Below are 72,089 nucleotides of genomic sequence, written 5' to 3' on the forward strand. Positions count from 1 at the left end.
AATAAACAATAAGCATGAGCTATATTCTGCACAAAAACTATGAAACAAAAAATGTATTGCTGCACTAAACTTTTTTTATTGTGTTATTTTATTTCATTTCATTTCATTTTATTTCATCATATTCATTTAGCAGCTATGTCTCCAACTATAATTATCACCCAAGCAGATGTGATATGCTTGGGGACAAATAATTGACATTTAAATATTTTATCGTCTCATCAGAAACTTGCTGACTTTGATTACCATTAAAAATAGTAATAACAAAGCATTGGCCTTTAGCTCATATTTAACATTTTAGAGACCATCTCCCTCATTTATAGAATTATGTTACTAAATATTCCTTATGTATTTTTGAAACACATGTGTATCTTTCCTACAGCAAGTTTACACAGATTTTTTTTTCTATATGGCAAACTGCATTGAAATGAAACTAAAGTCCTTTTGTTTACTTTTATTTAATCCAACCCACAGAAATATGCAGCTGTAGAAAAGCAAATGGACTATTTTAACAACCTATGTGGCCAGGAGAGCAAAGTTCTAAGGTTAGCTAAGCCAAAATCCTAAATAGCAATCACCACAGAAATTAAGTTATTTTTGAAGTGGTAAATAATCACTTTTATGCTGAAAAGGTGATTTCTGAGGGCTTGAGGGTTTGATCCTCAGCTGATATAAACCATTTTTCCTAGTGCAGGGGAAAGCCAAGTTCTGATGCAGAAAAGTGAGCACAGGGAAGGACTGGAGGTAAGAAGAGCTGAAAGTGATGGAGTACAGCAACTGCCATGCAAGGCAGCCACTTGTAACTGGGAACCTTTGAGAAAGATTTTACATTTCCATTTTTTGGTGGTTTTGAAGAATTTAGGAGTGAGTGCCCCCGGTGTTTCCTGGTCACAGAGCTATGATTTCTACAGTCTTAACTTATTGATGTGAGTAAGTGGGTGTTCACATACAAAATACTAAAATATGAAAAAAGATGTGGTTCTTCTTTCTTTTCCTCTGTATGGGAAAGCATGCAGAATGGCAATAGCCTGAAGTACTATGCTTCGATAAAACTATTTTTAAAAAGTAAATCTGTTTATTTGCTTCTTGTATCAAGAATTTTAGAACAGTGGATCATATTGTGGCACCAGGGGAAAGCAATGGCAGTTCACTTCCATGAAGTTTACATCCCTCACCTTGTTATCCCCTGTCACTTCCAAACTTTATTATTTTACCCATATCCTTTCCTTGTGACTGCAGCTTACAGTTTGATGCACTATATTTTGACTTTAAAAGGACTGCAAACTTCTCAGAGCAGGCGGAATATGTTCCTCTGTGTTTAATGTATCCAGCTGACCAGTGCTCCAGCTTCAACTAAAAATGTGAACACAACGTGAGAGGTGGAGCAGATCACATGTGCAACATGGGTACACACTGTAGACCTGTGCCCCTCTTTATTGTATCATATTACTGTAGGAATTTCAGATTTTTTTCACTATTACTCAGTGCCTGAAGAAAACTTTGATTACTGAAGATTCAGTTTTGAAATTTCTCTTTTAATAACTTTATCTAACAGTACACCAGACATCAGCTTGTGTGTAGTACAGAGCATCAAGTATTTCAAAGTATTGACTGTCTCTGTCAACAGAGAATTTTCTTTCACAGATTTAGGATTAAAATTCTGAATTCTAACAGCACCTGGGAAGGGGCTATCAGAGACTGAAATATTATAGTTTATGACTTAAACATTTTCTTAAAGGACTTAAAACTGTATTACAAAAGCTGCAGAGAAGACTACTGCACCCTGAATGGGGCCCTGACTCAGGCCTTACACTGCTCGCTGATGAAGATAAGATGAAGTAACAATTCAGGGCTGGGGACATTCACAAAGCACAAGCTTAACACCTCCAAGATGAGGACCACAGCCCCAGGGCTATCAGCTGCCTATCAGGGCTATCACACAGACCTCCTGCACCAAAGGGTGGAAGGAGGAGAGGCTTTAGGTGTGTGTTGGAAAAGCCTCTGGTCAGAGGTGCAGTGACCGCCCATCCTCCAACTGTGCAGAGCCCAGCTGAGGGGTCCTCACCGGGGGTGGGGGAAGCTTATCCACAGCAGGAGGGGGTGACATGGCCCATCACAGGGGCCCCCCCCCAAGGGGTCCCCAGACCCTGCACCAGAGCACCAGAGATGATGCAACAGACCCTCAGTGTTGCAAGGGACAGTGTCAAGCCAGCCCCTGCAAGAGGAGACACGTGGGCGTTCCCCCCTGGCCCACAGCGTGCATTAATCCACGGCATTCTGTACTCTTTGGCGTGTGGCCGTGTGGCCACAGCGGCAGTGGGGGACCCTCATCACCAGAAGACAAAGATGGAGGGGAGCAACGAGGCGTCGTTGGGACCCTCGGATGGGTGATCTGCTTCCACCCAACCCCTGTCACCTCTCCGTGTTCCCCCACCCCCCACGCACACTTCTTTTTCTATTTCTTTCTTTCCCTCTTTCTTTTCTCTTCCCTTCTCTTTGCCTCTTTTACTATTAAATAAAATACATCAATTTTTTTGGCATCAACATCTAACCTCGTTTGGTTTTAATCTCGTTTCTGGGAATATTTTGAACCTTCCAAGTTCTTTCTGGTTTATGAACAAAGACTTAGCTTTCTTTGCTTTTCTGGGTTTAAACCAGATCATAACAGGGGCCTGAAACAAGCTACTACAAACTCAGCTACAGGGGAGATGGGTGTTAAAATTTCTGGTTTGAGAGAGACACAAAGGTATAGCAATTCTGAAAATTTCTGAGATGCAAATTTTAAGGGTAAAGCATTTGTATCAGTGATAGGAATAAAAGGATAGATCTGAAAAGTCATGTAAAATCAAATTTTTATATGCAGCCACTGCCTAATGGATTTAGAGTCTGGCTTTCAAAGGTCATATAGACCTACAGAGTTTGCAGGTATTAAGTGCTTTGGAAAAATGATGACCTATGAGCTTCAAGTCAGAAATAACTATAAAAGAGAGGACAAACACTAAATGACAGAGCAAAAATGCGGGCATCCTAGGTAGTGCATAGTTTCAAAGCAAACAAAATACTATGTCTCTCTGGTACACTTCAATACTTGATTTCTGAAAAAGGGCATCTTTATGACCCTCTGAGATAGAAGTAGGACTAATAAATGATGTTGGAGAGATTTCCATACAACTAGATTGCGGCCTTTCATAATACAGTGATAACTAGAGGCTATTTCCGATAGTCAGCAAAGGTTTTTAGGCATCTATTCAGCTGTGTTAAGGGACATGGCAGGTTTGTTTTATTATTCACACTTAGATCATTGAGCCCTTCTTGTAGGGCATAATGCCTGACTTGTTATACGAGTTTGAAACAAGGATGTACTACCTGAAGTATTTTATTAGTATAATGTATGGAGAAGATAGAGTTTTAATTTTAATCCTTGTTTTTTCCTAGGCCAATGATTTTTATATTAAATATAATTGAAACTATCTTTAGTCAAAACTATAATCTACTGGTATACTTAATGCTGTACACGTTTATGAAGACAAGAGTGACACAATCTTCTGTAGAAAATAGCATAAAAAGTCTTCTGTCTCTAATGGGTACACTTCTAAAATATAAGCATGGAGATCCGAATTGACAGAGAGGTTGCTCACCAACTCTAAATATGGCACAATGTAAATTCCAACACATTTAAATAAACACGCTTTTTAGTATCTGTTTTGAGTTACCACCACCAGTTTGGATGTCAGCAACAATGTATGAGCCAAAATAAAAACAGTGGGTAGAAGAAAATTGGTGCAAACAGATTGGCATCTACCAACTTGCAGATGCTGTGGTTTGCTAACTATCTGACTATTTTGGTAGAACATGGCATGTATGCAATGTAATATTCTTGTTTTTAAAACAAACAAAAAAACCAAACAAAATGCAGAGCATAACAAGAGACCAAGAAATATTACATTCATATCTCTGTTACTGTTCATATCTCATACTGTTACTATGTCTCTATAGAAGAAACATCAAGACATTTACCTTCCAGAGATATTAAAAACTCTTCACTTTTTATATGCACCTTAGATTGTTGTGCAAAAGACCAGAAGCTTTAAAGATACTACTGGTTGGAACACTACAGTTAATATTAAAAAAATATTAAGAGTGGAGAAATAGGAAATTCTGAAGGCAGGATACTTCTTGATTATTTGTAAACATAGCTACAGCCCTTAATTAAGCCTTTTCGAGTTGTTTAGATCTGTCCATTACAGGAGGAGCTCTGAATGGCTTCAGTAGATTAAGCTATCTCATTTAAGAGCAGTCATAAATCTACTAAAGTACACAATCAAGGCAGTAAATAAAGAGGGTATCCACATTGCTCTTTAGCCCTTATGCCCTTAACCTCACAGCCTCTGGTGAATTATGACAGAAGAATTTTCCGACTATCCTCAACCAAGCCAGAAAAAACAGCAGCTGATTCATTCCTATCATTATGTGCACCATCCATTCTGGAGCATTGAACAACAGACGATAAAGTGAACCACAGAACTGAAATCACATTTCCACATTTTCAAGGTTGGCACATTCACAGGGATAAACCTAAATTTACTCCAGGCCCTCTGTATAAGGCTGAGTTAAGTTTCATTGCCCCAGGGAAAAAATAACACTATAGAAATTGAAACACAACAGTTGCTCACAGTGTACTAGCTCAAATCTTAAGAAGAAAACCATAATTTCTTCAGCTGACTAAAATTATTTCATCCTCAGAATACATAAAGTGACATAAGTGATTTAAATGGGATCGATTCAGGGTCTTTTGTATTCTAGCACAACTTTATTGAAAAGTAGATGGACTAGGATTATTGTACTGCTTCAACCTCTATTTCACTGAAGGAGAAAGCATAAAATATATCAGCTGAAGCAATGGAGTGCTAAAGACAAGAAAAGAGAAATAAATCTTTCATGCTGCATCAAAAAACAGACAAACAAACAGTTTACTTTTTTCTCTTGATCAGGATGCTCTGACATTTGATCATCTCTTATAAAACATATGCATATATTCCAAAGAAATCATAAATCAGCAGGAAACTGTGTAGGATGCTGGAAACCCTCTTAAATGTAATTATCAAGAACCCCTTCACAGTAACAAAAGAAAAATAAATCTTGAACAGCACACTCAAAACCATCCCCTCAAACTGAACTCTGTGAGGATAGGTGTTCTCCGCTGTATCCTTTAAACATGCACAAGCACTGGGGCTCTGTTGAGGAAAAGAGAAGGAAACTCTGAAGAAGTGACCCATTGCAAAACCTGTCCTATGCCTGAATATTCCACACTGAACAGAAACAGCAATTCTGTAATGTGCTCCTTACTCATACAGAACTCATGCATTTGGTCCTTTTCTGTTTCATAAAACTTGTTAGCTGAACTGGAGAACTAAGGATTATGAAGAGCAATTCTAAAATTCAACCACTGCATCCTGCCACTCTTTTTGATGTTAAATCCTGATATAATTCTGATATTCTTAGTGGCTGTTTATTTTAAACGTGTAGAAAATTTAGGATTTTTTTTATTTTCTGCATTCCAAACATATAATGAAAGAATACCTCAAACACTGAGGTGAAGTAGAAGATCATGAAAACAGACTGCTAGCACCCCTGACAGTCAGTGTTTGCTAAAGCAATTATGAAATTTCTAACACAGAGGGATAACATTTAGTGTGCATCCATATGAAATATTGTGGGGGGATGGGGACCTTTTTTCCTGTATTCATTTTTTGGTTTAGGTCAGACCATCTCTTTAAATCACTTTTCCTACCAAAATGCACTTGTACAATCCATTATTTTCTAACTGAATCTGACTGAAGATATATTCAAAGATTCAGACTCTCAAGAATTGAACACCGAGTTTCTGCAGCAACAGATACAAACCAGGGATGGAGTCACTAGCTAAACCCTACAACGAACGTTTTAAACTCCCCTAAGCAAACATTGTAGAAGGAGGTATTTGGAACACTCAGCAGAATTTGAAGCAACTCACCTGTACATACTACTCAACAAGGTGAAGTGGCATTGGTGTCTCCTGCCCAGAACACAGAAAAATCATGGCCAGTAGTGAAGGTAATAAAATTATTCTGGTATTATTTGCATGTGATTTATGTAAAAACCTAATTCTAACTTTTAGTGATTACAGCAAAGATAATGGGCATCTTAAAATTATCTAAAAAGGAAAAAAAGAAAGAACAAAGAAGTAATAGCTTCTTAGTTCTGAAAAATAACTTTCACTGCATTTTCAGTCCACTTTTACTTAAAATTACGTTTTTGCCTAGAGTTTTGTAATCAGACTATATTATTTTATTCAGCTCTTGACAAATATTTGCTTGGATCATGTCCTTCAAGAAACAAAGTTCTCAGCCTTCTGCTATGCATACATATGCTTATAGTCCTTACACATGTGAAGGCTCACACCATAACTAGTGATCTGCAAGCTTCTAGTAACAACTTAATTTGAATTTAATTGAAGTTAAAAAGTGGACTCTCTCATATTTCCTTAAAAGGAGGTGAGTTGCAATGGTGAATTATTAAATCTCTTCTGTGTTTCAGAGAAACAGCTATTACTATTATGTAATACCAGAATGTTTACTAATTTGGAAAATTGTGTATATACCATGCTACATTAGTCTTATTAAGAATCACCAACATTCATAACCTACGTAAAATTTGTCCAATGAAGCAACTAATCAAAGAAAATTTATTAGGAAGACACAGTTGCAAATTGATTATATAATTACGGTGGGTTGACCCCAGCTGGATAACAAGTGCTCACCAAAACGTGTGAGAAACAAAAGTGTTCCCCTCCTCACCTGGACAGGGGAGAGGAAATGCAACAAAAAGCTCATGGATGAAGGTAAAGACAAGAAGATAACCCAATAATTACTGCCATGCAAAAAAGCAGACATGACCTGGGGAAAACAGTTCAATTTATTGCCAATCAAGTCAGAGTAAAGTAATGAAAAATAAAAACAAATCTTAAAAATAGCTTTCCCCCCCACTCCTCCTTTCTTCACAGACTCAGCTTCACTACAGATTTCTCATCCTCTTTTCTCTCCCATGGCACAAGGGGGATGAAGAATGAGAGTTGCAGTCAGTTTATCACATATTGTCTCTGCTACCATTTTTTTCTTGGGGGAGGACTCCTCACACCCTCCCCCTGCTCCATGGTGGTGACTTTTCCACAGGAGACAATCCTCCATGACCCAGTCTGGGTCCTTTCCCCGGCCTGCAGTTCTTCACAAACTGCTCCAGCATGGGGTGCAGTCCTCAGGAACAGGCTACTCCAGTGAGGGTCCCCTGTGGGGGGTCACACATCCTGCCAGCAAACCTGCTCCTCTGTCCATGGGTCTAAAAGTTCTGACAGGACCCTGCTCCAGTCTGGGCTTCCACATGGTCGTGGCCTCCTTCAGGCATCCAACTGCTGCAAGCATGGGGTTCTCCACAGAGAGAGGTGAGTATCTGCCACACTGTGGACCTCCGTGGGCTGCAGGCATGTAAGGTTTTAAAGAGCACAGTTGCCTCTCTTCAAGCACTGCTAAGGCCACAGAAGGACTCTGCCAGGAGACAAGCACAGAAGGAAGTGACAGAGTGGTGCTAACTCCAGGGCTGGTGGAGATGAGATCTGGTTAATAGATCCTGGGTAATGCATCCAGATAATAATTCCCACTGTGGCAAACTGTGTAAAGGAGAAACTGCTCATAGGCTTGTCACTGATCAAGCAGAGATCCCTCCAAGTTATGGGACAGACAACATCAGTGTCCAGGTGTTATCTCAGACATAGGGGGAGGTTGACAAAGAGGGGGGAGGTTCACAAAGCTGGAGGAGAAGAATGTATCACTGATAATGGGCAAAAAGAATACAGAATTTAGGGACCACAGGGAAAGCCAACACAGCAACTGTGCTCAAATCAGCTCCAACTGGGTAATTCTGGCAGGGGGAGATTGTGACCCACTGACCCAAGAAACTCACCGACTCAGAAGAAGAGAAAGATTGGGCATAGGACTAATCAGTATTAGAAGCACCAGAATCATTTAACCAATAGAATAAGAGAACTGTGTAGCCAATGAGCATTGATTCCTTTTATAGTTAAAATGTGTAAATAGCAAAAAGTTTTGAGTGGCCTGGGAACCCCCACCACAGAGGAGCCAAGGGTGAAGGACCACTGTGACACCACTGGATCCACAGGTGGGGAACAGCCAAATCAGCAGTGTGTTGTCATATCATTTTCACAATTAATCCAAAACACAGTACTGTACCTGATACTAAGCTGAAAACTATATCGGCTGAAACCAGGACAGATATGTTGGACATCTCTAAGGAAATGCTGTGTTCAGTTAGACACCTGTGGATTTTACAAGGACAGGAGCAGCTTGGAAAATGTGATTATAAGAAACCAGTAGCAGATTAAAAAACTAAATTAATCCAAATCCAAGGAGAATAGTAGTGAAAACTACATTTTAATGCCTATTACAAAGTTTGAAGCTCATACTAAAATCTCACTAAAGGTCTGTAGCTTTTTAACGGAAATCTAATTGTGTTTTGCATTTGTGCGTTATCAGTTCCATTACAATTCCTCAACTGAAATAATTCAGAGTATTCATTAATTATTAAACTATTATGCTAGTTATAAGAAAGAAGAGAATTCTGGATAGAGAAAATGTCCTTATTTTAGGAATTCCAAACTATGCAGCCAGAGTGCTGTTGATCTGAGGCGAAAAAGAAAGGGAACAGTAGTGTTTATGTTAACACAAAACCACAAGTCAGAGAATGGGACTTTCCACATATGACGGCAAGCTCACTGTCCTCCAAATTAATCTGTTTTTCCAACATACTGTGAAGAATGCTTTCTGAGTTTTGTTCAGCTTAGGAATTCCAGTTTAGAAAATGAATCTTGTAGTCCACAGAGAAAAAATTGATTTTTCCTCCTTTCTGCTTTACTTGTGAATATGATTTCTGAATTAAATCTAATCACAGACATGGGGGTCTGAAGTGAGGATGGAAATTAATAGCTCTTCTTATTGATCCTTCACACTTTGTAGCCACTCACTAGATTACTCACAACATCATTGCTTGGCTATGAAGTCCTGCTGCAGCCAGACTCTCACGTAAAACCCAGCACCGCCTGCTTTTCAGCAGCAATTCACTTTCACTCACAAACCAATTTTATTATGGTCTGAAATGCAAAGGGAAATCTTGGCCTTGTGACAGTCAGCCAGGATTTTGCCAACAGATTGTTAGGCTATGGGTTCACTGGTTTTTCCTGCCACCAACTCTCTAATATCAAGATGCAGTGAAACTAAAGCTGAAGGGATACTGAGCCAGATTTTCATGTGGCATATGACCAGATGTGTATTTCATGGACTCTTTCAACTCCTTTTTGACAACTACTCTAAGATCGAGACATCGTGCAAAGAAATTAACTGTGTGTGCTCATACAATCTGTTTACATGCTTCTTAGTTTCCCCCTCCTCAAAAGCCTGGTCAATCAGTATGGAGTATGGTCAAAAGCCTGACTTCAGCAAAGTGCCCTCTGTCAGGACAAATCACCAAATTAAGTCACATCACTAATAAGTCATAAGATTTTTAAAAATACTTAATTTAAAAGTAGTGTTTTTTCTGAAGAACATCAGATGCCTTTAATTCTTTAATTCTTTTAGGATGCTACATCGAAGACTCCTATACAGTGTAGAAGTTTACTTCTAATACACATAGAAGAAATTGTGTGAGATAGAAATATTTGCATACATACAGTTTTGCAGATATGGCCTGGTACTCACCTTTGGTAGGAACTTCTGTCACTCAATTCATTAGCTAAATTAACAAATGCATCAGTAGTAGGCTTTGTGTATTATGTTGGTATTTTTTTCTTTTTCTCTATTTTCTGTGCATATTCCTGAAGCCTTTAAGTATGTCCAACACCTATTTAAATTAATAATGGGAGGTGGCATGGAGGCAAGAGAGAATTTATTTTTAAAATAAAGAACAGCTTCAAAGACCTGGTTTTTGGGGGTTTTTTGGGGTTTTTTTTTGGGGTGGTTTGATTTGGTTTTTTTCACAACTTTCAAGTATATAGTAAAGTCACCTGGAAATCTTTTTCAGATTTTCATGTTTCATTATAGGAATACTAGTGATAGAAATAAATTTTCTCATTGATTTTCCCTTGCTTTATCCATTTACAAAATGCATGATAAAAATGCACTTATCTCACAAGACCAAGAAGATACCAACTTAAATTAATACTAAGATGTTTGCGTGAAAGGCACTTTGAAAGTAAAAGATAGTTTTGCTTTAGAAACATATCACTTGAACTGCATTACCAAACTAAAACAAATATGCCAGTCTATTTATCTGTCTTTAAATCTTGCCTTGTCTAAAGGCAAGGACTTGTCTTCTGAAAATTCATCTTTCATTAAAATGTTAGTAAGTTTCTCTTCTTGTAAAGGAAATAATGGAAGTCCACATTACCCCTAAAATTACATGTTAGTGTGAAAAACAATTTCCTCCAGCACCACCGAGTCTCATGGTGGTGACTGTACACATACTAATGCACATTTCTAACTGTAGTCCTCCTAATGAGCCTGCTTCTTCTTCTGTTCAGCAATCAGCCTCCAGAGTGGCTTAAGCAATTCCTGAAAAAGCTCTATGCCATGCAACCAGATAAAAGGAGTGAACCACATACAGATATTTCTCATTACAATGAAAAGCATTCCCATAAGGTCTTTGCTTATCTAATGGATGGGGTATGGAAGGAGAGGAAAAATAAAGGCAAAGTTATTCCTCAAATGTAGTGATGTGATTCACATGCTTCTTGGTAATTGTTACAATGGATAAATAATGCAACCCTTCAAATTGTTGACAATTTGGATGGCTGATTTTATCAGCCACCAGCTACAGGTTCTCTCATCATAATTCTCATCTATTTACTTTCTGAGTGATAATTTCTTTTTGATTTTATAGTCTGATGATTTTTAAACTACATTTTGTGTTTTCAGATTTAGTGGGGTTCTTTCCTCAACTCAGTTCAAGATGGGTGGCTCTAGAGGACTGGCACAGAGCAGCAGCTGGAAGGACCAAACTGGAAGCTAGCATGCTTCCTACTCAGGCATTCCCAAGTGACATAGGTACAATCTTCTGTAAGGGAATCACTGGCATTTTTCCCCCCTACATTTCCTTGAATACTAAGTTTGCAGGAGTGGATGTTCACAACATAAGCAGTTGCGACATCACAGAACACAGAGAAATCAAATACCTTTGCTAGGAGGAGTGAGAGGAAAGGTGACATATCCCTGACCCCTATAAGGACATGAAGCGGGGTGAAGCTCTCACTGCATTTTAACAACTGGACTTGGTGTGAAAGGAGCGGAAACTAAATGATGTTGCATCTGTATCATTAAGCCGAGTGAGTATATTACAGAAACATCAGAAAATGCTATTGCATCATTAGCTATTGTCACAAAGATGCCACAATGCAATGGTTTTGTAGCTGTGTGTTGTTCTGTTCGATGACACAATGTGTTTCCTACTGCTAAAGGTTGAGTATCTCTGTGTTTACAGTAGATATTACTCTATTAATAAAAAAAAATTTACAAATTTTATTCTGACCCTGCTTTCCAGATGGTATCTAAGTATGTCCAGGCCCCAAGGCAGAAGAAAAAATTTGAAACTGCTTACACAGGATCACAAAATGAAAGACAGAAAGAAGTAAGACAGCTCCTGTCATTTCAATTGGGAGACTCACATCCTTTTCTGCCACAGGTGTGCCTATAATTTAAGTGAGCAGTTCACCTGCACTGGAGATGATAAATCAAAGTCACATGAATTACCAAGAAATATATAAAGCAAATAGCCTAAGTCATCTCATCTTGGCAGAAAGCCAAGACCAAACATTTATAATTTACTAATATTCTCTTTCCAGAGTCCAGAATGAAGACGTAGTTCTATCCAGATCCAGACTGAACAACAAGGTTTATATATATATAAAATTCTTATATATATATATATATATATATGTATTATAACATTATTAATAAAATAAAACACTTGAGTACCTATGGAACCAGTAGATTCTGAGCAAGTTAGATCTAAAAACAAGTCCATACACATGAACTGAAATAAAACTGAAAAAAAAATTTTCTTAGAGGATATAATAAGAAAAACATAGCAAATGGATTATATTCTGATGATATTTGCATTGGCTGATTAAAATCTGAGGGCATTTGCCTAGCAGCTAATGAGAAACTAGTTGTTCTTTGTTTTCATATGTTACATAAATAACATCGACCTAAAAACACAGATTGTGAGAGCACAAAATCTGTTGGAACAGTGAAGACAGATATGCAAATGGGAGATGCATTTTTTTAGAAGAATTTTGGCTTTGATAATCAGGCATTGTAATGACTCAAGAGGTGAAACCTTATATCCATGCTTTTCTCAGGTTCAGCTACATGTAAACTGGTATAAAACCCAGAAGAGGTGAGCAAGAACAACCTCCAACAAGAAGAACAAAAAAGCTCTCAGTCAGAAATTTAGGTAATCCATAATGATAAACATGCTGCTATATTATTATTGTATTTATTCTCAGACAAATTTATCAATACATCAGTAGACAAACAAAAGTGAAATCTTTACCATCTACTATAATATTCTGCATTAATTACAGGGGTTTTTTTCATTCCCTATATTTTTGAGGGACAGAAATCTGGTTAGTGTAAAGGTTTCCTTTTTCAAACATGCAACCATACTGGTCTCCAAAAATTCCAGACAATACTGAGGAAATTCACTAGTTTTCCAACTGTTTTCAGTAACTTAAAACTGGGCAAACATAGAAGCATGATAGAAAGGCACAGAAGAATCTAAGAACAAACTAAAGAAAAGTTACATTTGATTCAACACCCACTACAGGGTACAGAGAACTCTCCTTGGACTTCACTATCTAACAGGGCACAACATCAATGAAGCAGAGTGCTTGTAAAAGCTGAAGAGAGATTAGGGACATTATGAAATAGGCAGAGGAGGACATGGATTTCAAAAATTTTCAAAAAGTACTTGGCCTTGCTAGTACTACAGGACTCTTGCTTAGATGGTCATTTGGAGCAAACATATCCAGTATACACTTTCTAAGAAAAAATAAGAAGGATGGTATTGTTTAAAATAACTTCCTTTTTTTTAATGCTTTTATAATTTGTCCCATCATGAATTCTCTTCTTTCCCACATCCCTATACAAACACTTAATACTGAACACAACAACTCTTGACCACCAAATGCTTAGGGACTCTGTGGAGGCCTTTGTTCCTCCTAACATTTAATGGCAAGATGTCATCCCCTGGCATTTTGCCTCAAGAGTTAGCCTTTGTGCAAGAGCAGACCATCATTTCCATGTGGGCTATAGATGAAATGAGCCTTCCCCCAAACACAAACCTCTACCTCTCTGTCCACAGGTATGGACTACTGTAGAGACCAGTGCAATGACTTACTTGGAAAACATTAAACTTGAGTCTCATCTCTCAGGTTCTCTGGAAAAACTGGGGTCCAAAACCTGAGTTCTGGTTGTCATACAGCTTGTGCATTGTCTTTATGCATGAGAATAATTCTATTTTTAAGTACCCATTGTGTATATATAATGTTTAGAAATAAAATGTTTGGGTTTTTTTGTATGCTGCTCTCCAGCTCAGATATAGAGAAATGCAAATAATGAAGGCAGACTGTAACTTCTTATTCTTCCATAGATTCAAGGATATCAGCAAGGTTAATAACAATGTATTTGTGGTGCCTATCATAGGTGGGGAAGCAACAGAGAGAAGATGAGCTAGGGTAAATAAGGGACTTTCAAGAATTTAAACTCCTTTTGATTTGATTTATCTAAACTCACGCCATGAAGCAAAGGAATGAAATGAATCCTTGCGCCAGGACAGGGATTGATGACTACAGAGAAGCTCAGATCTTCAGCTGGACAGTCCAGGAGCCTGAGGGGAAGCTGTTGAGCAAAGGAGGAGGAGGCAGTATCATGAGTTCATGATGCGCAGGGAAGACAGGTGAGAGGGCAGTATTCTCCAGCCAAAGGTGCCTGCAGTCACGGGCTCCATGGCTCCATGTCATCCGAGCTAACATACTGGAACAGAGGAGTCATGCCAGTCTCTGGGAAGGAAAGGACAGTGTGTGGGAAGTGGGGGAGTCAGAGAAGGGTGTTTAGCAGACACGACAGTTTATGTGTGCATGTGCATGTTGACTGTCAATACTCCACAGTGGCAAAAGAAAGTGAGAAACCTCTCTTGCCAAACATGCTCAAGCAGCATCTTCCTGGAGACACATCTTGGACTCCACTTACTGAGCTGTTGCTGTTACACCTCCCCACCTGCAGCCACAGGGACTGGCGCAGGGGAGCAGTTTCGGGCAAAGGCCAGGAGGGTGCCAGGAGGATGGCTCAGGTTGCCAAGGACAGGGAACGCGGCAGGACGGCGGCTGGCTGCACGCAGGGCGGGTGAGGTCTGCCAGGTGCGGGCTCCCGGCAGCATCATCTCCGGGGCTCGACCGCCGCCCCCACACCCCCCCTCCACCCCTTACTCCGCATGCCAGACGTCTTTTTTTTTTTTTTTTTTTTTTTTTTTTGAGGCGGGTATTTCCCACAGTCGGATGGGAGCGTGGGTCCCTCCCCTCTACCCACGCCTCTCCTCCCACCTCCCTTGCTGTTCTGCATGGTCTGGAGGGGCGGGGGGGCGAGCATTTGGTCCGGGCTGCCTGGCTCGCCCTCCTTTTGTGCGCTGATTTCTAGGTGTACTGCGCAGCGCAGGCAGTTCCCCCCATCCCCTTTGTGACCCTGGCACAAATGTTTTGAAAACGCATAAATACGCGCGCGTGTTTGTGTGTCTGTATGTGTCTGTGGGGTTTTTCTTAAGCCCATGACAAAGCACTATGAGGTCAGAATGGTAAGTGTTTTGGTTTTGGTTTTGTTTATTTATTTATTTATTCATTTTAAATATTGCAATTTTTTCTGGAATCGGGGGTAAAAAAAAAAAAAAAAAAAAAAATTTAAAAAAAAAAAAAAGGAGGCAGCAGCAAGCACTGCCGGCGGGGGCGGGCGGAGGAGAAAATCCTCGCACGTAACATGAGACCCGTGTCTAGCCGAGCCGCGGGCGGGGTGCCGGCGGGACAGGGCTGCGAGCCGCGGCCGGGGCGGGGCGGGCGGGAGCCGCCTGCAGGCGACCTTGGCTCCGGCCCGCTGCCCTTCGGCGAGCGATGCTGCCGGACAGGTGCCGGAAAACTGCACCCGTGCACGCCGAGACGGGGGTTTGCACCGCAGAGAACCCCACCTCCCTCCTGGGCAGCACTCACAAAAGAAGCCGGGCAGTGCAGTGTGAGGGCTGATTTTTTTTTATTTATTCATTCATTCATTTATTTAATCTATCAAATTGATCTAATTTTCTTAAGGGATGGATGATTAGAGCTGCTCGAGCCATCTAAAGAAATAGTAAGTTTCCTCGCTTCATGATTACCGTAGGTAACTTTGCTCATTGCGACATTTAGCAGTAGGAGAGAATTTATGTTGCCTGGTAAACAGTAATAGTTAACTTGCACCAACCTCATTCTGTGGATATCAGAATAATAGAAAATGGGAAGTAGCAGTATTAGTTAACTTCACTATTACTTAAAGCAATACAGGTAATTTTCAGCAGTTGTAAATCTAATCACTATTCTGATGACACTTTTAGGCTATTGACTGTTAAAAGGACCAGAATTTACCTGTAGCCTAAAGTCAGGTACAATAAAGAGGAAAAGAAAGGGGGAAAAAATGAAGTCTGCCCTGGCTGAGATGACTTCAAGCTATAAAATTCCTAGCTGTAGCTAGAGTCTGGGTTGTCTTATCCTATGATCATTTTATATTTGTTAAACAAGGTTTTCCTTTATTTTTTTTAAAATGTTTTCTATCCAACAGCAGTCATGTTTAGATTCATATTTTCCACAAATACAGCTAGATGAACATTCATGTATTGCAGGATTAGTTTCAGTGTCTTCTATTCAAAAATACTGTTATTCCTCTGAAAAAGTCAGTAATCTGTGAAATACATGAGTATATTCGATTTAATATTCATTAGGAACAGTAACTTCTGCACAGTTTTATCCTGCACTGGCTGCAGTTAGCTGAACACTTCTAAGAGACTGCAGGTGGTAAACTGTACACATACTTCTGTTGCCAGAAACCTGTATTTCTTTTCTTCCTGTCACAAAGGCTGTTTCTCCAAGGAAACTTGATCTCTCCCACATATATTAGTATTTTCCATTTATAGCAACGACACAGAATTTAAGTATTATAAGTATTTATAATTTTTATGTCTTCACTAATGTCTCACCTTTTATTTTCATCATATTTTAAGCACTAAGCAGTAGAAAAGTGGTGAGCATGGACAGGAAAAGATGTTGAATTTGCCAGGAAACTCAACTAACCAGAAGGGAACTCACTATTCTTGCACATACTCTCCACAAATGTCGTTAAGTTCATAGGTAGGGAGTAGATAGATTCACCTGTGCCCATGGTTAGTCTGTTTTTGTATCACCTCACACGGATGCGCTCAGACATGGCAGCAGCAGGCACCCTTTGGTGCCCTCTGCCCAGAACCCACCCATTCTGCTGCTCTGTAGAGGCATAAGCAGAACCTTCATTTTCTCTCACCTGCATGTGGTTATGGAGATATTACAGGTTATCCATTAGTGATCCTGGATGTTAAAAGAAAAAAAAAAAAAAAAAAAAGGTCCCAAACCACCACCACCAAACAAAACAAACAAAAAATCATAACAAAAAATGCAAGAAATCTAAGAAAGCCGTAGATCAAATTTAACCAAAACTGCTGATAAAAGACTGGCAACCAAGAAAACTGGAAGACTTGTGGATGCAATATTTGACAGATTTGTCTTGCTTGACAGTGGCTAAGAATTTGTTTGTCTGAGTAGGTGATTGTAGAGGAAAAGCTTTATGTTCCTTGATTAGAAACACCTAAGGAAAAAAGTCTGCAAAAGTTTGCTTGTGCAAACACATTGTGTATGCTATTTCTGAAGAATATGTGGATGGGTGTTCAGATGAAAGTATCACTGAAAATTAGAGCAGTGACTGTGAGCAAAATGTACACTGAGACTTCCTCTGTGAAATGACAAGGGGTGGGGTAGGAAGTCCATGTACACACTTTAGAGCAAACAAGTAGGAAATGAGTTTAAATTCTTCTGATATCACACTTCCTAACTTCAAAGTCCATCCTTAGTGTGAAAAATGAGAGTTAAAATTGAAGGGCAACAGCAAAAATACCAGAACTACATCAAATAGGAAAGATTTTCTTGCAAATTTATGGTAAAGGTGATTTTCTGGAGCTTCCTGGTCACCCTCGTCTGCTTCCTCACGACTTTCTAAATAGTTCTTTGGGATTATTTCCTTCCCAAACCACCTAAAATCTCTGAAAGTCCCTGTCAGTTGCTAGATGCCAAGTACCAAAACTGCACAGAAGACATTGGTATTTATTCTGTTAGAAGAAATAATTACAGCAACAGTTTCACATTTGAAACACTTAACAAAACAAGCTAGCAAGAACCTCCTGGTTTACTACCTTAATATAATTAGAAAATAAAAATAAGATCAGTTCAAATTCTCTTCTTTCTGCCAAAGTATTTGTATGACTTCATGAAATCTTGATCTGTACTACTTTGAAAGTTTCTGTTTTGCAGATTATATATAATCAAATCATGAGTTCATATGGAGCTACTTGCTAGTTCAATCACTAATTTTCAGTAATGACTCTCCTCCTCAGAAGAGAGTTTGAAATTTTGGGGATCAAAATTCTAAATGGTATTGCTTTGCCTATTTTTACATAAGCGATTGGAAGTAATGGAAAAATAAGATTGCAGTTATTGCAGGGTTTCCATCTTCAAATAGTGCAGGCATCTATTAGTCAGAGGTGTGAAAATCATTTTAAGATTTATCTTAGCTTCAGTCATGAAGTCAGTGCAGCACCTTACATATTTTAAGCTTAGTTAATTGCGTGCTTAAGTCTACCGCCTTCTAAGGTATCACATGCAGGAAAATATAAAAAATAAAAAAAAATAAATCACATTCCTTTGTTTAGGAGGTATCTGGGTCTTTTTGGACAAATATTACTGGAGCCAGTTAATTTTCCTAACCTAAATATTTGGTGATTCATATAAGGAAAGCTGTTGACCCAAATCCTGAAAATAATTCTGCATGCCTGTAAAGAAAAAAAAACCAAAGCCACCCCAACTTTAGACATGCTCTTAGAGAAATGCATGTATCTTTGATTCTCTCTAAAAGCACTGTAGGTATCATGAATGTGCTTCTGTTCTATATTTATTACAGGGTATTGATGGATACGGTTGCAGAGATACATGCCTCATATTTACTACTGAGACCTAAACATTTTTAGTTTCGCCTAGTCCTTGAAATTAAAACCTTTAAGCATCATGGAAGTGCAAAAAACATTGTAATATATACTTAAGAAAGTCTGCTTTAAGTCACCAAGTCTTTTAAAGCCTCAATGCTTAAAACTTTTGCTTTTTTATGTATTGGTGACATTACGATCAGTACTTCAAATTTCAAGCATTCAGAAACCTCTGGCAAGAGAAGAAAATGTACTGTGAAGGAAAATCTGTAATGAAATGAAACCATTTAGGTGGTGGAAAGTGGGGTTCATGAGAGCTCTGGTTTTTTTGGAAGTTCGCTTCACAATTTGTGTTACTTGCCCTGGGTGTTGTTTGGTGCCGTGGTGAGAAAAATGTCAGCCTAGTCTAGCTCAGCAGAAGTAGAGCTGCATGGATTAGAAATGGCAGGTATAACAATTAGGGTTAATGTGACCAGGGTGTTACTCTCCTGAGTAGTAGTAGTTTTTGTGGCTAGACAAGTTGTTTCTGTGAAATGCAGAAGGTATTGGCCAATCTGTTGGGAGTGTTGTGATGCTGTGCTTGTCTTGGGGCTATGTAGAGAAGAATCCCTTCCCCTGTTCACCTGATGCTTATGTTTAGTCTGAGAATTAAGACTTACTTCTCTTCTAGAAATGAAATCCTCACATTGAGCTACTGTATCTATGGCCAGAGAAGTGCAAAATTGCCATATTTCTGATATTGCTTATTTTTTAAAGTATGAGATCTAAATACTTAATGTCATTAGTAGTATCAAGAGGTATGGTCACATATGGCCTCAGCATAAGGACAGATCTACAAATATTACAATTTCAAACACTTTTATTCCCCCAAGAGCACAATTTAATGTGTATAAAGTGTTTGCTGCTTCAGTGGCTACTTTTTCTACAATGTGTTGTAGCTGCTGAGGTCAACATGGTCTAAAGGAAAGCTGGTTATTCCCTCTAGGCATGATTTCACACTTTCTTGTTCCTGTAGCCCTACTGACCATTCAGACAATCTGCAGAAGTGATGATTTATAAACAGAGTGGCAGAAGTGGGCATTGAGACCCGGGGAGCACAGGATGTTATTTTTAGACAATATTTACCAGTGAATCAAGATTTTGGTTTTGAGCTGTATGAAGATCTTAATGCTTGTTAAGTTCACCTTGTCTTTCTAGTTATGAAGTGCTCATTAAAGCAGGCTGGGATACTATATCCAGATGATGTAAATTGTTTTAATATAAGTGTTGAAATATGACATTAAAATATTTTAATATTTTAATAAATATATTACAAATTTAAATTGAAAAAAATTACAAGGCCAGTTTGGGAGGGGAGAGGGGGAGACAAGAACAAAATAAGTTTCCTGACTAGCATCCCACCATCAGTTTTGATTTCTTTAAAAGTGAGTGACCACTGGACTTCACATTAAACTGCATATGCTGTGATGAGTTTTTACATCCCATGGCACACTGTGTTTTTCAAAAGATGCAGCATATGAAACAGATGGCTTGGGAAGACTGTCAAAAAAACCCGCTGGGCCATTTCTGGTATTACCTTAAAGCAAAAGAGAGGATGAGTAAGTGTGCTGTAATTTTTGGCTTTAACACAGCGTTCAGGAAGCTGAGCTTCTGAAGGCATGCTTACTCAACCACAGTAACACATATAAAAACAGATACCTATTTGAGGGCAATAGAACAATAAAATTATTTGAAATTGTGGGGATGAAAGGAAGAATGGAAAATTGCAGTGGGAAAAGGGAGAAGGGCAGACATTTTTTTCAAGGTGCTTATTGCAGGACTGAGCAACGCAGAAAAATAAATTTAATCAGGACTTTCACAAGACACCTTTAAATGTTTTTGTGTACAATATAGTGGAAGCTAAGTCCTGCAACCTCTAATTTAATTTTTTTTTTTTTTAATTACAATTTCAGAGGTCTCCTTGCGAAAATAACAGTTGTGCCTCCAAGACCTGCTTGGTTATGATTTCAAAATCTCTAAGCATGTTGAATTTTCTAACCAAGGGCAAACAATGTATTTTGTACTAGAGGCATGAAAATCAGACCCTCCTGTATAAATCCGAGTCCACAAGACAGTGTCTTTTTAGGAGCTATTTCATGTACTGGTAATATTATAAATAGTAAGCAATCCAAATTCCTTATATTCTTGTCCACAATAAATTTTTAGAAGTAGTTGGGATTTGGGGTTTTTTCGGATTTTGGTTTGGTTTTGGTTTTTTTTAATCTCATTCCTGCAGCTGCATACTGTCTTACTTAACCTTGACTGAGAAGAACTAGATCTAGCATTTCAAGTCAAAATTACTAAAAGTAATAAATATTCAGTAGTATTAGAAAAGCAATTCCGTCTTTGAGTTTACAGTTTACTGAAATTAAGATTTATTTCCAGAAGCTAATATTACTAGGTAACAGTTCAAAATGTGGACATTGTAGCATAAGGAAAATAATTTTCGTTACTGATTGCTGAATTTCTGTTAACTATAAAAATGACCATCTGAAATGATCATTGAAAGCTTCACAGTGTAATTTTTTGCAACTTATTTTTCTCATTGGTTGTTACTTTCTTTTAAGTATTATCATTACTCAGTTGTCTGATAAAGCTGAAATGTTTAACTAGCTGTCTCAGCTATATTTTTATTTTTCGCTCTGGAAAGTTATTGCACATGACTTTGCAATACAGTTACATCAGAGCTTTGGGAGATTAATACCACTAAAATGATGTTATAATGCTTAGGTTTATCTGTTACTTTGACAATCCACCTTTAGCCTATTTTTACTTAGTCTCTTTCTTGGCAATGGGTTTTCATTTTCATGTTTTAGGAAAATCCTATAAATGTTGTTATGTTACTACTTCAAAAAGGGAAAGAAAGGAAGAAACATGTGAAATACTCTTGTATTCATTTTGCTTGTGATTTTGAATAGCTTTCAAATTAGAATGATTTTCCCAGATTTTTATAGGCTTGCCCAATCCAGCTGTATATTTTATATGCTAATTTAAGTTCTATTTTTGTTCCCCTTGGGATTTTGAGTGATTATAATTGTTGCTCTTCAAAAGCCAAACAGATGATGATTGCTGCTTCAGGAATATACCAAAAGAAACCAGCTTTCATTAAACCTGCTCATCCACTTCATAATTATCTCCATTTTTTCTCACTAAGAAGCAGAAAAGTGGCAACTACAGTTCATTGAAGCCAGTTCAGTTATTTAAACATCACTTTACTGAGATAACACGAGGTGTTAAAGCAGAGAGGCTTTTCAAACACTAAGATGTAGCCCATACTCTAACAGGGTTGCCAACTGGAGGACCAGGCCCTTCATGTCAGCTTAGCAATATAGTGCTAGAGGCCACAGACAGCAGAAGTTGCTGTGAACTCTGCTGTGGCTGGGACAATTTCTGGAGGACAAAACATAGGTTTACAAGTGATTTTGCAAGGTATTTTCTGGTCTGTCTGCTCTGCAAGAAATGAGAAGTAAGAGTAAGCAGAAACATGGGAGAGGAAGAAAGGATGTTGGAACAGGCACTGACACAGACAGTAAAGAAGATAATAAATAGGCAAATGACACAAGCTTTGGTCATAGGTTCCTTCTTCATGTTGGTCAGCCCTAGTGGCATTTGGAATGAGCTGGGCTAGACCAGAAGGTTTCTCTAGAATTTGTTTCAACAATAAATTTTAGTTTAATTCCAGTTTAAAAACATTCATGGAGAAGTTTTGCGGTGAAGATTAATGCTGCAGAGAAATGAGTCCCCATGAATTGCAACTAGATGCTGCAATATCTGTCAGTTCATGAGCACTGGCATAAAGAGGGATAAAAAGACTCAGAGGTTTCTCAAGATATAGAAATACGTAGACAGTTCTTTAGTTCACATAATTGGTTAAAAACCTCACACATACATATTTTTGCAGGTATCTTTTGATGTTTTCCTTATCTTACAAATGTAAGTAGTCTTGCAGGACTTTTTTCTACCTGCTCTCTGAAGTTTGATTCCTGCAGTTTACAGGAAGAAGTCTGACCATATGTGTTGCCATTTGTCCTCTGCTGCTTTCTTTATGCAGGCTATCAGGAGCAGTGTCTCTATAAATCACAGTTTACCACTCAAGGGGGCCGATACAAAAACAGTTCCCTCATCAGTTTCTTCTTCAAAGACAGAGTGCAGCAGCTGTCTTAAAACATGGATCTTCCACCAAAGAAAGCAAGAATCTGGTCTCCCACAGGTCACATTTATGCAAAGGAGATGACCAGGAAAAAGGTAGGAGTTCACAAAGGGATGAATTTGGATTTTTATTTCTTAAAATACCTATGTGAGAGCAGAGGTTAAACTTGGCCAACCATCAGAAAGTCCTTTCCATCAATTATGGAAGCAAAACTTCTGCCATGGCTTTGTAGCTTATCCAGAATATTACTGAGTTGTGGCTGTAGCAGTGTAAGCTGAGAGAAAAATTGCATGGCCTACAGACTTGAGGGGGTAAAAAAAAGGCCTTTCAAATAGAGCAGAGCTGAACCATCCACTGATTGCAGTTGTGTTGGTACAGCATGGGGAGTCACACAGTCACTCTTTTAAACTCACAATGCCTTGTCAGCATCAGCAGCATAATCCACATCTCCTTGAGACCAAAAGGTGGAGGGTACAATCCCAGAGCACAAGCAGCAGACTGCCAGGAACATGGCTTTCCATTTCGATTCCCTAACAGCTATATTCAGTATGGCCAGTAGTTTTGGGACACTTTTGTCTCCAGCTAGAGTATCTTAGAACCAGATCAAGCTTCCCATGTAATCTAGGAGCCGCAACAGCAAGATCTGCTCTAGAAGGATCACCATGCCCCTGTCACATGCCAACCATCATATTCAAACTATGGCTGAGCAATAGCAGAGCTGCATTTCCTTTTGAAAACCGCTTGCAAATGAAAACATTATTTGCTTCCTCCAAAGGTTTGATACTGCATCTACATTTGTCTGCATTTCCATCGTTTAGGAACAAGTTTTGTCCAAAGTGACCTGTGTTTTCCTCTGTTCCTCACACTCTGTGGCAGGAAGACTTCAGAGGCTGCAGCAGTGCACTTCCTTACACAGCTGATCAGGAAAATGAAATTGTTTGCCAAAAGAGGAACAATGACACTGAGATCAGTGCTATCCATAAGGCAGATAAAGAATAGGTGACTGATCTTAAAAGCAGCTAATGTAAGAGTTTATCTGAGCTATCACCTATTTCTCATTCGTTATCAAGAAATGTTTCATCATGTCACCACTGTCTAAAAATCAGAGCTCAGCCCAGAACAACACGGGTCAGGAAATCTTGAGCTGTGAATCCTGTCTCTATGTTTTAACTTTTTTTTGCTTTGCTCTCCATCCTCTCTTGCTTAATATTAATTTATATTAAATCAAACTAAAAGTATATTTAGGACTTAGTTTTTCCATTGCTGGTAATTCAAATTTGTATTTGCAAAATGTCATGCACTTAGTGAGGAAAAGAGCAGGAGGCTGTAGATTGTAGAGAATGTTGTATTGTTTCTTTTTCTAATGGTTTATTAAACAAAACACTTCATGCAGATTCTAAATCTGCTACCTTTGCTAAGGTAGCTTAATTGCATATCTACTTCCTAAACTATCCAAGATGTGTTTCTGTGCTAGTGAATTTGCAGTGTAACAGTGTGCGTTCTGTCATATCACTCTCAGATCAAACACCAAACCCTTTGCAGACCTTTGCATTTTCCCAATGGCAAATGGTACTTCAGAGTCCTCTTTGCAAACTGGCCACACTACATTCTTCTAAGTAGCAAAGTGCTCTTAGACTCTGCAGCTGAAGAAGTATTCAGGCATCTTCTCTTAATACTTGCTTGTGTTTCCTTCTTGTTACATTATCATTCAGAATAAGCATCTTGTGCCAAATTAACATGGAAGGTATTGAAAGTCTGTGCAAAATAAGCATTGAAAGAAAACTGTTTGAAAGTAGAATATTTCATAATTAATTCAAAAATACAATTTTGTATGTTAGGAGTACTTCGATAGAATGGAAAACAGCCATAATTTGTATTTGGCTTTCTTTTGATTGGTTTTCAGGTTTTTGCTTTCTTAATGGTAGATACTTGATCTTATCCCCACACTGGTGTGATTTCCTTGTTCAATTTAGAACCAAAATTTACAGAATTACAAAACATTCTTACAGAACCAGTAAATGCTAATAAATTAGCTGTGATGTTATAAAGAAATTGTTGAAGATGATGCCTCAGTACTTAATGGCTATGAATATAAATTCACTGAATATGTTGAGAAGGAAGGTTTATTTTAAAAATATGGTATCTTTATTCGCAAGTCTTTTTCACAGAGTTCTGTGAATTGAAAAAAACCCCAAACCAGCAGAAAATGAAAGTCTGCTATAAATAATAACAATGAAACCAAAGAAAGGAAAAGAAACGCTTAACTAAAAATTCTTGGCATAATAGGAGTTAAACAATGTAAGACTAGAAAGAATTCTTCTTTCCTCTGTAACCTAAAGGCAGCATAGTAAGAATAAAAGAGATGTTCCATGGTATATAATGTCAGAATAATTAATGAAAATATCTGTTGCTACTCAAACAATTTAAAAACATCTTTATTACATTTTACATTAAGGCAATTGGCTTATGATTACTTAAGTGCTTCCTAAAGCAACAATAATATTTATTTCTCATATGAAACTGCAAAATTAAGAAGGTGGTACATTTGATGTACATTGCCACTCCATTTGAGAACAGCTCTTAACATACAGTACAAAAATTAAAACAGGCAGAGCGATACATGTATAAGATATACTTCTATTGTTAAGCAATAAAAGTTCTTTGCTGTTAAATAGATGAGAATTGTTCTACACATTTGACTTCACATGCTATAAATATTTCCATTCATCTCAGTAAGATTACCATAACAAGGAGAGCAAACTATGTGTTGAAGTTTCCACAGCGTTACGGCTCTACATCACTACTCCTGAGTCGTACCCAAATGGAAACGAAAAAAGCCATTTTCCACAACAGCAGCAAAACTTAAAGGCGAGAAAGAACACATTTTGTCCACTCATCTGGTCTGTAGAAACATTTTCTGGAGTTATAACTTTGTTTCTAAAGAAAAATAAAAAAGCACAAAAATTCTGTAGTTAACTTTTCTTTCTGTCCAAAAGCATTTTGACTAATCAAGAAAATACTGGGGTATGGCTGAATCAGCACTTTACAATCAGAGCTGGGAGAAGCAACAATTAAATGAAGACTAAACCCAGCTCTGTCATTTTAATAACCTTTTTTCTCCTTGTGTCAATCTTATCAAAAACGAGGAAAGACATAGCCTTGTGGACTGAAGAGAGATGTTAGAGGTGATGTCTCCAAACAGCAGATCCTGATCAATTATTCTTAATGTGCTATGGAGATACAAGAAGAGCATCCCTCCTGATGGAGTTCTAAGGGAAAATAAGTTCTAAGGGAAAATACTGGTTTTGGAGAGTGAAAAGGATCTGTTCTGAATTCATTTGGTACTTCCCCACCTCCTGTCCCAAGCTGAACTGGGGTAATGGTTCTCTCTTTTTAAATTTTCTTTGTGTGTCCTTACATATCCAGAGTCTCTGTTTCTTCCTTTCTTGTGTATTAGAAAGGCAGTTTTTCCCAATTCAAATAAGTGCAGCCTAAAATACTTTCTTCACCTCTCTTCTTTTCTTATTTTTTAATACCTCAGTTTTCTCTCAGTAGAGATGAAATTGCATGACCTCACGCTACTGTTGCTTGTTTTCTACCCACACCTTCCAGGCACTGGGTGATGCAGCATTGCCACAACTTAGCACCAATTTATGGCAAACTAGGCAGTGATGCTGTAGAATAGGCTCTAATGAGAAACTTTTTTTTTGCTGAAGTCTTTACTAGCCTTTTTGTCCCATGTTGCGGAAGTGGGCAGTACTTTAGTAAACCATCTTCATCACAGTATGCAATTAAATATTGATTTTCTTAAGATATGTACACACTATGTATTTTAACACTTACTATATAGAAACTATGGAGATTCTACACAGGTACAAGCTGTAAATAGTTGATCCCTATGTCTCAGTATTCCATGGAAAATGTAATTATTCCAAGCAGAAAAGACTGCAGAATGACTGTCTGAACATCGCATTACACAGTATATTTGCATGGCCCACAATGCTAATTTGCATAGTTACTGAAAAGAACTTATGTAGTTAAGTGGGCTTTTTGGACCTCAAACACCCAGTCAAACTAGAAAGAATACAAAAAAATATTGCTCTATTTGAGCATGCTAAAGAAACAGGCAGGATCTCAATACATAAAAGAAAGATTGGGAGAACTAATAAGATCTATTTGCAGGCAAATGAATACCACATATCTGACTGTTATAAAGTGAAAAGATGGCTGTATGTTTCACAATTAAGTTATTTTATTCTGGCTCTGAATGCTCATTGACAGTTACAGGGATGCTTTATAAGGATTAAGGAGGAACTGTAGCAAAAAATATTAAATAATTGGAGTGTAACTTGATATTTACCTTTTGTCATAATATAGCAGCTAGGAGCACTGATTATGTGGTAGGTAGAATAAATACATCTGGTATAAATCTTGTCAGTTTCAAGGTTTGCCATGCAGGGGAAAAGAGGAAAAAGGCAGTGGATGGAAAGGCTAAGTAAGCCTTTTTACAGGATTTTTAATAATTGTGGCTTAATTGCATTATTGCATTTGTTGCTTACATCCTCTTTCATGCACATTAGAAATGTTGATCTCATATCTTTGGGAAGAGCAATATGTTTCCAGAATCCTGTATTGCTAATTTTCCTTTTTCTCCCTGTCACCACATTAACAAAAGAAAACAAAAAAAACCAACAAAAAAAAAAAAAAGGAATGAAAAAAAAAAAGCAAGAACAAAAAAAGGAAAACCAGAAAAAAATTAAGTTCCATGTGGTTAAAGGTGAGTTGAAGGAGGCAGGCAAGTCTTATGTTTGCAAAGCAAATTTGAGTAGCAAAAGAGATACTTTACAGCTTCTTCACCCATGACAAGACTATTTTCAGTTTTATGTTAAATATCACATGATATAATCAGCTTTAAGTCTCACAGTGTATCTTCCATTCCCTGTAAAGGATGAAGAAAATAACATGGACATGATTGGGGAAATATTGTGGAAATCACAGTATCATGAAAATACTGTTTAAAACCAGTTCCCATCATTAGGAACAATTTGTAAACTATGAAAATTTAATCCTGGTCCTTAATCCCACATGTTTCAGTATTTTGCTATTTGAAGGTAAAAAAGCAGATTCTTCATTGTAGTTTCACATTCTACAGATTACAGGTGAGTCTTTAGCATGGTTGATCATGTCTGATAATGATGTCTAAAGTGTAGAAATTTTTGCATCTTGTGGAGGAGGAATTTGGTGGGTGTGTGCATTTGCGTGTCTGATGCAGGTTTTTTGTTGTCCACAGTTATCATTAGTAAGTTAATATTTCACCATTTTAAGTTCCCAAATGGGAATTATGAAAGGATGCATGATTTTTCAGAATTCAGATTGTCTGTAGCTAGCTTAATTCTGGATTTCCATGTCTCATATGGACCAAATAGAAGCAAGCTGAAAATCAACAGCCAAATGATGAAAGGCACTTTGAAGTTAGAGGTCTGGAAGATCAAAACCAAAACCAAACCAACAATCAGTCTGAATTCATCTGGAAAAAATGCCAGAATGCAAATAGCTTTGCTCATCAGACTTGTATTTGCTTGGTTTCAGTGCTTACTGACAAAAGCAGAGAACTTGTCTAGTACTTTACAGGTTTTTTAGCCTATCAGGTACTATTTCTGTCTTGGTGTGGTTTTTTGGTTGTTGGGGTTTTTGTTGGTTGGTTGGTTGGTTGGCTTTTTCTTGGTGTTTTATGTGATTTTTTTTTTTTTCTCAGACATTCATCTGATTTTAAAAGACAGAAAGGGAAAAACATGTAGAACTGTAGTAATTTTGTTGGTGGGAAATTATATATGATTGATACAAAAATCTTAATCTCTGAGGGAAAATAAACTTTATATCTAACTTTGAAACTCAGCAACTTGCTTAAGTAATGTGATCCAGTACTTAACTACTCTTAAATAATGTTTCTTTCCAATTGCTGAACTAGATTTCATGTGTTGTGAATTAAGCCATGTTCTTTTTTTTTTTATTTACACATGAATACTTGATAATAATCTGCCAATAGTGATTGGCATCTAAAAGCGTGTGCCTGTATTTGTTGTCCAAGTTTCTGTTTCTAAACAGTTTCTCTCTTAAATTACATTCAAGTTTTTTAAAATCTTCACTTTCAAACAACATTTTATGGGCTTTCTCCAGTTTTTCTTAAAATAAGGGAAGACTGGATGCAGTGTTCTATTTTCAGATCATCAGTGTCAAATAAGAAATGTATTCATGTATGTCTTTTTAAAATCACACTCTTGTTTGTACACCTCAGAGTGAAATCTCTCTTTCTTGCCAAATACAATGACCAAATACACAGAAGAACTTTCAGGAGAGTGAATGTCCACAACATCATAAGAATCATTTCCTGTAATTTTATCACAAGCTTTGTTCCACCAAGTCATATGACAGTGCAGTATGTTACTATTAGTTTGAATAACCTTTTAGGTATTTGCAGCTACATGATCATTTATGATTTGGATTTGCTGATGACTCATCTCCAGCAGAATCAAAGTAGTACAGAGCTATGCATAGTACTTCTGATGCAAAAACTGAGTTGTATAAGCAGAAGAAACAAAAGCTCCAGCATTTAAAGACAAGAAAACTAGGTCAGCAGCAGTGAAAGACCATTATGTCATCCACAAGTGAGTAATTTTGGCATAAAAAAGAATAAAAAGTAGTTATTTAGATACTTTTAAGCTTGATAGTTCAAAGAAAGATCTTGATGATGATGAAGCAAGTAAGATGAGGGAAGTGCTTTTTGGAAGTGAGATTTTTCATATCTAGTAATTGCAAGAAATAATTGGCAAATTCTAATTCTATGTGTTTTGAATATTAAGCCACTTTTTTATAAACGAATTGTAACTTGTAACATATAAAGGTAAAAGAAAAGTGTGAAGAACTATGTAAGGTTATGTGGCAAGCATGGAGTACACATGAAAGAAGAGGTAACTGCCTTTAACATAATGCCATGAAAAAAGCATTTTCACTATCCCATCTCAAGACTATGTAGACAGTTGTCCACTCCCCATATTTGAGCAGCCATAGCAAATGTGTGTTAAAAAAAAGATGAACTTTATTTGGAGAATGAGGAAGATAAACTAGTTTCATACACCTTCTGAAATCCTGCCCTTATATGTTAGTGCAGAACTCAGTGTATACCTCTACTGAATCATAATTTCCAGCTGGAGTCATATTATCTTAATTGAATAAAACAAAAAATTCAAGTTGATACTTCAAATTATGTGGAATGTATTTAAGTACTTGCCCTACAAGGTCAAGAAAATTCCATCTCTTACCTGTGTGGTCTGATTATCTGAAAATGATCTAATTACATATTATACAAACACTTTGGAATTTGCAAGGACTTTTTCAGTAAAATAATGGTAGCAACAGGTACTATATTGCTTCGCTGTGCTGTCAGCAGGAAATATGCTGGCATACTAAAAAAGCTATCTTTGAGTAATACGTGCTTTCCACCTCAACAAATGAAAACAGACACAGGCTGAAGAAAAAAAATAAAATCCATCATGTAAATCAATATTCCTGCAGCTTTAATACCATGAGAGGATATGCTCATTAGAGATTACAGTTACTTTATAACCATACATCTTTTTCTTGGAGAAACTTATGGTTATGGTGGAAGTCCAGTCTAACTGAATTGACAGTATTTGGGATGATTCACTGGAGAACTTAAAAAGGACTTGTTATTTTTGGATAAAAAGCAGCATTAAAAATATTGATTGCATTCTTGCGTTTCATTGTCTCTTTTACACAAGGTTATTTCTCCTCACATCTACACAGTGTTTTGCTGGCAAGGGTATCAGTCACTTCAGAGTGTGTTTACGTATTCCCCACAAGTTAGAAGGGGCAAGGGCAAATTGTTATAGTTGAGTGCTCTGGCTTATGAATTTTATCAGAACAACCTGCCTACTTGTGAACTGTGAAATGCAGCTGAAAAACTAAGTGTTTTTCTGATTCAGGGACAGCCACTTGGCAGCAATTTGTGTGTGCTAAAACTGCACAATAGACCTAAGTTGCTGAACAAGTTTGACCTTATCCACATCTGCCTTATGCTCTCTCACATCACACTCTGGTTTTGCTCTCTGCCACATCATTAGAAAAGCCCCCAGATCTCAGGGACAAGCAAAAAGGTGTATCTGGCAAAGTGCATTTGCCAAAGGTGCTTCCCTTCTCCCCTGATTCTGCCTTTCCTCTTGGCTCTGACAAAACTTGCTGTCTTAAAATATGAAACAAATTACTCATCTTCTGGGTCCTTGTTACTTCTTTCTTGCTAGCTCCTGGTATCAGGTATGTTTAAGTGACAGGCTAAGGCCAAATATATGTGGGTTAGATTATCACAGGATAGAATTAGTCTCACCTCTCTGCCCTCCATTTAACAAGTCTGAGCAGTAAGTCTGTAGGTTTCTGTTCAGGTTCAAGTTCCTTTTGGCTTAAGTACCTTGTCCTCTGTTAAGAAATAGTTAATCTTGTCTTAATTTATTATTTGAAGAAGACGGAAAGATAGCCTTAGTGGCCAAAATTAGATAACTTAATGGCTTACAAGCCTATACAGTTACTCTGGCTCTTCAAGAAGCAATCACAAGGAATTAAGTGCATGTGGCAAACCCTTCTTTAGAAAATAATGCTCTGTGACCTTAGGTTATATGCTCCAACTATATTCCTTTTAATTGCATTTTCTACAAAGCTTTCTTCAAAAAAACACAGATCAAAGGTAAGCTGAACTCAGTCTAAAGTAAGTATTTCTGCTGGAAAAAGGTGGAGCTGTAGTATTCTAATCTGATGCCATTAATCAAACTAAAAACACAGTTTGAAACAGGATTTTTTTTTTTTTTCCTACGAAATATATTAATGCGTGTACCGTGGCTCATACTTTTTCAGGTAAATAATTCCAAAGGCCATTACAGATCCTTTTCATAGCAGCAATTAATTTTTGTTTAGCTGTGCTCACAAACACATGCTTGTATTATCTGCTACAGAATTGAGCTTGTGTGCTTTAATGTGAGCTTGACTGTTGTTTATTAAAAATCACAGTGCAGTTCCTTCTCCTGCAGAGGAAATGGAGAATTGAAAATAAGCCACTGCAGTTTCAAAGTGAAAGTGTTTTGTCCTTTGTAAAGAACTTGACAGACAAATGGGTGGTTTGTTCCGGGATTCAAAGATCTGTCACAACAACAAAACAGACAAGGAACCCGTACCCCAGTTCAGGTACTGCTGGGACAGCGATTTGGAATGGGGATGTTAAGGCGTTTTTATTAAAGCAGCATCTAGTAAGAAAAACCTATTTCTCTTTGCTGAAAATATCCTAATGACAGTTTACTTCACTGGATTATCAGCAACATGCTGGCTGCTATGCCACCTGAATTTCAATTTCTTAATTTACAGCACAGATAGAATAGAGCTCGATCTCTGCTGCTCTCTATACTGGGCTGGTCTTATCAAGCGTGAAGTTTGGCGCATTGCAAAGCTATTCAAGTCATTATCTGTTGAGGACCTCTTGAGCCATCTCTATCTCTGCAGTGTGCTGATAAGACAGCTGTTTCTGTAGCTGCAGTGTCTCTCTGGGCCTCGGTCTTCTTTCCGTGCAAACTACAGCTTTGTCACTGTGCCCTGATGCTGTCACTTTCTCTGTTGTGCAATAATTTGATCCAAACACAAAAGAGGTTGATGGCAGCAACTGACTGGCAGGTGACACAGTCTTATTTTACAATTAAACGTGCGTTTCACACCACTGGAAATACAAATCCTCAATAAAAGTAGTTACTTCAGCTGTGATGCAGCAGCAATCTGTCTTTTCCTGCTTGCAGTAGGAAAAAAGCAAAGATATAATAGTTTATATAAATAGATGACTTCTATCAGGTATTAAATTTTTCCAGATGAAGGTTCCACGGTCGTCTGTAGAAAATCTGAGCAGTTGTGGCTGTGGTTACCTTGTGTGGAGATATATTTTTAGTCTCAATTGAAAAAAAAAGTGAAACATCCCCCTTTCCTTTCCCCACCCAAATGCTAACCTATTTTTGAAAATAGTTTTTATTAATATTCAGACATTGCTGTGTAATAGAATAGAAAATGATACAGTAGTCTCAGGTGAAGTGTTCATACTACTCTAGTTTTGTTCAATGTCTGTATCTTATGACAGGAGAGAGGCTCAGAGAAGAAGTAAATAAAACAATCCCACACCCATACTGAAGGCCATGCAGGTATGTTTTGTCCCGGGAAGTGTGTGTCTCAAGACCTGTTCTGAAGCCCTCATACCTGTTACCGCTTGTTTGTGAAAGTTATGGGAACAAATGTCAGTTAGCACTGGGAAAAGAACACGCAGCGTCCCGGGGGTGCAGTAACACGCACGCACAACACACACACGCATCCCTGTGGCGGCATCCGAACGCCACGGGCCAAGAACCTTCAAGACATTCCCCTTACCCGGGAGCGGCCGTTCCGCAGCCGCGGCGGGGCCGCGCCGCTGTCCGTGGTGCTGAGGCGGTGACCGCGCGGCTCGCTCCCGGGCCAGCCCCTCCCGTGGGCTGCAGGCGCTTCTTCGCTTGCTTGATTTCTTAATTTTCTCCCTTTCACTACCAAAAAAAAAAAAAAAAAAAAAAACACCAAAACCCCTCTGTGCTAATTTTCCTTCCAGCGCGTTGCAATTGCTGCTTTTGCTGCAATTGCTGCTTTTACAGGCATTCGCAGGTGATCACTCAGACCCGGCCAGAGGATGCAAGAGGGTTCAGCACGCCCGAACAACCAGTGCCCTTCCCTCCTGCTACAGCTTTCCATATCCAACGCCTATTTAATAACCCATACACGTTTTAGCTAAAGGCTATGTCCAGACAGCCAGCTACCGCTAATCACAAAGACTTATTTTCAGACTTGCTACCTAAGCAAAGGGGGACTTCACAGGAAAGCATCTTTTCCAGGGAGAACGGAAAATTTAGCTTTCCTTCTTCTGCCGTTGCTGGAATCAAGGGCCTCTGAATACACATCAGAGATGAGAAGGGCCGATGACAAGGCAGTTTGCTAAAACAGCTATTTTCTGCCTAATTTCACTTTAGCACTGTGTATTGACAAACATGACAGATGTGAGTACATTATTGGTAGAGATATTAAGCCTCGAAAGCCATGCATAAAGTTTGGATTTTGTCTCTAAAAGCTGGTCACTAATTATAGCTGGAAGATTGTTCCTTTTAGGTGGGGAGTGGTGGGGGGAAGATGGAATCAGGAGTCCTGAATATCAGACCTGGGAGGCTGCTGAGAGCAGAGTCCTTTAATTTCCTAAAAGTTCAGAAAGACACGCTTCTGGTTTCTAACAGCATACATTTTGGCATCCACTTTAAACAGAATTCCTTTACTTATAAAAACAGCTATGTACTTACACTGTTTTAAAATTGGGGGGGGGGGGGGGGGGGCGGGGCAAGGGTCTGACATATTTGGGGATGTTGAGTGAATGCATCAAACTGCTTAACAAATCATCTAAATAACTTTTTTTGTTTTCTTCCTTTTTCCCTTTTCATACATTGATCATGTTCTTCTAAGGAACACTTTTTTGCTTAAACACATGAAGCAAGAAAGTAATGAGCAACTAAATCTAGTAATTCTGAAGAGAGCAACATAGTGCACAGTTTTTATAAATACTTTCTACTTGGTAGAACAAATAATATTTTTTTTTCAGAGATATATATAGATATATATATATATGACTTGTTGATAAATGCTCCTATAGCATAAAGAACTTGAGCAGATTGATTTTGGTATCATTAGGAGATTTTCAGAAGCAGTTTTTCTCTATCAAAGGGTAAATTTTGCCATAATTAAACAAGTGTGAGCCTCAGACATAAGCTGAAAAACAGTGTAGACCTTTTTGAATACTTACACTGCTAAGAGCACAATTTACACATGCATCCACAAACTGTGTGAATAGACATGACTTCATGTAGGACTTCTGTATAAACAGCTTTGAGAAAGTAGCCACCCCCACCCTCGTTCTTTACTCAGTCCTTAAAGCCAGTAGTTTGGTACTTGTTCCACCAGGGAGTTACTCACCTTTTCGGAATGCTGCTGATTTAAAACATTGATACATTGTTAATGACCAGATTGTGTGTTCTAGAAAAACATCAGATCCATTAAGCATAGAACTAATTATGTAAAATGTAAAATCAGTCCTTGTATAACTCTCAGTTGTTGTCACAGTGGTAGGATAGGGAGATCATACGTAACAGATGATACACGATTCATTGTATTAATCATTTATAAACACGCAGGGACACTCTCATTGAAACACTATGTCTCTATTCGAAATCACATGCCTCTATTTTTGTGCCTTGCTACTCGCAAATGCCAGAATATTCTAAATAAGCGTTTGCTTTCTGCAGGGTGTAAGTGCTTTGCTGTTGGAAATAGATGACACACACTTGTGTGAGAAAAGACAGAAGAAAAGCCACATCTAGGAAGCACTTCTGATTCTGAAAAGAAGTGATCAAGTGCAGTGAAGGTCAAACAGTATACATAGTAAAAGGCGTGCTTCGGAATACCATGCAGAATTGTTTCTTCCGTACACCACTTCTTTTTTCCAAACATTTCTTTGCTCTGAAAGACAGTAATTGACTGCATCATGAATAAAAACTCCTTCCTTCCTTCCTTCCTTCCCTTCCTATCCCTCCATCTCAGAATGTTTGTTAGAAGTACCACTCATTAATATATCCACTCCCAGAAGGGCAAATAGCAAGAGCAGACCGTGCCCGGTAATAACAAACTTGGCACAGGTACGGCCAGAACTGGGAGGAGCGGGGGTATAAAATAAAAAGGGAAAAAAAAAAAAAAAAAGAAGTAGAAGGGGAAAACCAAAAAACCCAAACAAAACGGAACAGACGGTAATACAAAAAGAAAAAAAAAAGGCAGATTTCTCGGCAGCACTTCTGGCGAAGGAATGGTGGCACAGTGAGCCGGCCGCCCCGGGCGTGCCGCGATGCACCGCCCCGCTCCCACGTGGCTGGCCGAGCAGGCAGCAGCGGCCGCGCCCCCGCGCAGCTGCCCGCGCCACCGGAGCACCGCCCGCCCGCCCGCCCGGCACCTCGCGGGACGCGCTGGGAGCGGCGCTCAGCGGCCGCAACGCCGCGCCGGGGCCGTGCCGGGGCCGTGCCGGGGCCGCGCCGGGGCCGCGCCGGGGCCGCGCCGCCGCCGCCCGCCCCCGGGCCCGCCCGCGCGCGCGGAGGCGGCCCCGCACGGCGCAACGCACGCTGAAGCGCGCCGCCATGGGCCCTGCCGGAGTGGCGGCCCGCGCGGCCAATGGGCGGCCGCCGCCTCGCCGGGGGCGGGGCGAGTGGGCGGTGGCCGGGCCAATGTGGGCGCGCGGCGCCGCCAGCAGCGTGCGTTGCGCCGGGGTGCGGGGACGCTGCCGCGCGTGGCGCCGGGGTAGGCGTGGGGCGGCTGCTGCGCAGGGGGGGGGCGGGCGCGGACGGACGGACGCGGGACGGGACGCGGCCGCCCCTGGACGGACACACGCCCCCCGCCGCGCCCCCGCGGCCGCGCCGCCGGGCGCGGCACGCAGACGCACGCACCCCGGCGCGGCGGCGGGCAGGAGCCGGGCGGCGGGGCTGCTATAAATCTGCGGAGCGGTCCGCCTCCCTGTGAGGCACGGCGCGGCACCGCACCGCACGGCGTCCTTCCCCCTCCCCACCCCCCCCCCCCCCCCGCACACACCGCGATGCTGCAGTTGGCTCGGGTGGCGAGCCGCTAGGAAGTGACCAGCAGGGAGGAAGGGAGAGAGAGAGCGTCTTTAAAATCGCCCTTCCATCCCTCTTTTCTTTGTTCCTTCATTTCTCCCTCCCCTCTTTTTGTTCCACTGGGTTGTGAAAGGAGGATCGTCCTGTCACTCTTTCCCTTTTGAGTTCTCCCGTTTTCTTTTTTTAATTTTCCATTTTTCTTTATTTTTCATTTTTCCCCCATAGTGTCGGACTGGTGGGGGTGGGGGAGGGAAAGGAATTTTTTGGTTTTGTTTTGGTTTGTTTTTTATTTGTTTCCTTTTAGAACTGTCAGCAATTTAGCTCTTGTCTGTTGTCTTGATCGAACTATCCGTCTGCCTCTTACTCCTTTTCGGGAGAACTGCACCGTTACTTTTTTTTTTTTTTTTTTTTTTTTTTTTTTTTTTTTTTTTTTTTTGGTAAGCCGAGGAGAGGAAGGTAAGTTATGGCTTGATTCTTTCCATTATTGTACGCGTGCGATAGGGTCCACGCGACCCATTCCAGAGATGCATGCCTTGTAGAATTACGCTGATCACCTGTGTTTGCTCCGTATTGACACGGTTCGTGCCGACGGCATTAAGTGAGGCAGTTCGCGGGTATGGCAGCGTGCCCGCGGAGCTGAGTTGCTGGAAGTGTTTGCAGCGTGGGGAGGGCAGCCGCTGAAACTGGGGGACCGCACCGCGCCCACGCAGGACGGCGTGCGCATTCTTACCTGGGCTGGCGCGGCTGCAAAGTTCCCAGCGTGACCGCGCCCGTCCAGCTCCGGATACGTCTCCTTGCGGGTAGTATCCGAGGGGGCGGACACGCACCACGCGGGTGAAGGGAGACGGTATCACTTTGAAGAGATAAAACCGCATTTCCAGATTAGCCGGGATTAGGCTCTCCGCGCCTAACTGCATTAGCCGCACGGCGTTTTGTGGCTTCCTGCGGGGCTGGGAGGCGGCTGCGTGCCACGGCGCACAAAGACGCGGTCGGCCGTATTGTCAGCGGGTGCGGAGGGCGGGCAGCGCGGTGAGGAGAGCCGCTGAGCTTTCCCGGAGAGAAGTCTATTACCGTAGAGCGGGGCGGGGGGGAGAGGGGGGCGGACCCGTGTTTTTTCGTGGGGATGAATAACCCGCCGCGGGAGGGGACGCATCCCTTTGTTCGGGGCGTCGGGGCACTGCGCGGCGGTGCATGGGGCAGCGTGGGCGGGGCGGCCCCGATCTCTGTCCGTGGTCCTACCAGGGCGGCGGGGGACGCGGACAGCAGTCACCGGTGTGCGCGGGCAAAGTTTGCGTCCGGCAGCTGCGGCAGGGATCCCGGCGGAGCTCCGGGCAAAGGGACGGACGGGGCGTCCCGTCCTGGGGCGCGTCTCCCGTCCTCTCGCCCTCCGTCCCCGCGGCGGTGGGAGGGTCTGGGCGGTAGGAGGAGGCGGCGATGGTAAACGCTGGCGCTGCAGCGTGTGCTACCGGCAAAGACCGGCCGCGAGCACTGCCATTGTTGTTTAATTTATGCTGCTGCTAGCACGTTACACCGTACCCATTATTTCGCGTACGAAAATAACTAATGTGCGATCTATATGAGCGAGGCAAATGAGTAGTTGAACCTCAAGTCGTTTCCAAGGACCGGCGGTGAGACGGTGTATTTTGACTAGTCATTGGAGCGCTGAGAGGGTGGGGGACACACTAAACCATGCGCTCCCGAGGGGACGGGACCCCCTCCCCCCAGTGACACCGCTTTGGGCACTCTATGGAGCACTACCCGCGCGTAACGAGGCGCCCGAAGGAGCGCAGTATCGGAGTGCAGCAGCCGAACATTGCGGGGGGTGAAGAGGGGTCCCCTTGCTGTCGGATGCCGCTGGGAAACGGGACGGCGCTGTCGGAGCGGCTAATGCGCGTCGCAGATCGCGGAGCGCTCGCTACCGCTGCGCCCCTTCGGGCGGGAGGCTTTGGGGCTCGTCCGCCCCGCCGAGCTGCTTCCGGAGAGGAGGCAGCGTGGAGCCTCCGGGGCTTGATATTTTACAGGGCAAGACGCCCAGTCGCGGAGCCTTAGGGAAACGAGCAAGCACTGTGGGTGTCCTTCCTCTGACCCCACCGGGGACGGGGAAGACAAACTCCCGCCCCATCCTGCTCAGCAGACCCCGCTGCGTCGCCCTCCCTGCCGGCCGAAGGTGCTCGGCGGTAGTCGCGGAGTGGGGCGCGCCCGGCCTTGGCTCCGCCAAGTGCCCGCATTGCCCCGGGGGCGCGGCCCCGCGGGCGCGGGGCTTCTTGAGTGGCCGCCGGCAGCGTCACTCAGGCGGTGGCTACGGGGGCGGGCTGTGGGGGCCTTTATCTGCCCGTCGCCGACCTAGTGCCTTCTGTTGGCGGCTGGGTGACTGCGGGACGGTGGGGTGGCGGGAGCACCAAAGCCATAAGGTGAGGTAGCTGCGTGGCGCTGCGCTGCTCCCTCGGGCAGCGGACACCTTTCCCACTCCCAGCGTCGGGTGCCATCAGCGATAACCACGCTCGCGAAGCTCGCCGCTCCTGTAGGACAGCGAGCAGATGGACCGCGGGTCTTAGGCTGCTGAAAGAATGGCGGGTCCAGGGGCTGAGAACAGAGCCAGGGCTTATTGGGAGCCATGTGGTCTCGGCAGAGGCGCGCCGGGACGCCGGATTCGCCCCGGAGCAGGAGGGGAGGAGAGCTGGACCCGAAGCGGGAGCGTAGCCCGCGCGGGGAGCAGGGCGGGAAGGAGGGGCGGCTTGGGCGAGGGGCAGGCTGGGCTAGGGGCCACCGGCGTATGGCCACGGAACCCCCCGAGATAGGGGTAGATCAGGGAGTGTGCCGAGGCCTTCGCCATCCCCTGCTGCTATAGGTGACCGGTGGCGTTCCGCCCGTACCGTCTTGTTGCGGTCTGGGTTCCAAACTCCAAGATAATGGTGGTGTTAGATCAAGAGGGGCTTCTTGACAGTCGCTGATAGTGGTTTTTTTTCTGCGAACGGTTACTTCGTCCCCTTCTCTCTGATACTACATGGTTTTTGCTTTAACCTTTCAGCTTTTCTGACTGTTTCCTTTGCCCCGCTCCCCCGTTTTTAGTGTGGTACTAATCGGACGGTTAAACACCTGTCCTCCGAACAAAACACTGTTCAATAAACCCTTTGTCGAGTCAGCAGCATCCCTCTGAATGACTTTCACCCCACCTGTATCTCTAGCGTGGCCCTACCATTCGAGTGTCGCTCCCATTCTCCCTGCAAGCTGCACCTTCCTTTCCCTCATGTTCGCGTCTCACTTTGCTCTAACCGGAGCGCTTATGGCGCCTTCCGAGCGCGCCCTCCGGCCCGGCGGAGCCGTGGGGCAGCAGGCGGGCGCGGCTGGAACGCGCGGGGGCTGCGGCTGGCAGCGGGGAGGCCGCAGGGCTGCCCACCGCACCTGTGCGGCTGCAGGGCGTGGAGGGAGCCGAGCCGCGCCCGCGGGTGGGGCCGGCGGGGCTGCGTGGCCGGCGACAGCGCTCCCTCCGATGGAGAAGGCGCGGCGGCCCCGCTGGAACCCCCGGTCCCGTCTGGTCCCGGCCTTCCGGCCCCCCACGCCTCGGGACAGGCGGTGCGAGTGAGCTCTGCCGGCCGGGGAGGGGAGCGGAGGGTGGGGTATGGGGGTGAAAGGGTGCGTGACTCAAATGCTTTTATTTTATTTCGGGGGTTACGTCGCGCTGAGAAGCCAAGCGTCCGACCTGGGTCAGGCTGAGGGATCGTCGCCCCGTCATCACTGCTTTTTGCACGGAGCATTACCGAGGTTCGCTGTATTGCCTGCCTTTTCAGATTGCCCAGCCCAGGAAAAAAAGTACCCTTCTTGCCTTGAGTGCTTAGAGAGTGAGTTGATTTTGCTTCAACTGCGTAGTGCTGATGGTGAGAACTCTTGAAGCAGCCAGGCAGCTCGGTAACCCCCATTAACGTCCGTTTAAATACAGGTGTAACTTGTTAGAATGGGAAAACTGATGGTTATTAAAAAAAAAAAAAATCCAGAAACTACCCAAAACGCGCAACAAAATTTGTATTTATTAAACAGTCTTTGATTGTAGTTTATTTAACTGAAGTCTCTAAGACTAAAAGGTGTTGCCATATTTTTGAAGTTTTGAAGACAGCCTTGGTTGATAAGGTTTAGTAGCTACATAGGACTTCAGTGTCTTGTGGTCTTACAAGTGATACTGGATAAAGTGGTAACACCTGATGAATTGAGTATTTCAGGATGTGTGTATTTTCTTGAAAATTAATACGGTCCTGATTTTTTTGTGCTGAAAAACTCCATGCCATTTGACTTTGTCTTTGCTTTGATGGCCAATTTTAAATTAAACAGAGGGAGGCCAGAAGGTGTTGCAGTGAGTGGGGACATTTGGTTGAGGAAACACCACGGCATTAGTTAGAGTGTCAGTTTTCCTTTTTTAGTTTCATGAATTCTGAATCCTGAAATTGCATTCAGTTTTTTTCATGTCTTTTCTCTGACCCTTCAGAAATGCTGTATAAGGGTGATTCGTTTATAGCGATTATGCATAAATAATTTTGTTTGCAAATATAAAATTGGTGATTCTACATACTGTATGTAAAACAGAATAGTGCTTAGTTGGGAGAAACTTCGATATTTGAAGTTTTTGCCATGATACATTATTAAGGATTTATAACTACGGACACATACTAATGCCTGTGAAACTGCTAAGGAATTTTATCAGATATATTAAAATCTGACCAAGCACATCTTTAATGCCCCTTTTAGATGTCTTCTGAATGTATCCACATGGATATTTCTGCTTCAGCAGTAGATGTCTTTATTTTATGTGGTTTTATTTTGCTGAAGTGGTTGATCTTTTCCATATGCAGTGGCGATTTTTAATTGCTTTAGTCTTTGTGATGGATATGTCTTAAGTGTATTTGCATAAATCTCTTCCTGTTTCTAGGTTAATCATGCTAGTATAATATTTTGCCAGTAAATTTATTATGACTTTACCATAATAATGTGAACATTGATTTTTATTATTTTTCCTGGATTCCTTTTAAATGCTGGTTTTTAAATGGGAGGGAAAGATGTACTTACTGCCTTTTCAAAAATTGTGAACTGGCGTGATTGAGCTAGGTGATCTAGGTTAAAAAAAAAAAAAAGACAATATAAAAAAGCTTGCAGAGTATGTCCCAGGTTTAAACTACAGTGAAGGCCCAGGCTGAATTCTATTAAAGTCTTGTAATACTAAGCTAGAATTTTTGAGAGACAAAGCTAAGCTTCCTTTATTTGGAGACTAGGTAGGAAATAGATGACATATGATCTAGTGTTCTAAAAGCCCAAGGAATAGTTCAGCTTTCCTGTGCTTCTTAAAATAAGTCAATGCCTCTGCAGACGTAGACTTTGCAGTTAAAAATAGTGCAAGGATGCAAGCACAAGCTTTTTTCTAGTAACAGTGATGCAGAAATGCTGCTTTTGTAGATAAAACTTTGTCATAAGACATAATGGCTTTTGATTTTATTTGTGGCCAGTGATGTTCTTCATAGCAATAAAGCTGATAGTGAGCTAATGGGTAAACTCAATTTGTGATGAATATACATTTCAATATTGCTTTAATGCCATCTTCACTTCTGCCGAAATGCTTTCCTAGTAGATGCTAGTATCTGCAGAGGGCAGTCAGTGTTCCCAGCTGTTGCTAACATTTAGAAAGTGTGAGAGAATGTTGCCTTAGTGCACAGACATTTCTTTTTCTGACAGCCCCCAAATCAATTGAAAAATCCCAGCACTACGCAGCAGGATAGCTGATGGTGTTTTGGGTTTTGGCATCTGTAGTTCCATTTCTGAAGGCGGCTGCTATGTGTTTTTTTGATTTTGCCTATGTAAAATCTACCTAATTTGACGTACTCAGAAGGATTAGTTCTGGAGAAGCTGGCATAAGACAATTTGTAAGTTTTAGCTACCGCAGCTGGTGGGTGAGATCAAGATGTTTTGTTGCCTAATCCATGTTGAAATTCTGAAAGTTACCCTGAGTCTCTGGTGGCTGAATAATGCAAGTAGGCTTCTTGATTGATTCCCACTGAAACTCAGAGAAACTGCCAATACTGAGCAAGCTGCTTTTGCTCAATAAGAATTGCTGTTTATTTGTAGGGTCTCCTTGCATCTAATACTTACAGAACAACTAAGTGCAGTGCTAAATTTGACAGAATCTGTGATAAGAGACCTAAGTGCTAGTTGTTGGTCTTTACTGTATTTGGAAGAGCATGTGTTTCACATAGACTATATGGTGTACAGCTCTGCAGTAAAGTACATCTTGGAAAGATGAGCTCATTGAAACACTTGGCTTTAGTAGTCAGTGTTTTTATATGGAGTGCAGGTTTTCTGCTTTAAAACCGAGCGAAAGAGAAATAGCTCACGGCAGAAATCTTAAGTATGCTTTCTCAGAAACTTATTTTAAAATGCCATGTTAAGTTTTTGAAGTAGCTCACAGTCTAAATCTGACTTGGCTGGCAAAATATGTGAAGTTTTAAAAGCAGTAATTACATAATGTGGAAAACTGTAATGGGAAGGTCTTACTTTCATACATGTGAAAATTGTGAATTGGCAGCAAGGTGAAGTTTTCCATATGGAGATTAAACTAGTGTCACACTGTTTTCTATTCCGTCGGAGCCACTGTTCCTCATGGTACTCCTGTACTTAAGCAATAGGGGTTTTAATTTGTTTTGGTAGTCAATAGTAAGCCCAAACGTAACGAGGGATCAAAGTTGGGATGAGAGTTTGGTGTTTAAATGTGCTGGCAGTGAGCGTTCCTTCCGAGGATCAGAATGAGAATAATCTTAGGCAGTCTTGGACTTCACGAAAAGCACTGGTGATACTGATTCTTCATTCCCTCATGCAGTTGCGATATTGCTGATGGCTCAAATAGTCCAGCTGCTGATCAGAAACTGCAGAGATTCTTAGACTAGATGAGGCTGTAAAATGTTGCAAGAATGACTAGTTTGATTTGCTGCATTTATCAAAAAACCAGGTATATCCAGTATACCCACTGTAGCTGCCCAAATGATGCAGAAGCTAGAAAAATACTGAGGTGGTAGAGCACTTATGATCGTGTTATGGACTTAAGACACTTTAGTTACTTCTTCAGCTGAGTGTGGAGTAGAGGTAGAAGGAAAGCATTATACATTGGAAAGTAACTGAATTGCTGTAACATACTGTAAAGTGTGCATATGCAGTCTTGTGAATACTTACTACCTAAGTACTGGCAAAAGAGGGAACACTTTAACATTCAAATACGTTGTAAGACAGTCTACATGTAGGTAGGAAAGAGTACTGAGGGTGTCCTGGAGTATTCACTGTGATGTGTTGAGCAGCCTTTTTGTAGGTCTGTGCTAGCTAGCTGCATTTGCTGTCAGACTCCTCAGGATGAGTTTGTTTAGCTAAGTCCTTACTTAGATTTAGCTGAATAAGCTTTATGTATTCTTATGGCATGAAACTCCCATTGCATGATTGCTGGAATACTGATGTTCTGTGCTTTAAGTCTTGATGTCAGAAAGGAAGTTAGTAGGATTTGTTTTGCAGAATGGATGAACAGAATTTTTCTTGGAAATTCAAATAAGTATTTATGGGCAAATGCCTTAGTCACTTTGTTTGGCAAGGGTAGAGAGAGGAGGTTCAGCCATGGAAAGGGAAAGGTAATATAAGTTAAGCTTCTCTACCAGTAGTGTGCCTGCTGATTGTATTTTCCATGTTACTACATGCTGTTATTACATACTTTGTCAGAAGTAGAACTAAGTGCTAAAAGGGGTGGCTGGAGTAATCTTTCCTGTATTTTCCTTTTTTCAGTTGTCTGTTGTTTATTATTGGTACTGATGAAAATTTATGCAGTATTACCTGGAGGGAGGTAGAGGAGGAGGCAGGTCAGAAGACAGTTTGGATACTATGTGCCATTTCCACCAGGCTGAATTGGTATGACGAGGTAGAGATTTCTGTGGGTTTTGCAGATACTCAGACTAGTACCTACATGTCATGGGGCATAAACATTTGAAATGGGCTGCTTGGGCTGGCTTTGTGTCTTACTTTCTAAATGAGTAGTAGGTACATTCCTAGCAGAAACATTCATGGCCCCTGAGTCTCTTAGGGAAAAATGTGCTTTTGAGTCCTGGGCTTAGATCTGTCTCTCCATATATTGAGATTTGGAAAGTCAGCCTTGGCATGCAAGAGGTTGTTTCTGCGTAGTGTTGTGGAAAGCTTACTGTTAAAATACCTTAATGTAAGTAAAATCGGCTAAAAATGTCATGGTAGTGTCTGTTATTAATAATGTAGCTATAAAGTGCCTTCAAGAAATTGTTCACTGCTTTAGACTTGGTGTGGTGGGTATCAAAATTATTGATTAAATATCTAAACATCAGAAAAAGGGCGAGGGTTTGTCTGCCTGCTATTCAAACTTGGCCTTGTAACCTCGCCACTTCTAGTTTTGTAACTGTTTGTGGCATGTGATTTTTGGTTTCAGTACCAAAGTAGAGAGTTTCTTCAAATCTTACTTGTGATTAACTTACTTTCTGGATGCATTCTTGAAGTTATGGTCTTATCCCTTACATGCTGCAGGAACAGCTATGCCTGGACTTGAGCACCATCTTTGCAGAAAGGTGCTCTGAATGGCGAGATAGTTTCTGATAGCTCATGGAACCAGTGGGGCGCAAATGTACTCATTTGCCTACAGAAGCTGGTAAGGCTCCTTGCAGCATTGCTTCAGGTGACCTTGTGAGAAGTGTGTGCAAGGTGGTGAGGAGGAGGAGAAGGTGGTCCCTTAGATCTCTGGTCTGGTAAGGAGTGTTTCTGACAAGGAGGATGGATGCAGGAGAGAGTAGGTATTGTGGCCATCTGTCTTGTCAGAGGAAAAAATTGTTAATGGGGTATTTGGATTTCTGAAGTTGCTTTGGGCATATGCATACATAGCCATTGCACTGAAATGGGCAGTATATTGCAGGAATGGTAGCATACACACCTTGTTTGTTTCCATTTTGTTTTTGTAGTGGAGTCTGTTTCAGTGCCATCCATTTTGTTTGTCCTCTTGGAATACTGGAAAATGAATTCTGTGACCTCTGTGTTTATTTATCCATTAGTGTTAAATTTCATGTGCATCAACCCAGTTTAAACGCAGAGCAAGATCTTGGGGTTTATTTAAATTTTCTGTATCTGCTGTTCATCTCCAGTCTTGATCCAGCAAGCATAACTAGAGGTGAACATTTACTGGTTGCACAGCACAGTTGATTTAAGAAGGGCTTTTAAATATTTTAAATTTAAATCTTAAAATTCTAGTACCTGCTGTAATTGTAATTAAGTGTATTATTTTTACCTCTAGTAACACGTGTAGAAATCCCATCAGACATCCTGGCGTGGTTCATTTCTACCCAAATAAGCATTCAAAGCTGCTTTCTGCTTCCAAAAGAGGGACAACTAAAGTCATAACTCTAAAACACCATATGCTGCTTGTAACAGACTATGCATGTACTGCATGCATGCAGTAGAGAAGAAATTAGTGTATTAATGAGTTTGACTTTTTAATTTTTGTGCTTGTACCTTGAGCTACAAGCCCAAATTGAGGTCCTGACCTAAAACTGCTATTGCTAATCTGGCCAGAGGACCCATTCTGAAGGGAACTGGAAAACTGCTGACAAAGTGAACTGCATAAAGTGAAGAAGACTGTAGAAGCTGCTTTTGCATTCAGATAGCTAAACTGTGAAACTTGGCATAGCAATAGCACTTGCCTTGGATTACATCCATGGTTGAGATGTTGGTAGGCAGGATGAGAATTACAGCCTCATTAACCAACTGAGTAGCTGAATTTTTTCTGTAACAGTTGAGCAAACTGAAAGAAAATTAAATGGAGTCATGCTTGTCTTTTGCTAAAGGCTATTTTTATAAGAAGCGTGGTTCTTGTAGTGAAATTCCTCTGAACCAGTGCAGCTGAACTATATAAAACTAGCCGTTGTGGTGGAGACCAGTGATTTTTTTTGTGGACATACCTCTGGTGATCAAGAATCTCTTCTCTGCTGATGCTACAACTGGGCTGTAGGTTTTCTTTTTTTGAGTGGAAGGTTTCATGTGCAACTAAGATGGTTGAGATGGTGACTGTTTCTTTCCACATTGAGTGGTATAACACAGATGACCCATTCAAAGCTTTGAGCAGCCTAATCTAGTGGAAGATATCCCTGCTGATGGCACAGGTGTTGGAACTAGGTGATTTGAAGATTGGTCTGGGTTGGAATCAATCTGTGAATCCAGAAGGATTTTCTGTGCAAGTTTGGTAGCATTAGGAGAAGTGCAGAAGAGCTGTTGCAAAAGGAGTAGATACTGCAGACTTTTGCTGTGGCAAAAATACAACCTGTTTTTCTTTTGTGGGTACAGATTTTTTTTATCTTTACAAATGCTGTGTGTTCTGTAACTAAGTGGAGTAAGGATTACTTGTTTTGAAACATTTTTAGGTATTCTGAAATGAGAAATGTCAGTGTTCCTGAAGAAATACTAAGTCAAATTGCCTGTCTTTGGAGTTAATTGCATAGAATGATTGAATGCATCAGGTTTCCTGCTTGAAGCAATGCATGAGAACAGAAAATGAGTTGATAGTTTTTGTTGGAGCAGTTTTTTTTTTTTTATTTAAATTAACTGTGTAGTATCAGATTTAGCTTACAGTTCTGCATATCAATCTTGAGTAATCTTTGTGTGTACTGAGAGTGTCCAAGATCAGGGAGCTAATTTTTGTGGCTGCTGGTACTACTTGCTGAATTATTCAAATACTGAATTTGATAATATTGAAATTAATCACCATCTGATTGTACCTGTCCTCCTGTTTTATAATTTGGGCTGACTTGCCCTTTTAAAATTTGATTTATGTATCTTTTCATGACTTGCTTGACTGAGATGGCTGTGTTGTTTTTATCTCCATACATCTCAAAAAATTGGACGGTCAGGCTATTAAGAAGATTTGTAGATATGTGGTTATTCATATGTTTAGTCCAAATTAGGATAACTGTGAGTAAACTGCTGTCAAATGCAGTACATATATGCAGGATTTCACATTGACCTGCACAAAAGGATATGAAATGGAGCACTCAGGAACAGCATGATACTGCCTGAGCAGCTTTGAACACTTGAATGTGAGTGGTAAATGTTTGCTATGTGTGATGTGTATGGACTGAAGAGCTAGTTAGTCCTCCTTAGAAAAATATGGGAATTGTACAACAGGATTAATAAATGGAAATAAGAAGCTCAGTTTTGTGAAAAATGAAAAGTTTTGTGGATATACCACAGAGATGAAGATATCTTTCGTATCTGGATGAAATATGAATAGTTTGAGTGGTGGTTGTTACCCAAATTTATGAATTTGTAAAGCTAATCAGCCTCCTGAGATGTCTGTTTAAGGTGTGCTTGACTCCATGTAACTTTTAATGCTGTTGGAAAACTCAGCAGGCTTGGCAGTGATGCCAGCAGGACTAGGGGCAGAAGGCCCTGAGCCCTGGTGGGCAGTGAGCTGAGCTGGGCCATAGAGATGGGAGATGAGGAAAAGCTTTTCCTTCCGCAAGAACTGCTGGGCAGTGGGCCTGGTGTCCACAGACAGGGATGGTGCAGTCTCCCTCCTTGGAGGCTTTTCAGCCCATAAAGCCCTGAGCAGTCACACCACATGGCTGATCTTGCTGTGAGTGGGGGGTGAGACTGGAGATGACCTGAAATTCCTACTGACCCAAATGACACATCTGTCTACCACTTTTGCCAGCAAAATAAAATGCATTTACTGGACAGAGAGCTGAGGCATGGCAGAGTTTGAGTCTTAACCAAAAAAAAAAAAAAAGAAACAAGCTCATCTGTGGTCGAACCAGAAACACTAGTACAGTATGAAACTACTGGCTGTTCTTACAAGTGTGTTTCAAGGTGAAATTTAGTCATTTGCACGTTTTTAACAGTTGTAATACTGCTTTGATGCTCTCCCAGTCCTTCAGTCTGTAAGTATTTGTGATAGTAATTGGACAAATAATATTGTTACATAGTATATGGGCTGCTGCCCTTATGAGTCTACTTTACTCTTAGTGCGTATTATCAGTCAGCACTTTCTCCACAAACTTTTTCATGAATGGTAGTAGACCCAAATGTTTACTTAATTTTTAGGGGCTGTATGACACTGTTCTTTTGAGAGAAAGCAATTTAGTTGTCTTTTCCTCTGTGTAGGTTGGCTTATTAAAAGAATAAACAGTGATCTGTCTGAACTTGTTTTCCTGGTTGGGATCAGCCTAGAGGCACACATATTTAGATTTTAAGTAGTCTTAAGAGCCCTCTGGGAGCTAAAAGTATGTACCTTTGCATGAACCACTTGAGAGCAGTGGCTGTCAGAAGGCTTCTCTGAAAATCCTTAAGGGCAGTTCTGGGCCAAATGACAATCCTTTAACAAGTGGAATGAGTAGTGTGATGGTGTTAGTGATAGCCTCTCTGTATAAGAGGTGAGCTGTAACAAGCAAGCTACTGGCCAACAGTGGCTCAGTGTGTGTAAAGTAGATGTTTGGAGCTGCTGCTTGTGTATCAGTTTAAAGGTGAAGTTTGCTGGCTTTTTTTTTTTTTTTTGAGAATGCTGGTTCAGATGGCAAAGGATGTTTTGGGTACACCTCTAGGAGAACATGTCTGAGCTTTCACCTCGTTTAGGCTTTTCAGAGACAGGTTATATGATGTCCTGTGGATCAGGGTGCCTTGGTGTGGGTAATACCTGTCTTTGCTTATTAGAACAGCTTTTGGTAGAGTAGGAGAGGAAATGCGGCTTAAAAGGAGATGAAAAATGGGAAGATATGGCTAATGAGTCAGGAGATGGAAAATGGCTGCAAAGATCTAAGTAAGCCTTCTCATGTAGCAGTATCAATCTGATTTATTTTGTGGTGTGTTAGACTTTAATATCCCTGTTTATCCACATGTAACTTCTGCTGCATTTCTAGCTTCCTGGTTTCTGGAAGCAGCTGTGGCATTTATATATTTAAATGATAACTTAAAGAGGGGAGGAGAAGGACTAGGTACGTGTATGTACTTTTATGCAAGGGGGACTTCTGTATAGCAACTAAAAACTGTAATACCTTTGTCTAAGACTATTTTTGATGATAATGCTTTTGTCACGTACTTCTTTGTCCAGTTACGTGCTGGTAATGTGTGAAAGACTTGCGTCTTTGTCAATTAACAATGTGCAACCAACTGATCACAACTTGTTTGTATCAACAGTACCTTGCTTGCTGTCCATTTTTCTGTGTTATATTATACTGGGTGATCTCAGGAGGATTAGGGTGCAGAGATACGGTGAGGAACTCTGGACCAGGAAAAGAAGTGAGGGGAGGAGAGATTGCAGATAGTTAAGGTATTGCTTCTGGCTCACAGATTTTAATAACAGCTAGCTGCCCTTGTTCTGTGTTTACTTCCGTTTTCTTCAAAATTATTTAACTTGAAATATGATGTGGACAATTCTCTTAGGTAGGAAGGAATAGAATATGTGTTTAAGCAGCTTATGCCAGTGTCTTCTGTGGGATAAATAGTAGTGGTCATGAAAACCAGGTAACTATCTGGAGGGTTATAGAGGATTGGAAAACATGACTGCACATGAGGTTGTTTTTCAGCTTCTCCTTGATACTGATGTGTTCTTCCCTGCCTGCTGTCCTTGGAGTGAAGACATGTGAGTGGCCTCTAAAGGCACTGAACAATAAGAATCATAGAATGACTTGGGTTGGAAGGGACCTTTAAAGGCCACATAGTCAAACTCCCCTATGAAGAGCAGGAGCATCTTCAGTTTGCTCTGAGTCCCATCTAATCTGACTTTGAATGTTTCCAGGAATGGGGTATCTGTCACCTCTCCGGGCAGCCTGTTAACAGTGTTCTATCCATCCCTAGATGTCAGTCACACCATACAGCTTGGTGTTGTCAATCCTGAACTGTACTTCTCATGCCTTCTACCTCACAACCATTTTTTCCAAGTAGCAGTTGGGACTGTCTGTGCAGATTAAACCCATAATGGTTGTTGTCTTCTGTAGTCACGCTGCATCTTAAAATGTATGTTAAGACGAACAAGAAATTTTTCTCCTTCAATCGGAGGAATTAAGTGGATCTAAAACAGCTCATGTGGGACTGCTACTAACTAGCCATTGTAGTGTTATCCCAGAGGATTGTAATCAGTGGGACAGGGTCCAGTTGGAGGCCTGTTCCTAGTGGTGTCTCCCAAGGTTCAGTACTGGGCCCAGTCTTGTTTAACTTATCCATCAATGACTTGGATGAAGGGGCAGAGGCCTCCTCAGCAGTGTCACTGACAACACAAAGCTGGGAGGAGTGGCCAATACCCCAGGGGGCTGTGCCTTTAGAAGGACCTTGACAGCCTTGAGACATGGGCACAGAGGGCCCTTGTGAAATTCAGCAAAGGCAAATTCAGGATCATGCACCTGGGGAGGAACAACCCCAGGCACCAGCACAGGCTGGGGGTGACCTGCTGGAAAGCAGCTCTGTGGAGGAGCTGGGGGTGCTGGTGGACAACAAGCTCTCCATGAGCCAGCAGTGCCTTGGTGACCAAGGCCAGTGACATCCTGGGGTGCCTTAGGAAAAGCATTGCCAGCAGGTTGAGGGAGGTGATCCTGCCCCTCTACTCAGCCCTGGTAATGCTGCATTTGGAGTGCTGTGTCCAGTTCTGGGCACTTCAGCACAAGACAGACATGGAGCTCCTGGAGCTGGTCCCACAGAGGGTGACAAAGATGATTGAGGGACTGGAGCATCTCTTTTATGGGGAAGGGCTGAGGGAGCTGCACCTGTTCAGCCTCAAGAAGAGAACTGGGAGGGAACCTCATCTATATCTATGAGTACCTGCGGGAAGGGTGCCAAGAGATCGGAGCCAGGTGGTGGTGCCAAGCAATAGGACAAGAGGCAGTGGGCAGGCATTGATGCACAGCAAGTTCCACCTGAATAAGAGCTTCTTACTGTGCAGGTGACTGCCCACTGGAACAGGCTGCCCAGGGAAGTTGTGGAGTCTCCCTCACAGATACTCTGAAGAACTGTCAGGATGCAATCCTGTTCAACAGTGCTCTAGGATGAAGCTAGAGCAGGGAAGTTGGATGAGGTGATTCACTGTGGTCCTTTCCAATCTCACCCACTCTGTGATTAACTTCAGTTAATGTTTTGGCCTAAAAGAATTAGTGGGATAGTCTTGTTTTCTCTGCCTTTCTGATTCCCTGATTCTGATTTTCTCAGGAGAAGCTTATTGCTCAGGATTTAATCCTGAGAGTAATTTTGATGCGCTGGAGTGAGGTGGACCAAAGAGATGGTGGTGGGGCTAGCAAACATCCAGCTATGCAGATAAAGTGTGGGAGTGATGATATGAAGAAGCTTACTCTATCTATCCAAGCTGCTGAATCCAGTCATGAACAAGTACAAAAGAAACTTGAGAAGCCTGAATAGAGACTGATATTGTAGTGACGGATAAAATCTCCTGTTGTGCAGTACTCACATGAAACTCTTGCATGTCCTTAGTTAATGTGTATTATGTGACTAAGAGTTGAGATTATTCTGCCATAGAGGCTTCTCTCTAATATTTAGGAGAGATCTTCAATCTCATCCTTTCCAAGTACCATCAGGAAGGAATTATATAAAAGGAATGCTCGATCACCCTCTTCTAGAGAAGCCCATATGAATTTTTAAACATCTTTTTAGTCCAGTGAGTTGTAATAGCTTTACAGCTTAGTTAAAAATAGCCTCTCCTCAAGGTCCGCTTCTGTAGCAAACCGGGATAATGCCATCAATGTATTAAAGAGAGTGGCACTTTAAATGCTCTTGATGGCAAGCAGCTGGCTGTGGCTCTTTCTCTAAAAGCACACTTCATGACAGTTATCTGCAGTATACTTTCCTGGAACTGCTTTGCTGTTTTTTGATTAGGAAAAGCTTATGATTTACTGTACTGTATACGTGTAGCCAGAGCACAGCCTTCTGCTGTCTAGTCAATCTTTTCCTGCCTTTTTAAAAAATTTTATTATGAAACTTGGTTAAGCTAAGAGTATTTACCCTTGAATGTTGCAGTACTGCTGCTGTGTAACAGTAAAATACCATTGGAAATGATGCAAAAACACACAGACCTGTGTTTGTTTCCTTCCCTTCTTTCTCCATGTCACACATACTTGGGTACAAAATGAACTGTGTTAACATGGGTTGTAGGTGACCCTGGGATTTTGCATATTGCCCACTCTCATTTGTGAGAAGCAGGTAGCAGGTGTTCTCTGAAGTTGTTGAACTTACATGTCATACTGTCCAATTTAGAGATGGGAGTGGGACCTGTGAGGACTTCAGGTAGCTGTGTTTGCTGTGGGGCCTCCTACCAATGAAAAAGCTATTGATCCTGTAGTTGTATACTCCTCAGTTCAGTAGCAATAAGCTACTGTTGTTCATGTTAAGATACCAGTTGTCTTCATTTTTTCATATCTATCTTCTTCTGAATTAATGCAAGATAAATCAAGAAGTGGAATATGCAGCTGTGGTGGTGTTCTCTCTTGGACCTGCTCTGCTGTGTGGAGCTCCCAGAAGCAGAGGTGGCCTCTTGTGAATAGTTGTGGCTGGTTCTGCTATGTGTTCTTTCTCCTCCTCCAACATTTGCCAAGCCACCAAGATGCTGGTAGGGCTATGAAAGCCAGAGCACTGGTTATGTTGCAGGACTGTTTCTATTCTGTTGTTAATGCCTCCTTGTGCGTAATGTGTGTGACATTGCAAAACCATATTCTGTGTGAAAAACGAGTGCACTGAATTACCAGCAGAATTAAGCATAGTGTTTGATTCATTCAGTTTGAATTATTTGCTTCTTGGTATGGGTCTGTTAAATAGATGTATCTGTGTTTTGGGGTGGGTATTTGCTGAAAGTCAGGTTGTAGGTATTAAGCTAGAAGTAATCAGAAGATGTCTGACTCGAGTGGTATTACTGGGCTGTTTTCCAGTATTTGTGTCCTTCAGCATGTTGCAGCAATGTTTTAAAATTTCTCATTGTGACGTCCATCAGTATGGAGGGTGGTGGATTGAAGCAATACCACAGTCAACGGGCAAATAAAGTCAGAGGGGCTTGGTAGCTGCAGCACTGGAGAGGTGGTTGTGACAGAAGAACACGGGTCTGCTTAGTCTAACAGGTGCTCCAAGCAAGAAAGGATTAAGCAGATGGGCATGGTGATGGTGGATTACTTCAGTATAATACAGTATAATTCAGTAAAACAGTGCTTTCAGGAGATGTTGGTAGAAACTCTGGAGGAATTACATAGGCAAGATCTGATGTGTGCAGGGGAAAAATCCTAGAAAGCCAGAACAGTGATGATGAACTTGCACAATGGATCATGCAACAGTTGCTGTTTGAGGCAATTTCCTTCTGCTTCAATTCATTCCCATGTGTGCTTTTGCCCTTCTTTTTATAGCTTGCATACAGCTGTTCCTTAGCATTGAAGAATTCAGTTCTGAAGCCACTGTAAAGGTGTTGCTGCCTGTTCCGAGCTTCCCCTCCCCCCTCCCAAAGACATGTGCTCCGAGCTCCTTTGTTCCAAGCGCGGGCAAAGCCAAATGTAACTCAGACTCTTCAGCAGTGTCTGATTGGCCGCTCACCCCGGGTCCGCCCCCAGTCCGCCCCTTTCCCCTTCTAATAAAGATGGTCGAGGAGAGGCAAACGCCCTCTCACTCAGCTCAGCGACTTTCCTGCGAACATCTCTGGTTGTCTGTCTCGTTTGAAAGCTTCTAACTGCAGGGAATTGAGCGAGCAGGGAGCTATATTTCTCCCTCTTTGCTTCTGCTGATGGTATTTGCTCTGCAGCTGATTCAGGTACCGATTTTAGAGCTACTAAAGTGCTAGATCGCCCTTGCTACCTCTCAAGGCTGCTCGAGGCTTTCTAAGGCATTGAAATACAAGCGCTAGCCGGTATAAAGCTGAAAAGATACCTTCCACATAAAGGCATGTCACATCTTGTCTGTCTCTGGTTGATAAAGAAGCTGTCACAAACAGCCTTGAGGATGTAGACGGCAGTAGAAATGTCAGAACAGAAGTCAGGAGGTATACCAATTTGATATTCAAGGAGATGCATCTTTATCAAAAATTCTGAAGCTTAAAGCTTTATTTTCCAAACTGTTTTGCTAAGTCTGGTAATTCGTTGTTTGCATCGACTTCCTAAGAAGATGAATGTAGTGTTGTCAGGACTCTTTTGAAAGAAATGTTGTCTTGATACAGATCTTGCATTTACTTACCTCTTTATGCTGGTAACAGTGGCAAATCTATAAGCTTGGGGGAAAAGTGGGACTTTTTAGGAAAAAATGGGCTATTCTCCTGAGCATAAGTGTGATGCTTATTTAACAGAACACTGTTGTTTTTGTCCATGATCTAGAATGTATTTTCTCTGATAAACTGGAGAATGGAACTGCATGTTAAGTGGAAAACTGTGCAAAGAGTTGTAATATAATGAGTTCTTAAAGAGCAGTATTGAGCTCATTTTTAGAAGTTGAATGCTGGTTTGCCAGGTAATTTTTCTGGAGTCCTGTGTTTATTAATTCTTTCTCTGTTTATGCTGGTTAATGGTATAACACAAGGATATCATTTGTTTTACTGTTGGTGCTTTCTCTGAGGGTCATTTTAAAGGTTTCAATCCATCCACAGGATGTATGGGTGATATGTCATCTTCTTATGTCAACGTTCATGTGGATTATATCTCGGTGCTAGTTGGAAGATTGACTGAAAATAAAAAGCACTAAACCAAAAACATACTAAAAGCACCTTGGTCTGAGAAATAAGGTCTTGGGTGTTTCTTGAGGCTCTCTTCTGCTTTTGCTCATTGCCTTATCTTGCCTGTTAAACAGTGTTGCTGTTGACAAAATTGTGGAAGGTAGAAGTTGATGTGTAGGTGTACCATAATGTATTCTAGTAACTGCAAATGCTCTTGAATGTTAATGAAATATAATATAAGTGAACACTATTTGTCATTACAGGTGGAATAATAGGATGACATGGAAACCTCTCACTAGATCTGTAGTTGCAGGAAAACAGGACACAGATGTGATGTATTCTTGTGTTCGGTGCTGTTTTCATTGGTTGGAGTTGATGCTAGTGGTTAATAGCCCTCTACTGCATACTTTAGCTTTTTTAATATATTAAAAACTGTCGAACATACTTAAGTTATATTAATGACTGAAATTACTTAGATTGGTAGGCACCTCAGGAAATAATCTAGTTCAATCCTTAGTTTAAAGCAGGGTCAACCTGGAGCAGGCTGCCCCAGTCAGTGTCCAGTTGGGTTTTGGATGTCTCCTGCTCTGCCCAGAGAGTCTGTTTTCTCTGTGGGTGTTGTTCTGTGCTTGTCAGTGTTCGCTGTGGGAATAAGTCCTCGTATGTTTAAACATATGTTGTCCTGACACTGGATACCTCGCAAAAGAGTGTCTCAACCTTCTTTGCTCCCCTCCATCTGGTGTTTATACTGGTCTTACCAGTAAAGATCAAGGCTAAAGATAGATAAACTCAGCTTCTCCCATGTCTGTTGTCACCAGATTCTCTGCCCCATTCAGCAGAAGGCCCACATTTTTTGTAGTCTTTCTTCTGCCTTTCTTTTTCCAGACAGCTTTCTTAAGCTGACATAAGTCTCTAGCAATGCTGATAAGTTGTATTAACTTCAGGAGTTTTAAAGTACAGATTGTGTAACCAGCCAGCTTGCTAGCAGTTTAAAAAAAATGTACAGAATGATTTTTCCTCACTCTGTGTTAAGATACAGGTGCTTGATTTTTAAAGAGTTTATGTGACTGGCTGGTTTTAGATCTGTTTTCCACACTCTTAACAGCAAGAGCTGTGAGTAAAGAGCTATGAAATAAATTCCTGTGATGTACTGAAAAGTTAACATGCTTTTCATCATCTAAGAGCAGTTAATATACTTGTGTTTAAAGATGCAACTTGGGCAGTAGTTTAAAATTGTGTTACACCATGAGTATTTACCCTTTTTTGTTTCTTCTGAAGGATGTTAGGCTATAGTTGGAGACTTCATGTGATATAGAGTCCATGGTTAGGTATTCTTTTTTAAATTAGTGTTTTACTTTCCATATTCTGAGTTGTGTGACAAGGATGCAATACTTACTAGAGATCTGGTTTTGGAAAAGCTTTGAATGTGCAGTACTATCTAAGTTCTTGTTTCAAGGACTTGCCTAAAAAAGTGTCCTGTAGGAGGTCTACATGAAGTTTTTTTTCACCTTGTCATAAAGCAAATAACTGTCAAATATGTCTAGAGTTTGATTTTAATCTCAAATCTTTAGTAGAAAAACCTTGCACCACCTAAACAGTTGTTTAGATAGGGGAAAAAAAATAACTTGTGCGTTTAGGGGAGGAGTAACGTGTGTTATTTGTCATTGGCAGCATCCTCTAATAAAATGGTGAAGACTGAAGACAATGGCTGGGTAAATTTGTACTAGGCTTGTTGTCTTTGATACAATAGAAGCTATTGCTAATCTCAGGGTACACTTTAGCTACAGCTGTCTCCTCATCATTTTTGTGGCCTTTGACTGAAAATGTTTTGGGGGTAAGAGGTCTTCTATCTGCATAAGCTTGTTAGAGGAGTTCATTTCCACTGTGTACAGGCTTTACTGCTAACATAATCCTCAGAGTTCTAACCTACATGCAAGACTTTGAATTGTAGTGGAGCCTGAAATTATACTAGATGGCTCTGATTTAGAAAGATGGCTGTTTCCTTTCATAAGTTTTTGTTTTAGTTAAGAACTTGATGGAAGGAACCTTGATTTTTAATATTCCTTGAAAATTTTGTCTGCATGCTAGCATTTACCTTTTCTGCTTGTAGCGTTTGCTCTTTTTTACTTGTGTTTGACATTGAGGATGCTGCGTTATGGCTTTCTGTCTGTGAACGGATGTACCAGTAAAAATTACAGATAATACTAAAGGCACAAGTAATTTTCTTGCTACAGAAATAGCTAGGTATCTTTTCTGAGCCAGTGCTCTAGTATCACTCCTCTATTTTTGACAAACTCAAGCATTTTATCATCTTAAATTAAATGAATTCTAAATAAAGGATAAAAATACTACTGATGAGACTAGAAATAAACTTCCACAAGGCTTTGAGCTCAGCAAGAAGGTTTTATAGTACTTGTCAAAGTCACCCCTGTTAAAATCATAGAATGGTTTTAGTTGGGAGGTACCTTAAAGATCATGTTGGTCTAAGCCCCCTGCTATGGGCGGGGACATTTTCCACTATACCAGCTTGCTAAGAGCTTCATCTAGCCTGGCCTTGAACACTTCCAGGGGTGGGGCATTCACAACTCTGGGCAACCTGTTCCAGTGCCTTACCACCCTCACAGTAACTATTTTCTTCCTAATACCTATTCTAAACCTACTCCCTCTCAGTTTTAAGCCATTTCACCTTGTCTTGTCACTATTTGCCCTTGTTAAAAGTCCCTCTCCATCTTTCTGATAGGCTCCCTCTAGGTACTGGAAAGCTGCAATTAGGTCACCCCGAAGTCTTCTCTTCCAGACTGAGCAGTCCCAGTTCTCTTAGTGTGTCTTTGTAGGAGAGGTCCTTCATCTCTCTGACAAACCATCTGGCCATCCTCTGGACTCACTCCAGCAGGTCCATGCCCTTCCTGTGCTGGGACCCCAGAGCTGGATGCAGTGTTCCAGGTGGGGTCTCACCAGAGCAGAGCAGAGGGGCAGAATCCCCTCCCTCCCCTGCTGCCCACACTGCTTTGGCTTTCTGGGCTGTGGGTGAGTGCTCATGGCTGGGTCATGTCCAGCCTCTCACCCACCAGCACTCCCAAGGCCGCCTCACAGGGCTGCTCTCCATCTGTTCATCCCCAGCGTGTGTTGATACCTGGGCTTGCTGTGACCCAGGTGCAGCACCTTGTACCTTATGCCTTGGTCTTGTTAAGCCTCATGACATTCCCATTTTCTGAGCTTATCCAGGTCCCCCTGGATGGCATCACACTCTATTTTGATAAGTCTAGCTGTTGAGAAGTGAGTGAAAGAAAATGGTACAGCATACCAAAGACATGGTGGTTAAGAAGTATCTTTGTATCTCTGGGAAGACTTCAAAGAAAATACCATAGATTCTGGGCTGTTACTGTGTGATAGTGTGCTGATTTTGTCTGTGATAGAGTTAATTTTCTTCAGAGTGGCTGGTATGGGGCTGTGTTTTGGATTTGTGCTGAACGTAGGGTTGATAATACCAAGATGAGATGTTTTTGTTATTGCTGAGCAGGGCTTACCCAGAGCCAAGGCCTTTTCTGTTCGTACTGCCACTCTGGTGAGGAGGTTGGAGGTGCCTGGGAGCCTGGGGGGAGACACCACCAGGACAGTTGACCCAAACTGACCAAAGGGATATTCCAGACCATATGACATTCTGCTCCATACATACAGCTGGGTGAAGAATGTTTGCAGTTACAGCTTTTGTCTTCTCAAGTAACCATTATATGGGATGGTGCTCTGCTCTCCTGGAGATGGCTGGCTTAGCTTTTGTGACGCAGATGGGAACTCCTGTGCTTTAACAGGTTTTGATTGAAACAGGTTTTTTTTAAGTACAAAAACCAGTGAATGTCTGGTATCTATTTCTGTAGTAGAAGGTGGTGATGAAAAGGTAGGAGACAGGTTGAACCTGTGTTAGGATAGTTTTTCAGAGTATGGCTACTAGACTTACAGCTTCAGGAAAAACAGGTCCAGTGAGCACATCCAAGCTTTCATGACTTTCTCTGAAGTCTTAAGCTCAGAGGAGAACTGGCCATCTGTTTTAGGCTGTTTATAACTGTCAGTGCTTAAATAACTTCATTGTGTGCCAAAATTTTGAGTCCTGTGTACCAGTTGAGCTGAGCAGATGCAAAGAATAGAAAACAGAATCAAAAGCACTTTGGCAATCTGTACAAAAATGAAGTGTTATGAGCTGAAGAAAAGTTACTATTTTGCGCCTCATGCCCATTAACACTTCCGATAAGTTTGAATCATTCATTATGTGAGATTTCCTGGTTGTGAGACAGTGTTACCCCTGTATGACAGATTGTGCTGAGGAGGAAGGTAAGGGTTTAACTCAGTGAGGCAATGGATTGAAAGAAATTCAATATAAACAAACTTGAATGTCAGTGGAATACTTGATGCGTGAAACAGACTCTAAAAAGTGATCTAATAAAGGGACTGGATAGGGTGGTATTTTGGGAAAAGTGATGTTGATGTAGCATGTTAACATAGCCTGGCATGGTTTCTTTTTTTTTTTTTTTTTTTTTTTGAGGTTAAGTTTCTTTTCAGACATGAGGTAGTAGGTTGCACAGTGTGCTGGGTATCTGGTGTGTCAAAACCTGGTGTTGAATGCATACAATTACTGTGAAGAAGCAGATAATATTAGAACAAATTATTTTCAAAGCTGGAGTGAATATAGGTCTGGACTTGCTTATTTTTGAACTCCAGTTCTTTCTGTATGAAAGCAGCTGTTCTTAAAGGTGATTTTTTTTTTTTTCTTCACAGAAAATAAAAAGAGGAGCTTTTAGAAGTCTCTTACGTGATAATTTGTTTGCTTAGATTAAAGGAAACCTACTTGAAGAAACAGCTTGTCTGTTGCAGCATTTCTTGTGCCAGAGGTTTATTGGAGCATTGTCAGGAAGCAAATGGTTTGTCATAGATTTGAGACATATAACTGATGATGCTGGTAATTACCATTAACTTTTGCTGCCTGTAGATGGCTACTTTTTACTACTGTCAAATTTGAGATTTCTCATATTTGTGAAAACACTGTACAGTTGGTCTTCTGAAACTTCAGGTGTAAAAAGAGTTGCCTTTTTGTTTTGTTTACAGTTGCAGGTGGGATGTCAGGGATTACTGCTATGAAAAGACAAAGAGAACTGCAAGGCTGCTGAGTGTCTCACATGAGAGTGCCCTGGTTAGTCAACCCATAGTTATGGGGGGAAGGGGGAGTTGTTTTCCTGTTTTGTATCTTTTGGAGCATGTGTACTGCTCATAACAAGTCAGGGGTGTCCTTACCAAACTCTGGCCCTTAGCACAGTGCCCTAGGCACAATGGAGATCTTGTGTGGCAGAGTGAAAGGGCTTTTACAGCACTCAGGCTGAGGAGAAATGAGGTTGTTGGATGAATGTGTTAGTAAAGCCAAACATAACATCTTGGGTGTCTTAGATATTGCATTGCTAACAGCTGAAATCAGGTGTGTCTATATTCTGCCCATCTTTCAGGGAATGGTCCTTTGCAAGTAGGTCATGAGGACTGCTGTTTAGTTATTCTGGAATTTGTCAAACCTCTGAAATGGGTGATAGTCTATCTATCCTGCCAAGGGGGGTGGTTGAGATGTTTTTCACCCATAATGGAAAGTTAGAAAATTACTTCTCACTTAAACCAAGCAACAGTCTCTTTGTGAGTTATTAACTCTTCAAGCTGAGCAAAATACTCTGATGGTGAAGTAGTTGGGGAGTGATTGTGGAGGGGTGAGTATGTAGCATTGCATTCTTAAAATGATGTAAATTTTAGTAAAGTGCTAAGGTAGCCAGCCAGTGGTATCTTACTGAATCTCAGACAGTTTTGGAAGAGACCTCTGGAGATCATCCAGTCCCAACCCCCTGCCAAGGCAGGGTCACTAGAGCAGGTTACACAGGAACGCATGCAGATGGGTTTGGAATGTCTCCAGACAGGGAGACTCCACGACTTTCCTGAGCAGCCTGTTCCAATGCTCTGCTGCCCTCAGTGAAAAGAAGTTCTTCCTCATGTTGAGGTGGAACTTCCTGTGTTTTAATTTATGGCCATTGTTCCTCATTCTGTCTGTGGGTACCACTGAAAAGAGTCTGGCACCATCGTCTTGATGCCTGCCTTTGAGATATTTTTGTGCACTAATGAGGTCCCCTTTCAGTTGTCTCCTCTCCAGACTGAACAGGCCCAGCTCCTGCAGTCTCTCCTCATGAGATAGATGCTCCAGACCCCAAGTCATCTTTGTGGCTTCTGCTGGACCTGTCCAGTAGCTCCTTGTCTGTGTTCTACTGAGGAAACCAGAATGGGACCCAGCACTCCAGATACGGCTTCTGCTAGGGCTGAGCAGATGGGAAGGGTCACCTCCCACCATACATGGATAGGATTTCATACCCACTGACATACTTTCAGATATTCTTGCTCAAATTCTTGAGGTAGATTTCTGTGTTGAGTTTTTAGGAATGAAACAAAGAGGTGGTGGAGTATCCTCAGAAGCTGCCTGGGCATGGTCCTGCGCTGCTGGCTCTAGTTAGCCCTGTTCGAGCAGGGTGGTTGGACCCAGTGGTCTCCAGAGGTGACTTGCAACCCTGAATGATCATGTGAGTCTGTGGTTTACATGGTCAGGTATTGTAAGAATAGTGTATGTGATGCTTTATTGAGCTGAATTTCAACTTTGAAAAACTTCGGGAAACAGCATGTGTAATTGCTGGGGTAGCTATGTAATTTGAAACATGGCGGGGTCTGGAAAATCAGGCTTGCAAGTGAAAAGTTTGTTGTCTGTGTTCTGTATGTAGATTCTTAAATCATCTCTAATAATTCAAATTCCTCTAGCAACGACAACAACAAAACCCAATAAAAACCCCACCCCACAAATATTTTGAATTCTGCTTTTTTTGCAGGTGAGCTTAATAAACAATAGGATTGAGTACTAATGTTCCTTACAAGGACATTAGTCTTTTTCTCATTTAGTGAGAATACAAAGTTGATGTGCTAAGTTTAGAAAGTCCTCCAAAACTAACTAGTTAGGGCTAGAGGAAAAGTATGGTGTGTAATCAGGGTTTTCAGAGAAGATTAGTGGTCAAATCTAGGTGATTTGACTGACCACTCAGTAGCACTGACAATGTTGGGATGTCTACTGTATGTCTAGAAGCCGTTTCCTCAAAGCTGTTGAGACACATCCAATTAGAGCAGTCTGTAAGGGTTGATAACTGATAGCTTTTTTGAAAAACGTAAATAAAGCTTTCAGATATGGAAGTCACGATTGTGTATAATAGAGGGCTCCCAGCATCCTTGAGCTCACCTGATGAAGGTTTTGCTGATTTCTTCTTGTTACCTCTTAGGTTGTGTTGATGTGGTTTCACATTTTGTCAATTTTAGCTTGGGATATCCTCTGCTTGATGATTGCCATAAATATTTATAATGCTTAGTTGTTGAGGCTTCAGTTCCTTTACTTTTAAGCTTTCGGGAGCATCCGTTTTTTGCCAGAAAAACTTGAGTAATATTCTTTCTGGTTTGTAGTCTTGTGCAGCATCAGTGTTTGGGGGACAGAGCTTCACAGGGTGAAGGAGTTTGTTTCATGGAGGTGGTAGTAAAAGTGTTTTCCTCTGTAATGGACTCCCAAGATCCCATGATTATGTGCTGTTCAGTCATTGAATCACAGACACTTGGCTGAAAACCAGAAGGAACAAGCGGTCCCAGAAGCAGGTTGCTCCCTGAGGTGAACAGTATCTGCTAGGTCAGTTTACACTGGTGCAGTTTATTCTGGATCAGGTAATCCAGTTGTGATAGGCTTGCAAAACAATTGATGCTGCCACTTTTCTCCACTTGATTTTCAAGTGCACTCTCTCTGCCAGCTGAATTACTTCTACCACTTACTGCTTTATTAGTTCCCTTGAAAGATTCCTGATGCTTCTTTTCTGTGTGCTGTCTCAATACATGCAGAAATTCACCTTAGGAGTCATACCTCTTCTTAGTGCCTCAGAGAAGAGCCTTGCTAATAATGTTACTCTGTATAGCTAATCCACTTACTGTAGTGGATTCTGTAGAGAAATACAACGATCTGTATTTTGCATATGCAAAATAGAGTGTAAGAGACTGGTGTGACATTTGTGAGACTGTACCACATACTGTTTTTTGAAATACTGGAAACAAGAATAGTTTTTGTAGATTTTTTTTTTTCTCCTCTGCCATTTTATATTAGTTTTTGACTTACTATTCAAAGGTGTTTCTCACCTGACACTTCTGTGGGTTTTGGGAACCTCTGGGAGGTGGTGTGGGGAGAAATCCTTGGTACCTGTGTTGTAAATCAGCTATGAGGAAGGGCTTCACTGATCAGTTGTCTCTCTTTTGAAATTCTGGATGAATTAAGTGGTTTTGGTACTGTGTGAAAAATTAAAGGGGGAGAGAAATATAAGAGGAATTCTGGCAGAAACATTCTTTCTAATTTTAGCCTCTAGTGCTTGAGCATACTAAGATGTTTCCAAAATCCCTATTAACATCTCTTTGTCTGGAAGACTATTTAAAGGCGCTGCTGCTGTGTTATAGAACTTGGTGTGTGGTTAATTTATGCCTTTTCCTTACGGTTTATCCACCTTCCTTCTGAAGGGTTTACTTAAGAATGTTGACTTAATTGTATGTTTTCTTTGATAAGTGAAGTAGAAAGCTCAACACTCTCTGTACTGTTGCACAAACAAAAAAAAAGTAATTTATTGTTTAACTTCCTGAAACAAAATGCTTTTTCTGTCATTGTTTCCCCAGTGGATTTGTGCATCTTTACATGTGTTCTATATACTTCTGTGAAACAGGAGCACAGCTGTTGAGTAAGTTGGTGAAGTTTATTGTTTTCAGTGTGTCACTTTTCTGTTACCAGAATTGGAAGGGAGACCTGTAATCTTACTGATTTTTTTCTTAGACAGGGCTTTTTGAAGTACCTGGTATGAATCCATCTTTGTTAAAGCTGAAAACATTGAGTAGCTTCTGACCCTTCTCCTGCACCGCATCTCTCACTTCCCTCTTTCCTTTTTCACATAAGAGGAAGAAGGTGAAGCAAATGCATTTAATTTAATCTTTAATACTTCAGTTTACTCACTATGCCTTTTGATTTATTCATTTTTCATACTGTTCTGTTTGAGACTGGAAAACTTGCACATGGAAAAGTACATATGAAACTTTGGAGAAGGATATGGATGAAGTTCCTGATGAAATCCTGGTGTTAAAATATGAACTTAAACATACTAATATATCAGAAAATATTTTAGAGAACTAAACTTGAGTTTAGTAATCTGTCACTGAGACTTCCTGTGCACTGTACACATTTGCTCATTTTAAATAAAACTTTGACATAGTTCTATGTGGGAATCCCTAAATTATTTTTGTGTATGTAGAGGTAATTCACAGGTCTGTTTTTAACTGATACTTAGCCAAGTTTCATCAAGACCTTTTTAGATCACCCATAGTCACTAGTTGTAAAGATGAGCTTGAAAATCTCGCTGGCAGCTCAGGGTGCTCTCCTGTCTTCCATGTGGCAGGTTGCAAACTCCAATGTCAAAGCTTGTGTATGAGTTATCATTACAAGAACTCTGTAACTCTTGTTCCGTGTTTAAATCAGGTGAGTACATCACGGATCAGTGTATGCAGATATTCTCTGCCAGCAGCCAACTGTTTGAACATGTCTGGTAGCATACCCTGCCTGATATCCTCTTGATAATACATGTAAGAGCTTACAAAGGTGGGGGAAGGTGGTGTTGTCTGTTGGTTTTGCATGCTTAGCCACAGTACAGAGATCATTTGGTAGCTGGCGCTGAGCACAGCCAACTGAACAATGCTGGAAACTTGGGGTTGTTCAGCCACTGAGCTCTGTCACTTACTGCAGTAATAAGCTTTTCTTTGCGGTTTGTTAGATGCAGCTGCAGTGAATTAGAACCAAGTTAAGTAAACTCAGCTGATCTGCTTTGAATGCTCCAGGTATGTTTGTCAGAAGTTACAGGCTTGCTTTCTTTTCAGGCCCTTACTGGAAAGAATGGGTAGTTATGGAAGCTAAACAAACTTTGAAGGGGACACGGTTTTTGAGTTTGACCTATGTTAGTTCTAAAAATTATCCCAAATTGCTTTTTTCTTTATGCAAGAGATAAAAATCAGCTGAGAAACTGGTAGTTTGTAGACAGACGTGATTTCTCTAACCTCTGATACTTAACAGTCTAAAAAGAGTTGCCATATGGGATGTCTTTATTGTGAGGACAGCCTCTGCTAGTTGAGAACCTTTCTGTGTTTAAGCACTTTCTGTGCCTAAACATTTTTAGCTATTTCTTATCTAAGTGAAGTTGTCATATGGCTTTAAATGAGAGCTGCTGTCATTGTCCAAAGATGTTGAAGAAAAGGGAGTTGTTTTCTCTGAATTTAATGGGGATGGTTACAGCAGCATTCTGTGCTCTTCTCTCTGCTGGGTGTGTTTTAGATCTCTGTTAAAAATGAGCTGAATAAATAAATTGATGTTACACCAGTGAAAAATGCAGCAAATTAAGACTAACGCCAGGCTGTATTTGTTTCAAGCCTTTCTGTTACAGTTGTTCAACCTTTTAACAACATACTGAGATTTTGTGGGTTCAGTGGAGGTTATTGGGAGATGTGCCTGCCAAACCCTACTTCAGTAGTTCTTCATTCTCCTGTAGAGAGTTTAGACATAGCTGAGAGAAGTAACAGAATATTTGATACTTGCTTATGTTGAGTCCATTTTTCAGTAAGCTGTTGTATACAAATAGAATAATTCTCACAGAGCAGTTGTGTTTCCTTTCAAGATGTGCAGTAAAGAAAGCAAAAGCTAAACTTGTACATGCTTCTGTCCTCATGACTTTTTCAGCCTTTCCATGCACTGACTTCTTAGAAGTCTTTTTAACGCCAGAGTTTTGGTATGGTTAAATGAACTTTGGCAGTCACAAGATTTAAACTGGTGTTCTTTTAATATTTTTGCCTACAAATTCTTAGAATCATTAAGGTTGGAAAAGACCTCCAAGGTTATTGAGTTCAGTCTTTGACCAGGACATGACCATGTCACCTAAATTGTAGTACTCAGTGCCATGTCCAGTCACTTCTTGAGCACTTGCAGCAGTCGTGAACTCTACCACCTCCCTGGGCAGCCAATTCCAATGTATAACAACCTTTTCAGTGAAGAAATTGCTCCCGATGTCCAACCTGAACCTTCTTCTGGCCCAGCTTGAGGCCATTTTCTCTTCTTGCTGGTTGCTTGGTAGAAGAGACTGACCCCCACCTGGCTATGGTCTCTTTCCAGGTAGTTGTAGAGAGTGGTAAGGTCGCCCCTGAGCCTCCTTTTCTGCAGACTAAACCAGAGCTCCTTCAGCCACTCCTCATAGAACTTAGTCTCCAGACCCTTCACCAGTTCCTTTGCCCTTCTCTGGACTTGCTCCAGCATCTCCGTGTTTTTTGTGAAGTGAGGGGCCCAGAAGTGGACACAGTATTCAAGGATCTGTACCATGTCTGATACAGACCAGCATGCCATTGGCCTTCATGGCTACCTGGACAGGTGCTGGGTCATGTTTAGCTGAATGCCAACCAGCAGCCCCAGGTCCTTTTCTGCTGTGCCACTTTCCAGGCAGTCTTCCTCAGCCTGTGGCACTGTGTGGGGTTGTTGTGACCGAGGCAGGACCTGGCACCTGGCTTTGCTGCACCGCATGCCACGGGCCTTGGCCCGCGGATCCAGCCTGTCCATGTCCCTCTGCAAAGCATTACTGCCATCCAGCAGATCAACACTCCCACCCACGTGGTGTCGTTTGAGAACTTAACTGAGGGTGCACTTGGTCCACTCATCCGGATCATGAATAAAGATATTAACCAGGGCTGGGCCCAACACTGAGCTGTGGGGAACCCCAGTGGTGACTGTTGTCAACTGGGTGTGGCACCATTCACCACCACTCTCTGGGCCCAGCCATCCAGGCAGTTCTTAACCTAGTGCACCTGTCCAAGCTATGTCTATATCTATATATGTCCAAGCTGCAGCTTCTTCAGGAGAAATTGAAATAATTTACTGCAGATGCAGTTGCAGTTAGCCTTAGGCAACTAGTCCTGATGAGCTGTCTTCATAGAGTAAAAGAGCTGTAGTTCACCAAAGTCTGAGCACTTGGACATCTTTCATCTGAGAAAGAGTTTTGCAGAACTGACTTGCAAGTAACATGTGACTGTGCATTTTGTACAGTATTTTTGCAGTGAGAAAAGCTTAAATTCCTTTTTTTTTTTTTAATTGATGCTTCTAGGAACTTACTCTTCTAGTATTTTGCCCAAAATCAAAGCAAAGAATAAACTTTTGAAGGTTAAAAGTTGAACCTTGACTGAAAGGTGCATTTAATACAGAATGGTATAAAATGTCTGCAGAGTGAATTAAGGAGATAAAAATCCTCTTTGACTTGTTGGTTTAAAAATAACCTAACAATAATGTCTTCTTTAATATTGCATCTATATAATGGGACAATGAAATACAGTTTTGATCTTTGAGGCAGAGATATGTGTGTTGTTAATACCGGAGCTGCTGGACTTAACAGGTGTGGGTCTTCGTTTAGGAAATTGGTGGAAAGTAGTTATCTGCAGTGTGAAGAAGGACAAGTCCTGGCTTTATGGCTGTGAGACAGTATAGCTCTTCACAGGAACTAACTCCTTTCAAAGTTTACTTATCCTGCCTACAACTTCATTTCCAGAAGTGGGTGATTCTTATGGCTATGTTTTTATGTTCTTAGTTACGCTGTTCTTTTAACTACCTACATCTAAATTGTGGGCAGAAAAACTTAAATTAAGTCTGTCCAACTGAATAGTGTGAACTAAATACTTTGCTTCCTGATGTGCTGTGTTTTAGAGCTAGAATGTGCTGACATCCAATGACACAGACCTTTTCAAACTCACCTGCATCTATTATAATTTGAATGATGTGTTCCAGGGTAATCTGGATGGCACTGTTTTGACAATGGCATCTAAGGAAGTTCAACTCCTACAAACAAAAACAAACCACATAAATAGTGTAACTTCTGTCTTTTTAACTGCTTTGTATTCCTGTGTATATTCAGTGGGAATATTTGAGGTAGGACAGTGAGTGTCTGTATCTGATATCAGCAAGGTTTTTGATACTGACTGTAACACTCTGTTCAGATTCCTCAAAAGCACTGATGCCTTTTGACTTCTCTTGTCAGCATGTCTCCAGGGCTTACATTTGATGTTTGGGGTTTTTTTTCTCACTGTAGTAAAACACATTCTTGACTTTCCTTGTTAAGTATAGATATAAGTACCCTGTAGTTTAGGTGGTCCAATATAAACCACTGTCGTCTTTTTTGCAAGATAAAGTGCCAGGAGGGAAGACGCGTACGGTTTCTAAAACAGTCTTCATTAACTTACTGATTCCCTTGTTTCACAAAACACCCAGTTCTCTGCCCAAGCATAATGTTCAGCCCATGAAAGTGAACCTTCTTCTGTTTTAGAAGTCTGCTTCATTATGAAACAAAGGCTAAAATGTCCAAACCTGGGTTCTTCTCTCCATGTTAGACTATATGTTGCAGTATAAAATCCATCTAGTTTATTTTGAGGTATTCTTTTAAGACTTGATAAGTCAGCCTTTGGGTGCCATGACAAATAATGTGATTTGACAGGTCTCCTTCAAAGGATGCTACAGATAAATAAGACAACTTTCTCATCTCAAACTTGTGTGCTGGGTGAAAGCAGAAGCCCTTCTGTGGTGCCTCAGAGTTGGTGCATTTCTGTAGTGAAATGGTAGTAAAATTATCCAGATTAGCCCATATAGAAAGCAAGCATATTGTAAATAGCATCAACATCGTATTTTTCACCTGTTGATATTCTCAAAGTAATGTTTTGGTTTACTGTTGTGTATGTCCCTTTCCAAGCTCTTTCTTTCTACTGTAGTGTGTATTACAGGGAGATTTTTGGGGCATGGGTGACCTCCTAGAACTTGAAATGCATTGATAAAGGGCAGAAAATTTTGAGTTAATTCAGAGCTGTGTGCTGTTGGTCTGACTTTGTTTATGCTGTCATGCTATCTTATAAGACTTCTTGTATCTCTTTTGCAAACAATTCTCTTGATTTTCCTTTGATATTGAAACTTGAGGATGTACACAGGGGAATAAATGAATTGGCAAAGTTACAATTTCAAGTATTTGGGAGTCTGTTACAGTGGTGTACTTCTGTGGCTGTGTTTCTCTTGCTATTGAATTAGGCATAAGATTAGTTTTATGGTGAAGTGGGGTATTAGCTCAGTTTTTTGATGCAATGATAAATATCTAAGTGAAATCAGCTTTTCAAAACTAATTTGAAAGAAAATTGCCTAATCTAGAATTTGTTGTTACAAAATTTACTTTTCGGTAATATGTATATACAATGTTAAGACACAGGTAATAGAAATGTCAACTGCATAAATATATCAAGTTGTAGTTTTAATAGGTTTGTGTATAATACCTAGCATAGAGTAATACATGAAGGAATAAAGCATGAGAGTCAAATTAAAATATATGGGTTAGCCCATGAAAGGAGCAAAGGTATATTAAGGCAATTTAGTGATACATTGTTTAATAGTACTTGGTCTACTGGAGAAAACTAGGAGTGGGAGACAATCTAGCTGCGACTTTCTATGAAGAAAAGGTTAGAAGAAAGAGCTAGATCATGTAGAAGCCAAGTGGCCCCATAAACTTCATATTTATGGACAGCCTAAAAGGAAAATATGATTAGCAGTATTAATGATGATGTATTAAATTATTGAGAGTTTTAATGAGGAGTTCTGACATCTTGGCCTCTGTATTTCTCTGTTCTTGAATTCATGTTTGTGCAAGAATTCCCATCCCCAGAGGTCAGAAACCTTAAGACCTGGGCAAGATTTCTGTGGTGACTGAAAGCAAGAGCAAGATTATTTTAGACTAGAAAATCTTTAAATATTCATTGCTCTGCATTTTTAGTTGGATTATAGAAATAAAGATTTCTGCACGCAAGTCAGCACAGCATATGGATCTGTCATGTTATAGCTGTGTTGCATTATTCATTACTCATGGTATATCAGGATTAAGAAATAAAAGTTCTCTTCATCTGCTATAGGAAGCCTTTGTACTGCCTTCATGGAACCATGGTGACTTCCTACTCCAGGTGAGGCAGGAAGGGAAAAATCTTAGCTCCTGTTAAGCTTGTTTTTTTTTTTTTTTTTACTCAAAGGTGTGATTATTGAGACCACTAAGAACACATCTTGGAGACTGAATAGTCAGTCTTTATCCATAGTAGATTTTCAGAGCAAACTGGCCTTGGCCATGTTTTTTTTCATATTGGTTCACTATGAATTGTTAATAAGAATGGCTTGTTGATGTCTTCGCTTTGTCTTGTTGATCTGAAATCTTTTTTTGAGAAGTGATAAAATAGAAGCCTTGTAACTGTAGGTGAAATGTCATCTGCTCTTGACTGAAGAGCGCAGAAATACTGAATGGAAGTGTTTCAGTTTGAACAGTGTTTCCTTCTGTTCTTCAAAACCCTCATTCCCAGCTGTGGAAAAAAAAAATGGCAGCTCAAGACAGTTGTTGCCACAAGTCCCTGATTTTTGCCTTACATGCTACATTGAGGCCCTTTACCAAAGACTGAAAGCAAGTAGACCATATTTGAATACTACTTAACATCTAAGATGTGATCCTAGGCCATTTTAGCAATTTTGGGTATCATGTCCAAGGCTGTTCAGGTAGCTTGTTTGTTGTCATATCTGCTGGAGTGCAGAGTATTCGGCAAACCCCAGTACCTCTTATCCTATATTCTTAGTTGAGCTGTTGTCCTAGTGAAGATCTCTTCTTCCCCAGAGGGTTTCCTCAATGGAAAGATTAATGTTTCCTGTGCAAAAATGACTTGATTCAATGTGTGGTTAATAGTGCATGTTTCAGTTTGGTTTGAATACCTTTTTGTGTTGCACATAAGCTTTGCTTGTCATGAGTTTTGGACCTGAAAGAAGGATGCTGTGACATGTCAGTCTCTCAGGCCACTGATGGTCTGGGCCAATGGAGACGTCCGAGTGTGTAGGCATTGTGTTGCTGTCCAGCCTGATACCACTTTGAAAGTACTTGTAAAGAAGGGTATAGAGGAAGGGAGAGGCGTGGAGACTGGTTTCTGACTTTCAGCTGCTTGCATTTTTTCCCCTCTTTGTCTGGTGTTGAGGAAGTAATTTTTTGAGCTAACTAGCAATATACATGAGGGTTTAAGGGGTACAGATAGTAAGTCATGCAACTTTTCCCTTGTCTAATCTACATCTGAGCTAAAAGTTCCCTGTTAGAGAACAAAAACTCCCCGGAAGGGAGGACATTGAGGGGATTCATCCTGCGGTTTGAAGGGTAGGGCTGTGATGGAGATACCAAGATCATGCCCTGTGGATCTGCTGAGGTGCACCTCTGATGGATTGTCTGTGAATGCTAGTGCGTTTTGGGCCTAACTATCTCTCTGGTTTCCTTGAGCTTTGAGCAAGGAGTGCTGCCATGAAAAGCAAGCACAAGAGAACTGTTCTTCTAACCTTATCTTCCTTATCCTGGAAGGTGAAGCCTGTCATCCATTGTTGGGCCCTCTGTTGCAGGGAAGAAAGTTGAGTGCATGAGGGACAAAACCATGTAGGTGTGTTGTCCTTCAGGAAGAGAGTAAATGGAGTAGTGTGTGGCCTTGAAGTTGACACGCTTTCCTGATTAGGAGGAGCCTATTTTTCTAACTTGTGTTTTTTGGTTTGTATATCTCTTCAGTCAGACTAACTTGGTTTGCTTCCTCTCTGTTGGTAAAACATCAGCTTTTGAAATTTTCAGTGGCAAAGAAGGATGTAATTGCAGTATGAAAGGGGGAAAAGTTTACATGGCCCAACTGGAATACTGAGGTAAATGCTGAAAAATTGAAGTAGGCATCCTAGCCAGTTCAAGTGGATGTTGACTTTGAAACCTTTCAACCTATCAAATTTCTATATTTGAAGAGTCATCAAGTTGTCTCCTTTCACCTCATTGAATCTTCTGTTTTGTTGTGTTAGTAGGCTCCAGAGGACTGCAGATGTATAAGGCTGAAATGA

The sequence above is a fragment of the Coloeus monedula genome (assembly GCF_965178545.1).
Source record: "Coloeus monedula genome assembly, chromosome: Z".
Taxonomy (NCBI): domain Eukaryota; kingdom Metazoa; phylum Chordata; class Aves; order Passeriformes; family Corvidae; genus Coloeus; species Coloeus monedula.